General features: G+C 50.2%; 11 protein-coding genes across 11 annotated transcripts in view, besides 39 other annotated features; 3 read left to right on the top strand and 8 right to left on the bottom strand.

Annotated features, from left to right (window-relative positions):
* PVX_001920 (hypothetical protein, conserved) overlaps positions 1-133 on the bottom strand; it is a gene marked incomplete at both ends in the record, with an annotated part of 5977 nt that extends 5844 nt beyond the window's left edge. The window contains one exon of the mRNA XM_001612694.1: positions 1-133. This exon is cut by the window's left edge and continues 4655 nt beyond it. Within this exon, the coding sequence (XP_001612744.1) occupies positions 1-133 (133 nt within the window).
* Positions 134-448: 315 nt separating this feature from the next.
* Positions 449-503: a microsatellite.
* Positions 504-1802: 1299 nt separating this feature from the next.
* Positions 1803-1827: a microsatellite.
* A 404-nt stretch (positions 1828-2231) lies between these two features.
* Positions 2232-2270: a microsatellite.
* Positions 2271-2348: 78 nt separating this feature from the next.
* On the bottom strand, positions 2349-4118 carry PVX_001925 (hypothetical protein, conserved; the record flags this gene model as incomplete). Its single annotated transcript, XM_001612695.1, has 1 exon — positions 2349-4118. One exon carries the CDS (start codon positions 4116-4118, stop codon positions 2349-2351), a length of 1770 nt encoding a protein of 589 aa, XP_001612745.1.
* Positions 4119-4935: 817 nt separating this feature from the next.
* Positions 4936-5058: a microsatellite.
* A 115-nt stretch (positions 5059-5173) lies between these two features.
* On the bottom strand, positions 5174-6780 carry PVX_001930 (hypothetical protein, conserved; the record flags this gene model as incomplete). The annotated part of the gene is made up of 2 exons (XM_001612696.1): positions 5174-5683; positions 5859-6780. 2 exons carry the CDS (start codon positions 6778-6780, stop codon positions 5244-5246), a joined length of 1362 nt encoding a protein of 453 aa, XP_001612746.1. The 3' UTR covers positions 5174-5243.
* A 788-nt stretch (positions 6781-7568) lies between these two features.
* Positions 7569-7591: a microsatellite.
* Positions 7592-7822: 231 nt separating this feature from the next.
* Positions 7823-7893: a microsatellite.
* A 438-nt stretch (positions 7894-8331) lies between these two features.
* Positions 8332-8370: a microsatellite.
* Positions 8371-8749: 379 nt separating this feature from the next.
* PVX_001935 (hypothetical protein, conserved) lies at positions 8750-11538 on the top strand (the record flags this gene model as incomplete). The annotated part of the gene is made up of 7 exons (XM_001612697.1): positions 8750-8842; positions 8998-9381; positions 9565-9671; positions 9864-10742; positions 10841-10908; positions 11020-11101; positions 11295-11538. The coding sequence occupies 7 exons, from the start codon at positions 8750-8752 to the stop codon at positions 11536-11538; spliced, it is 1857 nt and encodes a 618-aa protein (XP_001612747.1).
* Positions 11195-11271: a microsatellite.
* Positions 11539-11906: 368 nt separating the features above from the next.
* Positions 11907-11935: a microsatellite.
* A 377-nt stretch (positions 11936-12312) lies between these two features.
* Positions 12313-12334: a microsatellite.
* Positions 12335-12464: 130 nt separating this feature from the next.
* Positions 12465-14336, bottom strand: PVX_001940 (ATP-dependent RNA helicase, putative; the record flags this gene model as incomplete). Its single annotated transcript, XM_001612698.1, has 1 exon — positions 12465-14336. One exon carries the CDS (start codon positions 14334-14336, stop codon positions 12465-12467), a length of 1872 nt encoding a protein of 623 aa, XP_001612748.1.
* A 169-nt stretch (positions 14337-14505) lies between these two features.
* Positions 14506-14551: a microsatellite.
* Positions 14552-15721: 1170 nt separating this feature from the next.
* Positions 15722-16513, top strand: PVX_001945 (deoxyribose-phosphate aldolase, putative; the record flags this gene model as incomplete). The annotated part of the gene is made up of 1 exon (XM_001612699.1): positions 15722-16513. The coding sequence occupies one exon, from the start codon at positions 15722-15724 to the stop codon at positions 16511-16513; it is 792 nt and encodes a 263-aa protein (XP_001612749.1).
* Positions 16514-16598: 85 nt separating this feature from the next.
* Positions 16599-16642: a microsatellite.
* Positions 16643-17195: 553 nt separating this feature from the next.
* On the bottom strand, positions 17196-35437 carry PVX_001950 (hypothetical protein, conserved; the record flags this gene model as incomplete). The annotated part of the gene is made up of 5 exons (XM_001612700.1): positions 17196-17475; positions 17592-18027; positions 18169-28593; positions 28769-35105; positions 35237-35437. 5 exons carry the CDS (start codon positions 35435-35437, stop codon positions 17196-17198), a joined length of 17679 nt encoding a protein of 5892 aa, XP_001612750.1.
* Positions 22129-22247: a microsatellite.
* Positions 26289-26424: a microsatellite.
* Positions 35145-35173: a microsatellite.
* A 381-nt stretch (positions 35438-35818) lies between the features above and the next one.
* Positions 35819-35839: a microsatellite.
* Positions 35840-36820: 981 nt separating this feature from the next.
* Positions 36821-36916: a microsatellite.
* Positions 36917-36971: 55 nt separating this feature from the next.
* Positions 36972-36993: a microsatellite.
* Positions 36994-37615: 622 nt separating this feature from the next.
* Positions 37616-37635: a microsatellite.
* A 409-nt stretch (positions 37636-38044) lies between these two features.
* PVX_001955 (hypothetical protein, conserved) lies at positions 38045-43630 on the bottom strand (the record flags this gene model as incomplete). The annotated part of the gene is made up of 3 exons (XM_001612701.1): positions 38045-38076; positions 38293-38388; positions 38788-43630. The coding sequence occupies 3 exons, from the start codon at positions 43628-43630 to the stop codon at positions 38045-38047; spliced, it is 4971 nt and encodes a 1656-aa protein (XP_001612751.1).
* Positions 38091-38128: a microsatellite.
* Positions 38730-38755: a microsatellite.
* An 801-nt stretch (positions 43631-44431) lies between the features above and the next one.
* Positions 44432-44494: a microsatellite.
* Positions 44495-44801: 307 nt separating this feature from the next.
* Positions 44802-44828: a microsatellite.
* Positions 44829-45070: 242 nt separating this feature from the next.
* Positions 45071-45095: a microsatellite.
* Positions 45096-45757: 662 nt separating this feature from the next.
* PVX_001960 (hypothetical protein, conserved) lies at positions 45758-51235 on the bottom strand (the record flags this gene model as incomplete). Its single annotated transcript, XM_001612702.1, has 1 exon — positions 45758-51235. One exon carries the CDS (start codon positions 51233-51235, stop codon positions 45758-45760), a length of 5478 nt encoding a protein of 1825 aa, XP_001612752.1.
* Positions 46439-46490: a microsatellite.
* Positions 46489-46521: a microsatellite.
* A 692-nt stretch (positions 51236-51927) lies between the features above and the next one.
* Positions 51928-51959: a microsatellite.
* A 736-nt stretch (positions 51960-52695) lies between these two features.
* Positions 52696-52724: a microsatellite.
* A 1900-nt stretch (positions 52725-54624) lies between these two features.
* Positions 54625-54653: a microsatellite.
* A 558-nt stretch (positions 54654-55211) lies between these two features.
* Positions 55212-55272: a microsatellite.
* Positions 55273-55576: 304 nt separating this feature from the next.
* Positions 55577-55605: a microsatellite.
* Positions 55606-56546: 941 nt separating this feature from the next.
* Positions 56547-56570: a microsatellite.
* Positions 56571-57725: 1155 nt separating this feature from the next.
* Positions 57726-57746: a microsatellite.
* Positions 57747-57828: 82 nt separating this feature from the next.
* Positions 57829-57871: a microsatellite.
* Positions 57872-58144: 273 nt separating this feature from the next.
* Positions 58145-58167: a microsatellite.
* Positions 58168-59018: 851 nt separating this feature from the next.
* Positions 59019-59038: a microsatellite.
* A 346-nt stretch (positions 59039-59384) lies between these two features.
* Positions 59385-64118, top strand: PVX_001965 (hypothetical protein, conserved; the record flags this gene model as incomplete). The annotated part of the gene is made up of 2 exons (XM_001612703.1): positions 59385-60648; positions 60781-64118. 2 exons carry the CDS (start codon positions 59385-59387, stop codon positions 64116-64118), a joined length of 4602 nt encoding a protein of 1533 aa, XP_001612753.1.
* Positions 63720-63776: a microsatellite.
* Positions 63994-64079: a microsatellite.
* An 898-nt stretch (positions 64119-65016) lies between the features above and the next one.
* Positions 65017-65057: a microsatellite.
* Positions 65058-65849: 792 nt separating this feature from the next.
* The window catches only part of PVX_001970 (hypothetical protein, conserved), a gene marked incomplete at both ends in the record, with an annotated part of 1060 nt that continues 316 nt past the window's right edge, over positions 65850-66593 (bottom strand). Inside the window, one exon of the mRNA XM_001612704.1 lies at positions 65850-66430. Coding sequence (XP_001612754.1) covers positions 65850-66430 — 581 coding nt within the window. The remainder of the gene's footprint in view (positions 66431-66593) is intronic.

Raw genomic sequence — 66593 nt, forward strand, 5'->3', positions numbered from 1 at the left:
CGTAGAATTCCGAGCAGTCCCTATTTCTGCACTCGTTCAGGTACGTCACGCTCCCCACTTCGTTTTTAAATGACTTCATCAAAATTTCGCTCAGCTCCCTGCTCTTCTCCAGGATGCCCCCCGCCGCCTCCATCGTGGTGAGAGCGGCGAGAGTGGCGGTAACAACTACAGAGGTCACAGCTATCTGAGCGGCGATAGTGCCGACTGCTCAGCCCCCGGTGCGGCTTCGCGCCCCCTCCGGGTGTCTCCTCTTCAGCGGAAAACTGATCCAAAAAGGGGAAAAAAATGTATGAACAGGTCAGGCAGAAACAGGGGCGCACTCCTGCAGCAGGGAACTCTCTGCCCACGCCGGGGGAGCAGCCATCCCGCAGCCACGTCGCTGTGCCTCCCCTATCCTCTTATTTGTATCTCAGCCGCGTAAAAAGGGAAGTAACAACGAAATAATGAAGTGATGAAATAATAAAATAAAATAAAAAATAAATATATAAATAAACGGGGCGACGCCTCCGGCTTGGTCTAGGCAGCGCGCCGCCAAGCAGCCAACTTCGGCCACGCCGTGCTCCGGGCGCGCAGTGCAGCTCTCTCCGCGCGAGCCAGGCGCCTCTCGTCAACGGAGATCGCCGTGGGGTTGTTTCCCATCCGCCGCTGTTTTCCTCTCAAGTGCGCGACGCGCATTCGTTCGCAGTACAAAGCAAAAAGGAACGCTCTCGCTTAATCATAATGCGTAAGCATGTGCTTATGCGACCTCTCTCCTCTTTGTGTGCACTCTCTGCTTCCTTTACAAACTCGTTTTCCCTCATGGACCAACGATGGGTTCGCTTCCCCCGTAAGCAGTTCTTTTTTTCTTCTTTTTTTGTTCCTTTTTTTGCTCCTCTTTCTTTCTTTTTTTTTTCTTTTTTTTTTTTTTTTTTTTTTTTCCTTACCGGGGCGGCTCTGCTAATGACCTGCCGTTCTATCGCCTCGAGGGGGCCGGTCGGCGGGGCGAAAGGGAAAGGAAAGGCAAGGGAAACACCTGCTCTTCAAGGAACAAGCGAGGCATACTACGTGTATGCACGCACAAGCATTTGCAGCATGCATGCAGGGGCACGTGAGTTTACACGTAGTATGCCTCGCTTGTTTTACCCGACGATGCGGCGTAAGTGCCCTTTCCTAATGGGTAAGCAACCTGCTAAGCGCACCCCGTGGGTTTTTTCCTTCTTCGCGTTCCAGGGTGTAGTCCCCTCCCCCCGATGGGTGAAGTCGCGCCGAGGCAGAAAAGGGCCCGAAAAAAGGCCTTCAAAAAATGCCTTCAAAAAGTGCCTACAAAAAGTGCCTACAAAAAATGCCTTCAAAAAGTGCCTACAAAGAAGGTCTGCAAAAAAGGCCTTCGCAAAAACGCCTTCACAAAAACGCCTTCGCAAAAACGCCTTCACAAAAACGCCTTCGCAAAAACGCCTTCGCAAAAACGCCTTCACAAAAACGCCTTCGCAAAAACGCCTTCGCAAAAACGCCTTCACAAAAACGCCTTCACAAAAACGCCTTCGCAAAAACGCCTTCGCAAAAACGCCTTCGCAAAAACGCCTTCGCAAAAACGCCTTCGCAAAAAGCACAAAGTGGGGGCATACAGCTCCTCCCTCCACGCATGCACATGATTACAATTAGCCTGTCCCTGTGGAGTGCTCACTTAATTTGTTATAAATTAACACCGCGCAGTGAACAACTTGACCCCCCTCCGTTCTGCTATCCAAATGGGCGCTCCTTTGGAAATGAAATTTTAGGACGAGTTAGCCAAACGGACAGCTTTTACATGTTTAAAAAAAAAAAAAAAAAAAAAAAAAGAGGCACGTGGGCTATTCCCCCTTCTCTGTGTGCACAAGTCAACAGGGTGAGTCCCCCGCTCTGCTACAACGGTGGGGTGCGCAGACGGAACGGCACTCGGGGACAACTCCCAGCGCCAGTTGTGTGGCACCCTTGGGAAGCGGTTAATCCAAAGGGATCGGGGAGGACCATCCCTATGTGTGGTATGCACCCCGGCGTGGGAGCATTTTTTTTTTTTTTTTTCCGCGTGAAAGCCGCTGCAACGCAATCGAGGGCACGCCTGTGCGCGCACACACACGAGGCAGTTACAACTTGGGGAGCAGAATTTTTTGGAGGCCAAGTCGTTTGGGCGTGGGGAACACCAAAGAAGAGCCGTTCAGATAAGCGGTTTGTTCCCCGCGGGGAAGCGGCCAGGTCCAGCAAAAAAATAAAATAAAAAAAAATAAAATAAAAAATAAATAAACGCGCAGGGTAGCATTAAAAAGGGATAAAAACGAGAAGGCTAAACGGGTGTGCCGCGACAGACGCGCGCACTCAGCGCAGGACACCCCTCATATGATCTTCACTCTGCTTTCCATCAGCTTCTGCTTCTTCTCGCGGGCGATCCGCTTGGCCCGCTCGAGGGGCGTCTCCTCAACGGGGGCGGTACCCGCCGCAGCGGCGCTTCCTGCCGCATCCCCTGCTGCTCCCCCCGCCTTCCCCTCGGGGGCCACGTTCACTTGGAAGAAGTCCTCCGCGTCGTACACGTCGTACACGTCGCCCGCGAAGGAGTCCCCGGGTGCGCCCTGCCCGGATTTCGCCGCGTCTCCGTGGGGGGAACTTCCCACTCCACTCGCTCCGCCTGCTTCGTGCGCCTCATTTGCTTCCTCCACCCCTTCTGCTTCCTGCGCCCTAACGACGGAAAACTCGTCCGCCCCAAACTCCGTGTTGTAAAAACTTTTAAAATTGAAGATGTTAATGTTTTCGCCCATCTGGTGCGTCTTAAACAGCTGGTCGCAAGCAGAGTAGGTGCTTTTGTATTTATAAATTAAGTAGGCGCGGTAGTGCTCATACACCTCCTTCTTCTGGCTGAGGCTTTGCACCTTGGAGAGCACATCATGCAGATTGTATTTCCGCCGAACCGTTTTGTATATATCTGTTAGGTCAGTTTTGTTCTCCCCCATAAGCAACACATTATTAACGGGGAAATACAGCTTGGACATGACTTCATTTATTAATTGCATAAAAAGATTGAAACTTGTTTTTAAGTTTTTCCTACGATGCTGTTTTATCTTGTGGACCATTCGGGTGTACTTGTCCGTCAGCTTGGCTAGCTCCAGATTTATTTTTTCCTTTTCAATAACAAAGTTGGTGTCTCTCCCCGCCTGCTCCAAGTTGCTCCGTTGATTGGGCTGCTCGCGATTAAACTCCCCGCGATGGGGATCTCCCATATTATTATGGTCTGCTCCCCCATTATGGTCTGCTCCCCCATTATGGTCAGACAAATCCGCGCCATCCTTCTCCCCGCCGTACAAGTGACACAACTCCTCGTCCTTCGTATAACTGCAACAGTTTCCCTTAACATACACCTCAACTAGCTTCTTCTTCATTACCAGCAGGGAATTCTTCCTTTTTATAATTGGGACGGAGGTATTCCTCCCGATGTGTTCAATTTTGCTGTTTTTAAAAAAATCTGACTGGTCAGGTAAAATTAAGTACTTTTTGAGCACTTTATTTTCGAACAGCTTTGCAATAACGACAGCTTTGTAGTCACTCGTCACACACTGTAGGATCTTCCGAATGGCTGCTGTGTAGTGCTTTTCGTTGTAGTCAATTTTTCTTTTCTTTTTCTTTAAATTTAGGTACATGTATATGTCCCACAGTTCGTCATTTTCCGGGAGTATTTGCTTTATTTTGTTTTTTTCCTCCCGCACGTACTTCTGCAGCTCGTCTTCTTCCTCGCCCATTGCATCGTCACTGCCGCCTTCTTCCCCGCCGCTGCTGCTCTGATTATCACCTCCGTGCGAGTCGTTCCACTCGCCTGTGTAGCTGTTCCGCTTCTCTCTCTTCCGCTTCTTCCTAATGTAGCTAGTAATTTTATTCAACGCTACGTCGTTAAAAATGTTTTTCAGCTGAAACGTGATGCTTTTTTTCCGCTTCTTCTTTTCCTCCTCTTCATTGCGCTCTCCCTCAACGGGGTCCTCCGCCGCGTCTCCCATGTAGTCCTCTGCCGCGTCTCCCATGTAGTCCTCTGCCGCGCCCCCATTTAAGTCATCTCCCTCGCCGTTCTTCGCCCCATCCTGGGTGTACACCTCATCATCGTCGCTGAAGTTTAGGCTCATTTGGCTGGCTTCTCTGGGGAAGGCACACACGGCACCCCGTTTTGCCGACTCTTCCAAGGGGGGAAATACGCAAAGTGGGGGGAAATCCGTAACGTGGAGAAATAACACCGCAAAGGGGAGAAAAAACACCGCAACGGTTGGCCAAAAAAGTGTAAACAGCCAAGGTGACACAGAAACGAAGTGACAATTTTGAGAAAAAAAAAAAAAATAAATAAAATATATGAACAGGCAAGGTAAAAGGGCAGAAAAAATAAGGCCAATTAGGTAAAAAAAAAAAAAAAAATATGCACAGGGAAGGTAAATTCCGTGCCAAATAATGTGAAAAAAAAAGCGAACAAGACATCCGCAGAGGTATACACATTGCTGCTTCGCCTTTAGAGAGAGGTAATAACCCGTCAAGGCACGTTAATTATCAAATGGGAGATACCACCGATTGTTCTTTTTTTTTTTTTCTCCAAAAAGGGATACACACTGCACATTCGCTGAGTGAACGTCGCCTCTAACGTTCCACAGCTAGCTGGCATGACGCCGCTTCAGTTTTGCAAAAAGGGGGATACGTAAATCCGCATGTGTGCACGTTATACTAATGCATGGCACCCCCTTCACGGCTGATGGGGAGCACGACCAACAAGAGAGGTTTGTAATCGCAAATTAGAAGCTTTCATCTTTTATTCTTTTCGCCACCTTCTTCGCCAGCATTGGTAAAAAAAAAACGTTTGGGAGGAGAACAAAAAAAAAAAAATCGGGGGTGGGGAAGTGAGCTAGCCAAAGGTTCAACAAATGGGGTATGCCCACGGGGGTGAAGGAAAAAAAATAAATAAATATATAAATAAATAAATAAATAAATAAATATATAAATAAATAAATAAATAAATAAATAAATAAATAAATAAATAAATAAATAAATAAATAAATAAATAAATAAATAAAAAGGGACAACACGCACATGCGGGTCCCCGTTCGCACCCCCCAGGGGTTCCGCGAATTAGAAAAGGGAGTCTCTCCCCACAAATGTGCAAGTGGTGAGTGGGGAAGCGGGTGGGTGTGTAAACATGTGCGCTTCTCCATGTGCGCTTCTGCACTTGCGCTCACGCTTGTGCATGTGCACCGCCGCGCCGCGACAACCTACGCGCGCGTCAGGAAGTACATGTCGATTCTGTTCGACAAAACGTTCAGCAGGAAGAGCGCCAGCGAAAAGGAGGAAATGTAAATGCCGGCGAAGGACAAATTGCTGAGGTAGTAGTAGGCGGAGTGCGCGATGTAAATGTAGAAGAGCGAGTGGATGGGAGAAATGACATCGAGGAGGTACCTGTACCTGTGCAGGTGGAGCAGGAGCTCGTAGAATTTGTTGTTGCCCAGGTAGAGCCTCTTGAGGAAGCTATACTGGTTGAGGAGGCTGACGTAGAAGTCGGTTTTCTGGTCGTCCTTGAGCGCCCTGATGATTTCGTCTCGGTTGAAGAACTGCTCGTCCGTCCACTTCTTGAGGAAGGCCCAGTTGTTCTGGCACACGAGGCGCGTGTAGATGAGGAGCAGCTGCGCGAGCACCACGCCCCCGAGGATTTTGCCTGCGGTGGTGAAGCGGTGGTGAAGCGGTGAAGCGGCGGGAAGGCGGTACGGGCGCATCGAACAGCGCTAACTACGCTAACGCCGCTAACCGCGCTAACTACGCTAACGCCGCTAACCGCGCTAACTAGGCTAACGCCGCTAATAACGCTAACTACGATAGCCGCGGAGACCTACTTCTGCGCGAGCCGAGCAAGTGGAAGCTGCCCCAGTTGGCCTGCACGAGGAAGTAGGGGTAGACGGACAGGAAGGAAAAAAAAAGCACGTGCACCAAGTTGTTCAGCAGGGACAGCTTGCGAGAAAAAAAGCTGTAGGAATTCAAAACGAAGAACAACCGCAACACAAAAAATTTGTAAAAGAAAAAAGCTAAGGTAGACAGCGTGTGCATCTTCACAAGTCGGTCCGTCTTCACATTGCGGAACTCTCCAATGAAAGCATATTTCTTTTTAAAAAGGCTATAAATTAAATCGCTCTTAAAATAGAGGAGCGTAAACAGGATGAATAGAACGTTCACCGCATTGTAATTAACCAGTTTTGGTAGGGAGCTCGATTTGCTCAGGAAGGGTAGGCTCAGATAGCAATGGTGTAGAGAGCTGATGATGTGGCTACTCCCAAGGTAGTCGTAGCAAACGTTATAGCCTCGTTTTAACTTATGAAAGACTACCCCTGAGTCCCCCTTCAACTTATTATACACATGTACGTAGTAACTTCTGGCAAAGTCAAATTTGGTCTTCACCAGATCCCTCGTCCTCTTCCTTAAGCTTTCCAAATCCTCTTTGTCAATCCGCAAGGAGTACCTGTTCAGCACGTTCTTCAGCCTCTTCAGCTTCCTCAGCTTTTCTCCTATCGTCTCGTTGTAGTTGAAATCTTTTTTTTTTAAAATTTCATTTTTTACATTCTTATCTATGTTGTGGAAGTTTATGTTCGTGTAGGTTAGTTTTCCTCTCCTTCCTCTTCCCCTTCTCCTCCCCTCAGTGAGGATATGCTTTGGGTGCGCCCTCGGAATCATCTCTCCGCTCCCGCCCCTCACGTCGGGCGTCCTCAGGCTGCAGGCCACTGCGAGAAGGGCGGCCCTGAGGAGCAACGTGACTGCTTTCATCGTTTCCTAGGGGGTGGCAAAGGGGTTAGCGGAGGGGAGTTAGTTGGCGGCGTGGTTTGCGGAGGAGTTAGTTGGCGGCGTGGTTTGCGGAGGAGCTAGTTGGCGGCGCGGTTTGCGGAGCAGTGACTACCCCCTGGGCCTACCTCTCCTCCGGGCAAGTCTCATCATAACAAGGCACTAAAGCTGGGCTGCGAAAACCTGCGGAGGAGGCTACAGTCGCCTTCTCACCGATTGGAAAAGGAAAAAAAAATTTTAAACCACTTTCGGGAAGCCACACACTTCTGCCTTTGCCCACATTTCATGGTTAGCCGCTTTAGCGCAGCGCCTTCCCCCAAAGGGAGAAGAAAAAAATACGTCGCAGAGGACACGTACGTCACAGAGGGTGTACGCGTGGGGGGTTGTTTCCTTCGCCTTCCTCTTTTTCGTCCTCCTCTTTTTCGTCTTCCTCTTTTTCGTCTTCCTCTTTTTCGTCCTCCTCGTTTTCTCCTTCTTCGCTTTTTCCCTCCTCTTTTTTCTCTTCTCCGTGGTGCGGCGCGGCGAGGCACGCCTATCTGCGTCGCCCCTCTGGTGTGTGCTGGTCCCAGCCGGTCTTTTCCCTGCCACCCGGTTGGTCGCTCACTAGTAGGTTCACTCCAGCGCTCACTCGAACGCTCACTCCTACACTCTTTCCTACGCTCACCTTTGCTCTCCCGCCCGATGCTCCCTTTTATAGCCCCAACGTAAAGTCGCTACTCTCACAACGCAGCTGCATGTGCAGGGATATGCCCGGGGGGGCGAGAAAAAAAAAAAAAAAAAAAAAAATGGAAGAGAAGAGAAATACCCCCTTTTGCGCCTCCCCAATAGCTGCTCAGCAGGGAGCTACAGGTCCTCCTGCCCAGCAGCCACACAAATGCGGGTGGCTCTCTCCTGATTGTTTCGCCACCCGTGCGTCATCGTTTTGCTTCCTCACAGCTTCGTCCTGCGTCACTAGGCTTGGCGCGGCTACTCGTGGTTTCTCGCAACGTGGAGTAACTTCTCATCACCCATCGTTACTTTTCTTCTTTTTCTTTTTCTTTTTCTTCCTTTTTTTCTTCTTTTTCTTTTTTTTTTTTTTTTTTTTTTTTCAATCTGAACGAAGGGGACCGCCTCAGTGTAGTGGCGACAATGGCTCACAACTTCCAGCGGGAGAGCGAGTCGCCACCTGCACGCAAGCACATGGCGGAGTGGGTGCGGAATGGGTGCGGCCCGGGTTCGTCCTCCAGTCCTCCGCCATTCTTCCGCTAATCAGTACAGAAGCGCTGATGATTGGCACACTAAGGTTGGTGCCCCTTCCACATGTGCACGGGCGAAGCTGCCTTCGGTTCGAGCCGCCAGCCTTTTGACTCCAACCCCACGAGAGATGCGCCCAGCTTAGGGCGCACCGGCCAAGCGGTCCTTCGCAACGTGTTAGGAGAGAACACCCCGTGTGAGCTACCGCACAGTGTACATATGCATTATGTGTTATATGCATTATATGCTTATATATGCTTATATGTGCTTATATATGCTTATATGTGCTTATATTTTTTTTCCTTTCTTTTCTTTCCTTTTTTTTCTCTTTTTCCTCTCTGCCCCCCTAGTCGCAATTCCACAGGAGGCTTGCTTCGCATGAGGCCCTGGCGCCTACAGTTCTTTTAACTCTTCTAAGTTTGGGAAGTCCGTTTGGGAAGCCCCTCGGAAGCCCCTTCCTTTTTTTCACCTCCATTTAGTGTAGCTTTCCCCTTTTCACGCCAGCGGTCGGCCTGTGCATCGCGCCATGTGCTTGCCCTCTTCACCGGAGAGAGCCACAAGGGAAAACCGCCCAGAAGTGCCGCTCATAGGAAACGCCCAGAAGAACCAGCCAGAAGAACCGCTCTGCGGAAAGGCCCCTCTTTCCCTCCACCCTGGGGCGCGACGCGGTGTGGCATGGCCGGCAGCGCGAGCAACGTGCACGTAGCGCCAAGCGGGCAAAATGACTTGCAAGGTTTTTCTTTTGGCCCTCGCGGTGGTCTTCCTCCACTGCGTTCGAGATGTGGCGTCCTACCTCCCCGGGATGAACCCAACGGTGGGGAGCGGCGCAGGGGAGAGTCACGGGCGTGGCGCTGGGAAGCGTGACGGCCCCCCTGCGTGGTGCACGCCCATTCGCACACCCCCCTGCCACATCGGACCGCCCTTCCTAATCTTCTAACTCTCCCCCTCCCCACTTCTTCCCCACGGCAGACCTACAAACGGGGCGACAAAGTGACGATCAGCGTGAAGAACCTCTCCAGCCGGCGCGCGGTGACGAGCCTGGACTACTTCACCTTCCCGCTCTGCTCCGCGGACAGCGCAGGCACGGCGGGCGACGAGGCGCCCAACATCTTCAAAATCCTCTCGGGGGACACCCTCCACCCCACCTCCATTCAAACGACCTTCCTCAACGACACCAAGTGTGCCTTCTACTGTAGAGTCTACGTAGACGACCAGGCCTACGATAAGTACAAGCACCTCATCCTCTATAACTATAACATGGTGTATTCCGTGGACAATTTAAATATCTTTCGCCAGGACCCCCGGCGCAAGGGCTTCTACTACACGGGCATCCCCGTCGGCTACATTCAGGATGTGCGTAGGAGCGGCGGAGCGGTGTAGCGGCGTATAGCGGCGTAGCGTGACGTTCCACGGCGTTGAGCACCGAACCGTGACGTGCCGCGGCGCGCTCAGTTGGATGCCTTGGCCATGGGGCGCACCCCCCACCGCTCCGTTGATTCTTCTCTTCTTCACCGCCCCTCCTTCACCTCACCGCAGAAGAACTACCTGCTGTACACGTACTTCCAAATCACCATCCTGCACAACAACAGCGGGGGCCAGTCGGACCAGAACTACATCGTGGGCTTCGAGGTGGAGCCCAAGAGGTGGGCCCAGTGGAGTGGCGAAGTGAAGCGGCAGAGCGCTTAGCGGCTGCGTGAAAATGCTGCCGATGCTTTCCCCTCTTAAAACCGCGTATAACCGCCTACCACCGCGTATAACCGCCTACCACCGCGTATAAGCGCGTATAACCTCTTCCCCCCCTACCACCGCTTCCCCCCTCCACCGCTCAACCTTAGCGTGAACTTCGAGCTGGAGGAGCGGTGCGAGCGGAACGAGGCGCCCATGCAGATGCAGAAGAACCAGTACGTGACCTTCAAGTACGACGTGACGTACGTGCGAAGCGACAAGTCCTTCCAGCACAGGTCGGAGCACTACTACAGGAATCTAAACGACCAGAGCATGATACACTGGTTTTCTATTGTTAACAGCATTATCCTCTTCATCCTGCTCTGCTTCTTCATAAGCTCCATCCTCATCAAGGCCCTTCACAAAGACATTAGCAAGTACAACCGACTGAACACTAATATATTTGAAACGGACGATATAGATGACCGGGGATGGAAGTTGGTGCATGGGGATGTCTTTAGGAAGCCCGTGAACTCTACTTTCTTTTCTGCCTTTGTGGGGGTGGGTATACAGCTGATATTTATGATTGTGGTGTGCGCTTTGATATTCCTTATTGGGGTATATAAGTACAAGCACAGGTACAGGTACATCCAAGTAATGTTTTTCATTTGGACCTTCATAAGCAGCATTTCTGGCTACTCCTCCTCTAGACTGTATAAGCTTTTTAAGAGCAAACATGTGAAGCTGACTCTCTTTAGGACCTCTCTTATCTACCCGGTTATTTTGTTTCTTATTTTTTTCCTCATCAATTTGGTTCTTCATTATGAGCAGTCGAACACGGCGATCTCCTTCTCCTCCCTAACGTTCGTTTGCGTCCTGTGGTTTGGCATATCCGTGCCGCTCACGTGCTTGGGCTCCTACATTGGCAACAAGAAGAGCCCCCTGGAGCTCCCCGTGCGCGTCAACAACATCCCGAGGCACATCCCGAAGCAGCCCCTCCTCAACTCCTTCTGCGTCTCCTCCCTCCTCGTGGGCCTCATCCTCTTCGCGTATGATCCATGCGTGCGGGAGTGTGCACGTGCGCACCGCTACATTGCTACATCGCCTTATCACCTTACCGCCTTACCCCCCTACCGCCTTGCTGCAGGTCCATGTACACGGAGCTGTTCTTCCTGTTCACCTCCCTCTGGAAGAGCAACGTGTACTACCTCTTCGGTAAGCCACGCAAGTGCCTCACCTCAGCGGTTCGTTTGCATCGTATTTTTCATCGCATTTTTCACCTCATTTTTCATCGCATTTTTCTCATTTTCCTCCCTCCCCCCGCAGGGTTCCTCTTTTTGGTGATTTTCCTGCTCGGGCTGCTGAGCGCCCAGCTGTCCATCGCCCTGACGTACTACTCCCTCTCCTGGTAAGTGGGAATGCGACGTGGGGCCGCTCAGTCCCGCAGCGTAGCCCCCCCGATGACGCAGCCGGGTGGTATGACTGCCCCGTTCACCTCCCCACTCACTCACTACCCCGTTCACCTCCCCACTCACTCACTACCCCTTTCACCTCCTCACTCACTCACTACCCCTTTACCCCTTTCTCCTCCTCCACCGCAGCGAGGACTACAACTGGTGGTGGAAGTCCTTCGTGGCCCCCGGGTCCTCCGGCCTCTTCTTCTTCCTGTATTCAATTTATTACTTTTTTGTGAAGCTCAATATCAGCAGCTTTGCCGAGACGTTCATTTATTTCGCCTATTCGTTCATCATGTCCTATACGTGCTTCATCTACACGGGCACGGCTGGCTTCCTCGCCTCCTTCGTCTTCCTCAGGAAGATTTACTCCTCCATAAAGATCGACTGACGGGGGGGAGCAGCTCACCGGTGGGGTAGCCACCTGACAGACGGATTCGTAAGCGCTCCCGAGTGCGCCGTCCGCATGATTTACTTCGTTTTACTACGCTTTACTACGCTTTATTGTTTTCTTTCTTTTTTTTTTCGTGCACCTCCCTGCTGCCGGCGCGCAGCGCAAAGAGCCACTAATTAGCAACCAATTAGCAACCACACCCACGTGCGAAGCGCGTTTAGCGGCGTGTATAGCGACTCGCCGCTTTGCTCGCCGCTAAACACGCTTGCCCCTGGCAACCCGCCTGGACGGACGCCTTCTTAATTCAACTTCGCTGCACGCCGTATGCACTAGTTTGTTAACTCTACTTCGCTTATTTTTTTATTTTTTTTTTTTTTTTTTTTTCCTTACACTTCTCCCCCCCAACGACGTTTTAATTAATGGAGTACCTACCCACGTGAGAGCATGGCACGGCCGCCCCCACTCCACCTACTTCTTTCCCCAGGGGGCGACCCCTCCGAAGGAAACTCAAAATTGTTATGCGATTCGAACAGAAGGGGGAGGAAGTCTCACATGTGAAGCTGCCTCAGCATGTAGTGGAAAAGGTTATGAAAAATGGTTGTGCAGAACGGTTGTGCGAAACGGTTGTGCAGAACGGTTGTGCAGAACGGTTGTGCGAAACGGTTGTGCAGAACGGTTGTGCAAAATAGCTATGGGGGGTCACTTCACCAGGGGGAACAAAAAAACCACCTTGCAAATGATCTACCCCCTTTAAAAATGACAAAAAAAAAAAAAAAAAAAAAAGACACATGGAATGGAGAAGCACACCCAATTGGTGACCACTGCGCAGGGGTGAAATGGCCTCGTCCGCGCGGGGGGACGCCATCGAATGTAGATGCGCACACAGTTGGGCGGTTTGCAAACTCGCCTTTGCGGGAGGGCCCCTACGCCTTCTTCGTGCTCGACTTGGGCGCCTTAAAGGGCAATTTTTTGGCCTTCACACCGGTTTGAGGCCTTTTAAGATGGGCCTTCTTCCCCTTAACACCGCTTCGCTTCCCCTTTGAACTGCTTTGCCTCCCCTTAACACCGCTTCGCTTCCCCTTAACACCGCTGGGCCTCCCCCTGGCCGCCCCAAAGGGGAAGTCCTCCAGGTAGGCCGGCACCTCCGTGCCGCTGCTCTTGACGAACCGGACGATGTCCCTCATGTGCCGAACGTCCTGTTGCATAAAAAAGGTGATGGCCTTTCCGCCCTCCGCATCCGAGCGGCACGCCCGACCCACCCTGTGGATGTAGCTGTACTTATCATAACAAACGTCGTAGTTTATTACCGTCTCGATGCCATGGACGTCGATGCCTCTGCTCAAGACGTCCGTGCATACAAGGTACCACACGTGTCCCTCCTGCAGGTTCTTAAAGACCTGCCTCCTTTCCTCTTTACTTCTTTCGGAGGTAAGCAGAGCGACGTGCGCTGCCTTCTCCCCACCACCCACAGAGTCACGCAAAGTGCTGTGCACCTTCTTGGCCTTCTCCACGCCGTTCACGAATACCAGCACGGGGATATGTAGCCCTCCACCCACAACCAAGTTTCGCAAAACTAGGGATTTTTCCTCTTCACTGTTCAGATAAATCAGCTCCTGCTTCACATTCTTATTAACACAATTGATGCTTCTTCCAAAGTATACCAGTGCATATGTGGGGCACAGGGTACTGATGAAGGAGCGGGTGCTACCTGGAAGCGTCGCCGTGGTGAATACCTTCTGCATCTTCATCCTCTGAATAGCTAGTAGAAGCCTCTTGATATGTTTTAAAAAATTTACCTCAAATAATTTGTCTACCTCATCAAACACGACGAGCATGCATCTGCGTAGGGTCACTTTTTTTATTTCAATTAGGTGAATCAATACTAACGGTGTGCAGATGCACACATCTATGGGTTCTTCCTTTCCCACTTGGTCTTCCCTCGTCAGATGTAGAACCGCAAACTGAGGAAACGATTCAAACAGGACCGATGCGTGCTCGTGAATTTGGCTCGCCAGTTCGTTCGTCGGCACAACGATTAGGCTTCGGACGGGGGTGCGCCTTTTTTTCTCCTCCGGGGAAGGGGTAGCCACGGATTCCTTCTTCGGCTTCTCCCCCTCCTTCTGCCGCTCCCCCTCCTGCCGCTCCCCCTCCTGCGGCTTCTCCCCCTCCTGCTGCTTCTCCCCCTCATGCCGCTCCCCCCCCGCTGCACAAATCAGCCTCACCAACAGGGGAACCAAAAAGGCGCAGGTCTTCCCGCTTCCCGTCTGCGAAATGCAGATGGTGTTCCACCCCCTCAAAATCGTGGGGATGCATATCTTCTGAATGTTCGTGGGGCTTGTAAATCCAAAGGTGCCCTTGATGGTGTTAATAATCTTTTGGTAGTCACTCCTCGGAAGGGTGGTCCCCTCCCCTAACGATGCGGCAGGTACGCCCCTCCCCCTGACCCCCTCTCCACGTGGCTCCCTCGAAAGGTCCTCGAAGAAACGAATGGGCACCACGCTCCCGCTAGAATTCACAAACTCGACGTTTATTTTGTTGCTCTTCATGTAGCTCCCCACCAAATTGGGGTCCTCACAAAAATGGGGGAAGCTCACCGACTCGGCTGTCCTCTCACCCGGTTGCCGCTTCTCACCCGGCTGCCCCTCTTCCGTCTGCCTCCTCTCACCCTTCACCCGTGCTATGTTTATAATATTTTTCAGCGGCTTGAGGTTCTCCCTCTTCAGACTCATCAAGTCCTCATTCCTCAGGCACCGCGTGAGGTTCAGCCCGTAGGTTAGCTGCTTGGCTACCTCCATGTTGGGCCGTATCACTTAGGGGGGGAGGCCAGCCGCGTCGCCAAGCGGAAGCGCAAACGGAAAAGAAAAAAGGAAGGCGTAAAAAGGAAAAGTTAAAGCGAAAAAGTTGGCGCAAATAAATTGCAGCTCAAAACTGCAACTGTAAATTTAAAAACTGTATTTTTTTTATTTTATTTTTTTTTTTTTTTTTTATTTTTTTTTTTTTGTCGCTCGGTTTGCCCTTCTCTGCAACGCGCCGTGGCGCCCCCGCGTATGCCGCGCCTGCCATTCGACGGGGAAACTTTCGCCCCCTCCCGATATGTTCCCTACATGGGACCTTTTTAAGTCTTCTTTACAGTTCATTCAAAGGGGGAATTTTTTTTGAGCGAAAATAGGGGCACGCTTTTGTGTAGGTCACTTTTATATTTTTTTTTTTTTTTCTTTTTCCCCCCCGTGAGTTGCTCCTGTGCTCCTCTTTTTTTTTTTTTAAATCATTGCATGCGTTTTTTGTACTTACGCTCAAGTGTTCCCTCGGTGGGGCAGCGACGGGGGGGGGCGATCCCTTTCTTCGCTTTTCACTCGGAGGAATACTCCCCAGGGGGCCAAGAAATTTCACCCTCAAAGGTGAGTTAAAGCGGAGCTAATTTTAAACGGAAGGTAATTTTAAACGGAAGGTAATTTTAAACGAAAGGTAAATTTAAATGCAAGCTAAATTTAAAAACATTTAAACACACTTAAACGCATTTAAACGCACTTAAACGTATTTAAACGCACTTAAACACACTTAAACGCATTTAAACGTATTTAAACGCACTTAAACACACTTAAACGCATTTAAACGCAAACTTAAGGCAAGGTGCTTGTCGAAGGAGTGGCCAGTCACGCCGCGTTGCTCTCACCCTTTCCGTGTAGGCCGCGGCAAGGCGATCCCCATTTTTGCGAGAACGTCAATTTTCCCCTCGTTTTCCCCGCGCACCTTGCGAAAGGATTCTGCTACGACCCCTTCATTTGCGCCACGGAGTAAGCGCTTTCTCTTTCGCTTTCTCCTTCTTCTCTTTCCCTTTTTTTCCACAACGAGTGAGCCACTCCTGTGTAGCCTCCTAAACGAACGCTCCAAAAGGGCCTTCACATCATCAGGGGAAACGCTCAACAGGGCGAGAACGCCGCCTACGCAGGACATCCTTTTGGGGGCGACTCCATGTGATCTGAGCACTTCCCATTTGGAGGTTCCGTTGTTCAAATCGGGGCAAGCGGGCAAGTAGTCGCCTCGTCGATTCGTCGATTCGTTTCTTCTTCGCTTCGTCGATTCGTCTCATCCCCCCCTCTCCACTTCCCAGTCGAACGAGCTACCCGTTTGCCTTCCCACTGCCGCTTCCCCCCACTGTGCCGCTTAACCCCCCGCGCGAATGGCCAACTACGCCGAAAAGCTCGCCGCGTGGACGGCCATCTGCCTGACCGACCACACCCTCCTGGGCGAAAACGACACGGAGGAAGACGTGCGGGCGCTGTGCCAAGAGGCAGTCAAGACGTGCCCCTTCGCAGCAGCCGTTTGCGTCCACCCCCATTTTGTAAAATTCATAAACGAACAGATTAAAAAGGAAATCGTGCCCTTCAAACCAAAAGTCGCCTGCGTGGTAAACTTCCCAGAGGGAACAGACCCGGTGGAAAAAGTGCTAGAAGATACCCGCAAGGCAATTGCGGATGGGGCTGACGAAATAGATTTGGTGATTAACTACAGCAAAATTGTGGAAGACCCAGAGGCAGGAATTGCAGAAGCTACTCATCTAACGAAGAGCGTTAAAGAGCTCTTAAAGGAGAAGGTCCTCAAGGTGATAATAGAAGTGGGGGCCCTAAAATCGGAAGACCTAATCCTCCAAACGACGCTAGCTGTGCTGAAGGGAAATGCCGATTTTGTGAAAACGTCCACGGGGAAGTTAGAAGTCAATGCGACGCCAGATTCAGTCAAAACGATAATAAAGGCGATGAAGCAGTACGTGGAGGAGCATCCGCAGAAAAAAGACAAATTTGGGCTGAAAGTTTCGGGAGGCATAAAGGACCTGAGCATGGCTTGCCTGTACATTTTGCTCGCGAGGGGCATCTTCAGCGCCCTGGCTTGCCACCCGAACAACTTCCGCATCGGCTCGTCTTCCCTCGTCCCCCAGCTCCGGAAGGTCATTCAGAGCTGCCCCCCCAGTTAGGGAGCGCCACAAAAGAGGGCAAGCACTGCCCGGTTGGCACTTATTCACGCAGTTGTGCGTGTAGGCATTGATGTATTTATTTATTTATTTTTTTTTTTTTTTATTTTTTTTTTTTTTTTCCCCCCTCTGACCTCGAACGGTCAGGCGAAATGAGCAGCACGCAGGGCACGCGGCTGTGTCTCCCCTCTTTTTTTCCGCTCACTCGCATGCGAATGCAGACGATTTTGCACACTTGCACATGATAATCCTCTCAAGGGGAATGCAGGTAGGCGGCAAACGGGGGCGGAACTCACCCACAAAGAGTCGCAAGGGGAAGTTGCCTTTTTCCTCCCCCGCATTTAGACCCCAAATGAAGGCGCACTGTAAAGCGTAAAAAAGGAAATCCTTTCACGAAAGCGTTTCACGAAAGCGTTCTATGAGGGTGTTTTCTTTTTCACGAAAAAATGCCCAACGGAGGGACACAGAGAGGAAAAACAGGCAAAGTGGATTGCACACACGGAGAGGAAAAAAAGTTGCAAACGTGCGTGGCGGAAAAGTTGCAAAACTGCCTGGCGGCGAAGTAAGGCCACGCATCAAAATGGCATACGCACAATGGCGCTCAAAAGAACATAAAAAGTTATACGAGGAAGAAGCAGCGCGCGTATGAAAAAGGCGACGTGGCCCCCACCCCCTTATGCACTCCCTACTTGTTATTAACAAACCGACAGAGGCACTCAAAAATATTTAGGCAGGACTGGAAGTCATCAAAATTGAGCTTAAAGCTGATATGTTTGGGGGCCATTTTTTTGCAATCCTTGCTGCGTGCTTTCCTGTTCTTCTGCTGTTCGTTTGATTCCTTGGCGGGTTCGTTCGTCTGCGAGGGGGTCTTCTGATGAGCGCCACTTCCCTTTGGTGGAGGAGCCCCCCCCTTCGGTTTCCTCCTCCAACAGCAAAAGAGCAGAATCGACAAGCAGGCGAAGAAGCTGCAAAAATGTGGGGAAAAATGGGGCAAAAAAATGGAGAAACACACATACAGCTTATGTGACGAATCCTCCTTCGCTGTGGGAGAAGAGGGCCGCCAACCCCCCCCTGTGCGTACCTCTTCACCGCGCACCAGATGGCGGCCAAACAACCGCGGCTCCTCCTTCCTGATGAATCCCCTGCACTCTGGGGGTCCTTCTTTCCACCCTGGCATTTGGCCGGGCTACACTTGGCCTCGCTATTTGCACTCTTGGAGAGGGGCAAATAAATGTTATTAAACCTCTTCTGTATTTTGGAGAAGGATCTGAAGAACTTGGTGGGGCTGTAATACACACTCTCCATAAGGTTCATATTATTTCGGATGGTAATTTTGATGGAGATGACCTGCTCGTTTGTCTTCTTCTTCAAATTGATGATTTCGTTTCTCTTCGTGAGGGCTAGTTCGGAGCTCAGCAGGCAGATGATGTTTTTGTTTTCTTTCAGCTCGTTCGACGCGCAGGTCCTCTGGCTCAGGGAGGACGCGCCGCTGGGGTGCTCCTCGCACGTGAGGTTCTCTGCAGGGGGGGGGAGCGGCAAGGCGGTAAGGCGGGGGAGCAGTAAAGTGGGGAAGCGGTCAGGCCGTAAGGCGGCAAAGAGACAGAGGGACGTCGCTTCGCTGCTTTGCCTCTTCGCTCCTTTACCGCTGTGGGCCCTACCCATGGCGATGGTGCAGTTGGAGAGTGTATTCCTCGAGGGAGTGTTCCTGGAGAGCGCATTCCTGGAGAGCGCATTCCCGGAGAGCGCATTCCCGGAGAGCGCATTCCCGGAGAGCGCGTTCCCGGAGAGCGCGTTCCCGGAGAGCGCGTTCCTGGAGAGCGCGTTCCTGGAGAGCGCGTTCCTGGAGCGGCTCTTGCGCGAGGGGCGGTGGGCGCGCCGCTTGTAGAAGCTGTTGATGGCGAAGCTGCTGCTCACCGTGTTAACGATAACGTCGATCTTCTTCAAGTCGCCCGTCCGAAAGAGGAAGTTAATTCGATTCTCCTGGATGTAAAAGAAAAGCTCCTTCGTATACACAAAATAGCTCACCTTCTTCAGGGCAGGCAACTGGAAGAAGTCCTGGTAGGAGAGGAAGTACCGGAATGGCTCCTTCAACACAGTGTATTTGCTCAAAATCTGGTGAATCTTAATATAACTCACTATGTTTAAGTGGTTCCTATTTGCGCTGCTAAAGAAGTCCAGCTGGTTTCTGTTCCTCTGCATGTAGACTAGCTCGACGCAAAAGCGAAGGACCCTCTGCAGCAGCGTATTCACGGTCAGCAGACACAAGAGGAAGAATACCAAATGTCCAAAGAAAAACAAGTTAACCACTTGAGCGATGCTTAGTAAAAAATTAAAGAAAAAGGATAGCCTCCTCCTCTTCTTCAAATTCATCTTCAAATTCCCCATGAATAGCTTGTTTTCATTTGAGAGGTCCTTCTTCCTCTTCTTTTTTATTTTATATAAAACGTTATAATATACCAAGCTGAGCATGTTAATGTAAATGCTGAAGTAGTATGAGAGCAACTTTGTTACATTAATGTTTTTATATTCCTCTGTGCAGTTGAATGCCACTGTTTTTTTCCCCTCGTCTTTTCTCCTATATATGCGGAAGACATTGTCTGCGTTATTTATGTTTATTTTTTCTATGAGACTGATTAGGGACTGCAGGATCAATGCCACGGAGAAGAGCAGTGAAAGGACCAGCTGGAATGTTAGCACGTACACTCCTATGCAGAGCCGCTTTCCCTTGAGGAGGACGTAGCACAGGTCCCCCCAGCACCTTCGCAGCAGCGCGGGCAAGCACCTCCGCCGTTTCCTCCCCCCCTTTTTCGTGTCGTTCTGGGAGGAGCGGTTGGTGGAGCGGTTGGCCGAGCGGTTCGCGGAGCGGTTGGCGGAGCGATTTGCGGAGCGGCTTTTCGAGTCGCGCTTCGAATCGCGCTTTGAATCCCTCTTTGAGTCGCGCTTTGAGTCCCTTTTTGAGTCCCTTTTTGAGTCCCTTTTTGAGTCCCGCTTGGAATCCCGCTTGGAATCCCCCTTTGAGTCTCTTTTTGAGTCCCTCTTCGAAGCGCGCGCCCCCCGGCGGCGGCCCGCGTCCATCAAAATGAGGTCCCCCTTCTGGTTGTTAAACAAAACCGAATTCAGCGAGGCATTGTCGTCGATAACGAGGTTCTCCAGCTCGCGGCTCTTTATGTTGCTGCTGTAGAGGTAGTTCCCATTTTGGCAGAAGTCCTCGTCTGCTCCCGCTCGGCTGACGGCGCTCACCCCGCTCACGGCCACCAAGTCGCACGTGTCTACCACGCCCGTCACGTGGTCCACGCCGCAGAGGTCCACGACGTCGCTCGCGTCGCTCGTGCGGCTGATAGCGCTCACACCGGAGGCGCCCCTCACGCCGCTTACGCCGCTACGGCAGCTACCACCGCTTCGATCGCTTCTAACACTGCAGGCGTCCTCGTCGTAGTCCCGCTTGGCCATGTCCCAGCTGACGCTGCGCTTGAGCATGCTGAGGTGGTTATCCTCGCTCAGCATGTTATCCTGGTAGGAGCTATTATAATCATTCAGCAGGTGCATGATGTATCGCTCGTTGCCCATAATGTCGTCTCTATCTCCAATGAGCGAGCTCTCATTCGACCCCTCAAACAGGTTAAGCAAGTCTCCCTTCTCCTGAACTTTGGTGTATAGTTCCTCCTCTGCTAGGGTGTCCTTCCAACTACGTCTGCGCATCTTCATGAGGCTCCTCTTCTTCTTCTTCTTGCTCCGGTGCCCCTTCCCCAGAGCACTATCATCGTTCAAGATGTAATAGAACTCCCGAAAGGCCTTCTTCACATGAGCAATGAGAGACGTGGGGCTCCCAATAATGTTAAAGGAGATTAGTAAATTTGAGACATTCACAATGGTCTGGTTGAAATAAAAATTGAGCAGGAAATTAGACAGCAGGGTGTAGTTGGTGAAGATATGGATGTTCGAGAGACTCTTCAGACAGATGTTGCAGTTGGAGATGTCCCCCAGTTTGTTATAGGCACTGATGTACTCCTTGTAAAACAGATTGCTCACGTGGCTGTTCAGTTCCTTTTTGTATTCTGACTGGAAGTTCAGCAGGATGTTTATCTTATCGATGCTGATGTACTGCACGTAGACGTACTTGTTGCTGCTCGTCTCGTCATCAGCGGCCGGGCCGGCTGCTACACGGTCAGCAGCTACACGGTCAGCAGCTACATGCCCAACCGCCACCCCGCTCACCTCCCGCTCGGCGGTCCTCTCCACCGTCTCGAACGGGTCCTGCGACGACTGGTAGCTGTCCTTCAGCTCGCTCCTCAGTTGCCGCGCCTGCGCGGGGGTCACGTTGGCGCCGATGTTAGCGCCGATGTTAGCGGTCATGTTAGTGGCGATGTTTGCGGTCATGCTCGCGGACATGTTAGTGGCCCCATCAGCAGCCCTACTAGCCGCCCTGCTTACCGCCCCGCTAGCCACCCTGCTAACCACCACCGCCTCATCCCCCGAGGCCTCCCCCCGCTTGCCATAACTGCCGAACGTCTTGTAAAAATAAAACAGAATGGTGATGGAGTTGATATCCGCGTTTATTACAATCGGCTTGATGCTCAGGAGGAAGTATTTAATGAAAAGCGTTTCGCACTTCCTCATGTATTGGAAGTTACACACGAGGAATTCCGTGCTGGAGGCAGCGTCGTAGAAGTTGCTTAAGTTGCTTAGCTTCTCCCCAGTTCGACTGTACACTTGCATGGACGACCCGGAAGAGGTGGACGAAGCACCCGATGCGGAAGAAGCGTTGGATGCAGAGGACGCGTTTTCGCTCCTCCCACGATGCTTTTTTTTTAAAAACAAATTTCGCTTAATCTCCAACTCATTCATAAAGAAACGCAAGTTGCTGCTCTTCATATTAACGTCATTATTGATATACAGAATGGCGTAGGCACTCAGGTACTTATACACTACATAGCAAAGGACGTCGTCGATCTTCACATCCACGTTGAAATAATCTATGTCTTCCATGTAGGCCTTCTTCACCACCAGGTTGTTGAGCTCCATCGAAATGATGTAATCCGAGCTGGGCTCGAAGAGACTCACTTTGATTCCCTTCAGCATTAGGTGTACGTTGGTCAGCACCTTTCTCGCTTTGTTCTTTTCCTCCCCCCGGTCATCCGCACGGTTATCTCCGCCATCTCGGTAGCTGCCATCTGCACGGTCATCTCCGCTCCCATCTCCACCGCTAACCCCGCTGTGCTCGCTCGGATCGCCCGGATCGCCCGCCAACTTGCCTTCCCCCCGGGCGCTCGCCCCCTCCGGGTCCTCCCCGCCCTCCATGTAGCTGCTCATGAGGAAGTTCAAGTCATCTCGCCGCTTGCGCCTGCCCCCCCCGCTGCCCTTGAGGAAGGTGGGGTATATCTTCTTCAGCCCCTTCAGCTTCTTCTGGTTCTTCTTTATCTTCTTCAGTATGTAGTCGCTCAGCTTCCTTTTCAGTTTTTTCTTTTTTTTTTTCTTTTTACTTTTCTTCTTCGCCTGCAGGTTCGCTTGCAGGTTCGCCTCCCGACTGGGCGCCTCCCCCTCCTTGCCTAGGTACGTGTCCAGGTAGCTCTTGGGCCGGGCCCTCCGCGCGGCGTCATCGTCTAAGCGGTCATCATCATAAGCGGCGTCATCATCATAAGCGGCGTCATCATCATAAGCGGCGTCATCATCGTGAGCGGCATCATCTTCGTCATCCTCGCCATTTTCCTCTTCGTCGCCGCCGTCACCGCGCGCCCCCCCCTTCACCGGCTGCTTCTTCTGGCCCGCCAAGCCCTTCTTCATCCTCTTCGTGTAGTTCTCGTAAAAAAATCGGTTGATGTACTTTTTGGACGAGAACTTCCTGTTTTTGGAGGAGGCCTTCTTCACCGGGGGGCACTTCTTGTCTTCCCCGATGGCTTCCCCGTTGGCTTCTCCCCCATTTGCCGCTTCTTCCCCCCCACTTGCCGCTTCCCCGGCGATGTCCATATTTTTGAGGAGGAAAAAGGACGCGATGCTGAAGTACTTGTTTTTCTTCTTCTTTTTCTTCTTCCGGTTTTTCTTCCTCATGTAGACGATGTTGAATCTCTTTTTGTGGAGGAAGGTCAGCGTCTTCTTCTTCTTCTTCACTTCGTCGTCTCTTTTTACTTTTCGTGTGCCTTGGCTGGTCTTCTTTTCTTTGGCGGACTGCACGTTGCTGTGTAGATGCATCTTCTTATGCACCTTGCTCTTCCTCTTAAAGCGACTAAAGCCTTTCCTCTTGGAAGTGTAAGAGGAAGGCATGCCCAGGGAGTGAATGCCCCCCGCTGCTCCTCCCGCTTTCCCATCATTGGAGAGTTCCTCCAGGCAAAACACTCTCTTTCCATTTTCTATTTTCGTCACCACGTTAATCTTCCTCTTATGATTCAACACGATATTGTTGTGCTCCTTCACAATGTTAACGTTGCAAGAAAAAACAAACACCTCATTCTGCTGGCAAATGAGAAAGCACTTCACAACTTTGGGCTTGGATACGTCGGACCACCCGAAGATCTCTCGGCCAAACGGCTTCAACATGTTAACTATTTTCTTCTTGGTCTTTCGTTGGTAATATATTAGGTGGTACTTGGTCAGATTGCAGATGATCGTGTCCGGGCTCTTCTCGATCGAGACGGTTATTTCCACGTTCGTGTCTCGGTTCAGCGCGATGTTCACTTCGGTGATGACGCTTTCTTCGCGGTACTCGTGGGGGGGGCGGTAGTCCGGCCAGCCGCCATTCGCAGGGGTGCCGCAAATGGCCGCTTTACCGCCGCACGAGCCGACCTCGATGACGAAGTTCTCGCAGGACGCCGCGCTGCGCCCCGAGCGCGCGTCGCTCTCCCGGGGGTCGCCGCCCACCAGCAGGACGGTATCTGCCGCCGGGTCGTTCCTCTCGCTGGGGCTGAAGGTGCACTCCACTCTGCTAATCGCCTTGTGGTAGATCTTCAAATTCCCAACCTTTTCAATGTCCACTGGGCTGGTAAAAAACAGGTTGTGGAGGTCCTCCCGTCGCTCGGAGAATCGCCCGGACTTCTCCCCATTCGTGGAGGACACGTTCCTCGATTTTATAATTTTCTTCTTCAAATAGTTGTTAAACAGATTAGTAACTTCGTGCTCGCTGTGCATGCACTCGTAGCTGCCCCTCCTGCGCAGGAACTGCTCATCCCGCATGCACGCGTTGATGTCCGTGTAGGAGAACTTGAGCAGGCACTTGTTCGTGTTTACGGGGTGGTAGTAAAACGACTCGTAGGGCTTTATCCGCACCACTCGCCCGGGGTAAGCGGGGTAAGCGGCATTGGCGGCATTGGCGGCGTTTATCCCGCTTCCTAACCCGCTAACCTGGCCGCTCCCCCCGCTCGACGCCTCGCTGGCCTCGCTGGGGGCTATGGTGATGCGCTCGGCCAGGCGCTCCGCGGAGTGCAGGGCCCGCTTGCTGTTCATGCCCTCCATGGAGAAGGAGTAATTGTGGGGGAACTTCAAATTCAGGTTCTTCTTCTCCTTCTTCCGCATCTTAAACTCCTTGCTCACCTCCTCCACGTACAGCCACCGATTGGTCTTGTTAACGATGGTGTATCTATTATTCAGCGTCACCGTCTTGGTGTTGAAAAACCTCCCATTGAGGGTTATGCTCATCGAGAGGAAGATATTCTCCTCCTTATTCTTGCTAGTCAAAATGATCTTTTTGTTCAGGCAGACCTCGTGGATTTTTATTTTCTTAGAAAGGAACGTCTGGTTGTTACTCACAATTTCAAAAACGACTTTGCCATTTTGCGTGTCTCCAAAGAACATCCCAGAGTTGCTCCTAATCATTTGAGCATTACCACCAAGGGACTTCACAACCAAGTCGTTGCACAAATTGTTTTGAAAGTAAAAGGCGGAATAAATGAGCAGCTGAGAGACGTTGCTATCCACCAGGTGCTTCAAATTGTTCTCATCATAATTGGCATTTGTGAAGTTACTTTTCTTTCGGAGAGTTAAATTTAGGAAAAAGTATTTGGGGATTTCTCTGCACATCTTCGCATAGTCCTTCTTAGCCAAATATACATATTTTTTTCTCCCTGCAGATTGCGACTTGCTCCTTCTGCAGAGTAGCGAGCTCAGTTTGAACCTCCTCTTCTTATAAATCACGTTATTCTCGTTATCGTTGATATACCCAATGTACATTTGGACGAGGGAGGTCTTATCCTCATAGGTATTTCTCATCGGCTGTATTTCAATTTTTCTAGAAAAATAATTATACACGTATTTGTCCCTTTGCACCACGTAGAACAGTTTGATGTAGGAGGGAATAACATCCAAGTAGTTCACAGACTTAGCAGAGATCACGTCCCTCTTGATCCTCTTCACTTTCTTTGCAACGCTGTTAATAATGTATCTCTCACAGTAGCCCATTTTTATTTCTTCAAATAACATGTTGTGCACTTCAAAAATGTAATTTATTAAAATGCCAAATGCGTACACTTTATTTACTTCCAAATTCTTCTGCTCGCAGATGACTGTGTTGCTGTAGTTGCACTGCTTCTGGGCGGTGAACACAATCTTTTGGTTTTGGTTTTTCTCCTCCCCCCGGCTGCTTCGCGGGTGGGCGCCTTCTCCCGCCTGCGCGATGCCACCGCTCACACCGCTCACACCGCTCTCACCGCTGCCACAGCTGGCTCCACTTTCCACACTCCCGACGCTGCGGGGCGCCCCCTCCCGCGGCAGGGACCGCCCGAACGCTACCTCGCTATTGCGCAGGCGCTTCCGCCCCGCGGGGCCCCGCCCCAGGTCGTACAGCAGCATGCTCCCCATCGTGGAGCTCCTTCGCTCCTTACCGATGAGCAGGCTGCTCGTCCTGCGCCTGGGCCGGTCAAGCCGCCCGATCGAGGTCCCTTTGACGCTTCCCTTGAGGCTCCCCTTGAGGCTTCCTTTTACACTCCCCTTGGCACTCCCTCTAACGCTCCCTTTCGCACCCCCCCCCTCGTTCTCATAATTGCTCATGATCGCCATCAGGGTCTTCCCCTCGCAGAGGGAGTCCCTCCTGGAGGGGCCACTCCTGCAGCTTCCCTCGAGCGGCCCCGAGCCGCCGCCGGGGGTGGCCGCCTTCGCAGCCAAGTCTCCGTCCGCAGAAGCGGCTATATTGGCGGCTTCCCCTCCCTTTGCTGCTTCCACCCCCCTCACTGCTTGCGCTGCCGCTGCCGCTGCCGCTGGCGCCTCCGCTCCCGCTTCGGCTTCCGCCCCCCTCCTGTCGTAGCAAATGACCTTCATGGCCCGCAGCTTCAGCGTGTGCGCGTACAAATTGTACTTCAAAAAATCGAAGGAGTGCCTGCACACGATCTCCTTAATGGAGGAGTTCCCCAGCAGCTTCTTCGCCCCACTCTTAATTAAAAAATTAAACACATCAAAATAAGACTTTCTCCTTTGCACATACCTGTGCATGTAAAAGTCGTAAAATTCTTTTTTTACGATGTAGACGTAATTAATATTTTTGAGGTTGTAACTTTGGCTGTTTTCGTTGAGGTACTTTTCCAGCCTCTTCAGAATTTTGCTCATTTTGCTCTTGTTCAATAGGGTTCCTGTTTTGCGGTTCTTTCGGGGGGTCACCACTCCAATGGGGCTATTCCTCTGGGGGGGGTTGTTCCCGAAGGGGTGGCCCTCTCTGGCTGCTCCACCTCCTATGGGGGTGCCCTCCTCATAGCAGAAGCTCCCGGAGTGGTTCTTCCTCCTGCGCTTCCTCCTGGCGATGATTTCTTTCTCCACGCAGGAGCTGACGTTGTGGTGGGTTCGCCCGTGGTCGCTCCGCTCTGCGCGGTGGTCGCTCTGCTCTGCGTGGCGGTCGCTCTGCTCTGCGTGGTGGTCGCTCTGCTCTGCGTGGCGGTCGCTCTGCTCTGCGTGGTGGTCGCTCTGCTCTGCGTGGTGGTCGCTCTGCTCTTCGTGGCGGTCATCCCCCTCGTCACCTTTGCAGCTGTCCTTCTCTCCACACAGGTCGGCCCCTTCGCCCGGCCCCTCGCCGCACCGGCTGGTCATGTAATCAAACAGAATCATGATGGGCACGAAGGAGATCAGCGGCAGGTAGTACTTCTCCCTCCTGCCTATAACGGTGACAGCCCCGCCGCTAGTGGCGCCGTGGGTATCCTCCCGCTTGGCCGTCTTAACAGAGTCAACCCCGTTGTGAGTCTGATGCTGCGCTTCACTGAACCTCAGAAAGTAATGCAAAATGGGGTGGAACAAAAGGACAAACTGGCTACTCGTAGTATTATTGACATACAAATTGGAAGAGAAGTAGATCGAAACGATGCCCTTCTCATCTACGTTCGTTTGTATATACAGCTTAATGAATGTCTTAAAGAGTTTATTCCTCACCGTATGCTCATTATAAGTGTCACATGTGAGGTTACACTTCTTGATGGTGATTCTCTTCTTCTTATTCATCCTCTTCAAGTGGTAGACGATTGGAAGGAAACGAATGTCGCAGATGTTTTTGCTCCTTTCTATGTCAACGATTTCGTACACATAATTAAACAGCTTTATAATCACCACCAGCTCGCAGACCTTTCCGTTTTCGTCGTTCAGCAGCCCCCCGTGTTCGTTCTTCCGCAGTTCGTAGAAGAGGAATCGGTTCTTCTGCTGGTTACTTCGCCCGTTGATTTGCGCGTTCTTTTGCCCGCTTCCTTTCCCGCTTCCTTTCCCACTGCTGTGACTTCCGCCCTGCCCTCCTTGCGCATTTGCATGGGGCCCCCCTTGCACCTTGTGCCTTAGCGACTGCTTAAACCGCACGTTGATGGTCAGCCCCGTGTAGTTATATATCTTGGAGGACATGTGCGGGGCGGACATGGACAGCTTCGCGTGCTTCTTCCTCCTCCTGTCCCCCATTCCCAGGGCGCTGCTCAGGGCGAAGTTCGGCACCACGATTCCTCGCTCGTCGTAGAGCAGCGCTCCCCCGCCGGGCGCGCCCCCTGTTAAAGATGCCGCGAAGGTGGGCACGCCGGCCGCCAATGATGCTGCTCCAGCTGCTCCTCCTGCTGCTAACGATGCCAAGGATGCTCCCCCCCCGCTCGTCCCACCCTGGTGATACGCGCCAACGGCCACGGGGCTGCCACTCCCATAGTAGAAGTAATTCAGGAAGGCCAGCGCGTGCTCCACCAGAGACGTCACCAGTTCTACGATTATGTTTTTGCTCTTATTGGCATACACGATGTTAATGATGGAGGTCTCCAATTTTAAATTCAACAGATTTATATTATTCCTTTCGTTTTCAAACGCCAAGAGGATCTCCATTCTTTCCAGCAGGGTATCATAATCGATCTTATAGCTATCGAAAACGTCTACGTTTATGTGTAGATTAAAAAAGCTGTATATGTGTTGGGCGTCCTTCTGCAGGAAGAGCTTCAGATTGGACACGCTCAGCACTATGACTGGCATATTTCGGCTGCTGTTTCCGTTGTAAAAATGGATGCGCAGGTCGTCTAGGTGGTACTCGAAGAGCACCTCGTGCGCCTTTCGGTACAGGTAGAGCAGCGCGCCCTGCACGAGGCTCTTCTGCCCCTCTGAGCCGCCGCCGCTAACCGCGGCGCGATTAGCGGTTTTGGCAGCACCGCTAACCGTGTTGTCCCCCTCGACCCCCGAGCATGCGCCCAAAAAGCACATAAACGTGCTGTGGCACAGCAAGACGTTTTTCAAAATCTCGTGCGAAACGTTGACGATGAGCGGGTCGTTGTGAATGCTAATGATTTCCTTTCCATACGACTGCCCAGTTTCCACCCCACCATCCCCCGCAGACTCCTGCGTCACAGCAGAGAAGTAGCTGTTGAGAGACCTATACTTCGGGTCGTAGTAGTAGGGGAGGAGATTCATATTCTGGTAGCAGCTGCTGGCAGTGCTGGTGTGGTCACTCTCCTCCTGCGCGTCGTCGTGCTTTACTTTTTTCTTGACATTTATTTGAAACCTCAAATCGTTTATGATCGTCTCGTTGCCCTTGTCCTTGGTGCTGAAGCTCAGAATGCATATGCTGCACTGTTTGTTCTTCTTGTGGGTGTAGATGTTTAGGGCCGGCATCACGAGCTTGCTCCCGAGGCTGCGCACCTGGATGGACTTGCTCGCCTCGTCGTGCTCTGCGCGAGGGGGAAGGAAAGGTGGGCGGTCAAAACCAGCAAATGTGAGGCGGTCAAAACCAGCAAATGTGAGGCGGCCAAGCTAAGCCAGCAAATGTAAGGCGGCCAAGCTAAGCCAGCAAAAGCTACGTGCCCACGGCAGGACGCCGCACTTTCGCGCGCATAGCGCCCTCACCGTTGGCCGACTTGCACGACGCGGAGAAGTGCACCTCCAGCACGGGCAGCAGCGACACGTAGGAGTTGCACCGCACGCTCTCGTGGAAGGTGTATTGCGTAATGGTGAACTGATATATGGGCACACAGATTCTGTTGTTCTGCAAAAAGGCGCTGTAGCTGTATTTCACCGGGTGCACATCCACGCTGGCACTCTCCTCCACAGAGTTGCTGTCGTCGGAAAAGGCGTAGGAGGAGATCTTTCTTATCCTTTCAAATTTTTTTCCCAATTTGGAAATCCACCTGTACAAGTTCAGCATGTACAGGTAGTCCACAATCAGTTCTGCGTTCACCAAATGGAGCTGCAGATTTTTTATGTTTTCGTTTTCTTTGCTTTTCCCAATTTGGTACTCTTCCGCATAGGCTTCTTCTTCCTCCTCGGGGTATCCCTCCTCCGGATAGCCGTCCTCCTCCTCCTCCTCTTCTTCTTCGTCATTCTCCGCCTCGTCCTCTTCCTGTTCGCGTTCCCCTTCTTGCTCGTCTTGCCTTTGGTGTGCCCCTTCCATCTGGCAGTGCGCTCCATCTGCCACGCTGACGTTTTGGCTGTCCACTCGCCTCGCCCTCTTCACCTCCCTCGCTTTGTACAGCTCATACTCTGACCTTCTCTTATTTTTCGAGGAGGACTTTCCCTCGGTGCTGTCTTCCCCGCGGCTTCCCCCACCGTTGTGGCTATCCCCCTTCGGCTGGGGCCTCTCCGGGGCGGACTCACTAGGTGGGGGGTTCGTGCCGCTATCCCCCTTGGGGCCGTCCCTTTCGTTCAGCGCGTCCTCTGCGGGGTGATTCCCCTGATTTGTTTCACTCGCGCATAACGCCGATACGGACGCTTCGCCATCTACCACCTCCAAGCAACTCCTATACCGCACGTTCTCCCTTCCCGAGGCTTGCTCCCCCCCCTCCTCTCCGCTACCCACCGTGTGTCCCCCCTCCTCGACAGCCAGCTCCCCACTGCCCACCACCTTCGTCTCTTCACCCCCCGGACTGTTCTCCACAGTAAAAGTGAAATAATTTGTGTTCAAATTATTGTAGTAGCTGGTGTGGACGAAGTCGACGCTGGTGCTGTGCTTCTTCTTCAATTTATTTTGATGAGCTTGGTTGGGGTTCCTCGCCCCTCTGTCTGAATAGAGATCGTATAACTGCCTATAATTATCCGTTTTAAAGTAGCGCACTCCATCTGATTCTTCCCCCTCTGCTGGCACTCTGAGCCTCCCATCAGTGCCTCTCCCCCCACCGATTGTACTCGCACCAAGTGCACTTCCGCCAAGTCCCCCTGCGGTAACTTTCCCATAAAGCAAACCATTCCTCTTATCCTTCAAATAGGACCCATTCTGTAAAACTTCTGGAGGGCCACCAGCAGCTACCCTATTTCGACACGAATAGGCAAACATAAAGTTCCCATTATTCACTAACTTGAGGAGGCTACTGTAAAAATAAATGCCACCACTACTGTTGGTCCTCTTCATTTCGCTAAGTTTTGAGTTCTTCCTGCTCACCTTACTAGAGACACTTCTCCTTTCCAGATGCGAAATGAAGTTGTTTTTATAGGCCTCGCTCAGCAGACAGTTTAATAAATTTATCTTTTTCATGTTCAGAGCCATAGTGGAGACACAAGCGTCGCTGAATGTGTACAGGAGCACATCCGACAGGTGCACCGATACCATTCGCTTGCTCCTTTTGTAATTATTAAAATGGAACTTTGCCTTTTGCACGAAGACGATCACTTCTTGTTTGTTTCCTCCGGTGGGCTCTTCTCCATGGGGGGGCACATTCGGGGCGCACTCCCTCCCGGTGTGCTCCTCATTGTTGCCGCAGCGGTGGAGGTGGCTTCCATGCCGATTTTTGTAGCTGCCATGCCGATTTTTGTGACTTCCATGCCGATTCTTGTGGCTGCCATACCGGTTACGACGGCTCGTCGTTAGGCTGTCCTTCCTTTCGCGCCTCCTCGCGTCCTCCTCCCAGTCGTCCCTTTGGGGGGGCGCTCGCTGGTGCGGTTCCGTTTGAGCCACCACTTTGAGTGGTTCCTCATGGGTCTCCCCTTTGAGCGGTTCTTCTTGGGTCTCTCCCTTGGGCGGTTCTTCTTGGGTCTCTCCCTTGGGCGGTTCTCCTTGAGTCTCTCCCTTGAGCGGTTCCCTCTCCTCGCTTACCCCCTGCATACTCCGGGTGTGGGAATTCCCCTCCGGGGCGGCGGCGCCGCAGCGTCCTTCCTCGAGAAGGTCCCCGGGCGGGCGCCGCACCTCCTTCGTGGCTACCCCGTCAGCGGTTGTCCCCTCTTCCAAAGCGGCGTCCTGCACGGCCGCTCTGTTCACAGCCGCTTCGCGCACAACCGCTTCGTTCACACCCGCGTCCTGCACTGCCGCTCCCCTTTCCCCCTCCCTCTCTGCCACCGCGTTGTCGAGCAGAATCTGCAGCGTCTTGTAGCTGCGAATATCGATGGTGTTCAAATTGAGATAGCTGCAGTCCTTGTTGCTCCGGAAGCAGTGGCTAATGTAATCAATATAACTCGCATAATGGAAGTAGAAAAAGACAAATTTGAAGAGAGTCTTATCATCCAGGTTAACACTCAAGTGGTGCTTATCCTTACTATGCACGAAGGTTATCTTCTTCTCCCTATTATCATTCGAGTTATAAATAATTTGATCTAGGTAAATTTTTTGTGGCTTCAGGAGGTACCGCCTATTAGCTTCGTTGCTATCTGTGAGGCAGTTCTGCATGTCATCATCGCTTCTATTTTTAATTATGAAAATGGAGGAGTAGAAACTTACTCTTGCTTGTTCTATGGTCGTGATGGCGCTTTCTTCTGTTTCCGCGTGGGGGTCGTCTGCTGGGTCTACTACTACATCCCTCATGGAGGATGACTCTCCGCTTAACTGCCTCTCCACATTTACATCGACGCTGGAATCGATTTGCTCACTTCCTACGTTTTTCCGCTGACTACCGAAGATGTATCTCTCTCGTGCCACTGTCGGACGATCACTCCCCCCTTCACTGCTGGCAGGCTCTCCTTTAACTCGCTGGTCAATCAGCCCTTCATCGACGGGCCTACCATTTGCATTCCACTCACGGCTAAAACTGCAAGAGTTATTACTGGAGCGCATCCTCCTCGCCGTCTCCACATCTGCCAAGTTGTTGCTTCGCAAAAACGCTCGGTAATGCTTCCGATACTTCATGGTCATCTTGCTGTTTTCACACATGGAGGTGTCTTCGTGCGCGGTGCGTTTGTTAGGGCCCTCCTGTTGTTCGCTCGTCTGCTGATGGGGCGGCGGGGGGGTGGTTCCACTGGGGGCTGCGCCCTTGGCGGCCTGGCCGCTCGACACATTCGCTCCACCTTCTGTAGCGGCCTCGTCTGGGCGGGCGCTCCCCTGGGGGGCACCGCCGTTGGCGCGGTTGGCGTGGTTGGCGTTGTTGGAGGCGCCGTTGTCCGCTTTGTTCGCCGCTTTCCTGGACAGCTCCGCGGAGGCGGACGCGCCAGACTCGGAGCCCCCCTCGAGGCGCCTCCGCGGGGGCTGCTGCCTCTGCCGGGGTTCTTCCCCCCCCTCCCGCGGGATGTTCCCCCTGTGGTGCAACTCACTCTGCTCCGAGAGCATGGTCAATCGATCCACGTGACTCCTCAAATGCGTTTTCGTAAAAAAAAAGGAATTCCACCGAATCTTCCTAAGGCGAACGAGCAGAGAGTACTTCTTATTTAAGACCAAATTGACATACACATTGTTGAGCAGCTGGAGATTCATATCAACGAAGTCCTTTTCAGACGCCACATACAACTCCTTGCAGTACTTCTTCCCCAGCAGATAGTAGTAGTATAAGCTTTTATACGTTTTTATTTTTTTTTCTAAATTTACTGTGTTATAATGATAATTCATGTTCATAATTTTGTGAATTTCCCTGATGCTCAGGGTGATGAGCACGTTTTGGTTGCACCTAATGTACATTTTGCTTTGGGACGTGTCGAATTTTTTATATACAAATAGGGTCAGTGCTGGCTCGCGTATGAACTCTCGAAGGTGCTCCTGCTCCGCTTTGTCCGCTCTGTTCGCTTCGTCCTGCTTTGCGAGGCGCCCGTTGGGGGGGCCTGCCTTTTGCGCGTCACTCTGTTTGGGGGTCTCCCCCGTTGGGGCGTTCTTAGCGCCGTTTTTCGCGGCATCCTTAGCGGTGTCTTTGGCGTCCCCTTTTGCCGCTTCCCCCTTCGCCGCCTCCCCCTTCACAGCCGCGGAGCCGCTGCCCAAATGCCCGTTGAACAGGTACGCTTTGCTTTTCCGCTTGCCCCTTCTGAACACGTCCCTTTTGTACCCCGCGCCCTCGCCCAGGAGGTGCCGCCCCTGGTGCTGCCTCGGCTGATGATGCCTCGGCTGCTGCGCCCTCCCCTGCTGGGGGAACAGCTCCAGGAGGGGGTACTTCCTCCCCTTGTAGACGAAGTTCACCCCCGCGTCGCTGAAGCGGATGTGATACGCGAAATCATTGTTTATGTAATTCTTCACATGGTACTCGAACGTGTCTACGGTGAGCTGCAGAGACTTCGTCGTCTTTTCGTGGCTGAACAAAGTCAGGTTAACCTTCCCGATGGACACTCTGAAGCTGCAGCTGACGGAGAGGTTCCCACTGCCCCGTCCCCTGCGCGCACTTCTACCATTGCCATTGCCATTGCCGCGAGCACTTCTCCCATTGGAGCCGCTGCTCCCACTGCTGCCGCAACTTATGCTGCCAGTTCCCTCCTGCCTGGCTCCACCGGAAGAGGAGCTACTCTCAACGGAGTGCGCACCCCCCACGTATGTCTCCACTGATGCCTCCTCCGCTGATGCCTCCTCTACAGATGCCCCCCCCACGGATGCCCCCCCCACGTGCTTCCTCAAACTAGATATCACCTGGAAGCTATGTGTGTACTCGAACTTTTCAATAAAATCTTTGTCGTGCTTTTCCTTCTTCTTCTTCTTCATTAACTCCCTCTTGTAGATCAGAATGTCTTTCACATCTGGGATGTTTAGCCACTCCTCCAGGTAAAGCCCATTTACAAAGCAGCCATAAATTGAATAGTACGTCACCAAATCGGAGAGGTAGCTCAGTTGCTTAAAGGAGAGTCTCACGTTCAGTCGGTCCACATGAATTTCAAAAGTCATGTATTCATTTTCTTTCACATTTAGGTTCTCCTCCAGGATGTCCACCTGCTCTACGTGAGTGCATTTCCCTCCGTCTTTGATTCTGTAGTAGAGGCTTTTATGGCTATATTTTGACCTCCTCTTTGGTTTTTTTTTTCCGTGGGGTGGATCTCCACTTGGGGGTTGTTGCGCTTCCCCGGCGGGCGCATTCGCTTCGCTGCTCGGTGGGGGCGCCTCCGCCTCGTCCGCATCGTCCGCTTCGTCCATCAAGTTTGCCTCATCCGCTGCATTCGCTTCGTTTGCTTCTTCCGCTTCTTCCCCTTCTCCCACTTCCTCCCCCCTTCGGCGCCGCTTCCCCCCCCGGGCGACGGGGCGCAACCCGCCGAAGGGCGTCTCGCCGCTGCTGCCGCACACCTCCGCGTTGAGCTCCGCGTTGAACTCCGCGTAGAGCTTTTTATTTCGAGCCGCCAGCTCCTCCCTCTCAGGAAAAATGTGCCTAAATAGGGACCTCTCCTTCTTCACCTCCTTACACTGATAAAGGTACCTATCGCAATGAGGGCACGTAATGTCAAAGAAATTTTTTTTCTTAAAAATAAATTTGGCGTTTCGATAGGAATACTCGGTACAATTGCCTATGTAAAAATTGGTGCTCAAAACAAGGAGAGGAATTTCTGAAATGATATATTTTTTCGTGTGCAGATCGTTGCAGATATCTTTTATCTTGTTATACATCTCCACCTCGTTGATGTTCCTTTTATTTTTCTTTTTCTTCTCTTCCTTTTTTATAACTTTCTTAAGTAGGTACTTGGCCTTCTCATCCTCCATGTAAAAAAGCACATCACTAAAGGAAAAATTTTTGCTTATCTTGTTCGAGCTGTTTTGGCTCTTCACAGAAGAGACATTCTTAACGGACAAGCCGACGATGTTTTTTTTCTTTTCCGCACTCTCCAAAATGATTTCTAAATTTTCAATATCTATTGACATATTATTATATAGCTCGTACAGCAGGTAATTGATCCCTTTATTTATTTTATGATTGAGGTCATCCTCGTTGTTATTGATGTCCTCTATCTTTAGGTTGTTTTTCTTGGCCTCCTTGATTCCGTTTATTTCCTCGTCGATGTTAAAGTCGTTGAAGTTTTTCTCCTTCACCACGATCACCACGTCGCTGATTTTGAGGCTCGCCTTCTGGAACAGGTACAGCAGGGGGATCTGCAGGGGGGGGGCCATTAGAAAAGTGGAAGAAAAAAAAAAAAAAAAAAAAAAAAAAGACCATCTGTGCAGCGGAGTGTACACAGCGTAGAGCTTTTCCTCGCTGCGCACTTCACACCGCTTGCCCACACCTGCAGGTCCAGCGAGCGGATGTACCCATATTTGATCGTGTAGGGCAAATACAAAATGTCAAAGAAGTTCCGCTTGATCTTCACATTCTGCAGGTGCACCTTCCCTCTGATCAGCGACGTCTGCAGCTGCTTCTCTTCTATGTTTTCAAAAAAGGACGAGAGTAAAAAGTTCACGATGCTTTTGTACAGTGCCTTAATCATTGTTCGCAGCGGGGGGGGCTAGACAGAAAGGAAGGGGCAGCTGTGTCTACCTGTGTGGGGGGGTACTCTACGTGTGCGTCATGCGCATCTTTCTCCGGCAAGCGTGGGAAAGAGAGAAAAAAAAAGCCTCTCAAATAGGAAAGCGCCAGAAATGAGAAAGCCCCTCTTTTCCCTCTTTCATAACTATTTTGCACAAAAAAAAAAAAAAAAATGGGGAAGTGGGAGCGACGGCTAACTCGCTACACCGAACGGGTGCCGCAAACCTAAGTGACTTCTCTCCAGACGCACATCTACGTTGTGCGTGGGGGCCTCTGCAACGAATCAGCTTGCTGCATCCCCGCCGGTGCACCCACTAATTAAAAAGAATGCACAAAAAAAAAAAAAAAAAAAAAGGCGCGCAACTGTAGGTCGATGCGCACATGCATAATATAGTATGCTCATATGTACACACACACATGTGTGCTCGCGCCTGAAAATGGCCAAGCAGAACAAGGCGACTGTTCCGTGGGGCGCACCGGAAAAAAACGCCGCATGGCCGTGCCAACGTGCACATAAGCACGCAACGCAAAAAAATGAGTCGCCCCCTCCGCCGCGAAATCCACAAGAAGTCCGCGTGGGAAGCGGGCGGCACGCCAACTGCGGAAATTTAAAAAGGGCCCACGCAGCGCCGGCAAAGGGAACTGGGAGGAGCCGGGAAAATGATAAAGCGGTGAACGTTCAAATGGTGAAGAGTTCAAACGGCGAGGGGGCGAGCCAAATGGACCAGCAAAATGGCCAGCAAAATGGCCAGGGCAAACGGCCAAGTGGCGAAGCGGAAAATAAAAAATCAAAACCGAAAAAAGCGGCCAAGTCCCTCCGCCCCTATTTAAAGCGACTTGCAAATTTTTTGGAGTATCACGAAATGGGCAACTTTTCAGTCGTTGGCCAGAAGGGGGGGGGGAATAATAATCACAAGGGGGGCGCGCCGCCGTATGTGCGGTTTTGGCCAGGGCGTTCACCTAAACGTTCGCCTAACGCTCGCCTAACGTTCGCCTAACGTTTGCCTAACTTCGCCTAAGCATTCGCTAACCCTTCGCCTAACCCTTTGCAGAGGTCGGCAGAGGTCGGCGGGGGCTAGCCTCGCGATGGCAGGCTGGCGCCCCTCCCCCACATGCAGGACGTATGCTTCTGTACACGTACGCGGGCGTACCTGCACAAGCGCGCATACGCGTGGCGGGATGTAGAAAACGGGCGTCCCGTTCTAACTCTTAACAAGTGGCATCTTCTTAAAATTGCTACGCAGCTGGGCGCGCGGCTGAGCGGCTGAACGTGCGCAGGGTTTACGTCGTCACCAAAAAGGGGGGCAAACGATAGAAAGGCTAATATAACGTAGCCGCAATGAAACGAAGCGCGGCGAAGGCGCAACGAAACGAAACGTAACGAAACGCTACGAAGCGCTACGAAGCGCTACGAAGCGCTGCAAAAAAACGCAGACCATGTACATCGCTATGGCGCGAAATTGGGGGAAATAAATCGTTCCGTGAATTTTTTTTTTTTTTTTTTTTTTCCCATCTGTACATTGTAATACTAATACGGGGAGAATATATGTGAACACCCGAAAGGTGGGGAAAAAAAAAAAAAAAATATCGATGGAGAGAAAGTGAACGGACTACGTATACACATCGACACGCTTCAATTTTTGCTACTATGGACACGGTCGCCTCTGTACATTTAACCTTCTACTCGCGGAGTACAAACGGCATATTCGCGTCGGCCACTGCGACTGACCAATATATGTAGACGCGCTGGCGGGCGGCGCGCCTGTTTTTTTTTTTTTTTGCCACTTCGTCTTCGCAGCTGAAGGGGAGGGGGGGAAACGCGCAATGCAAATATGCGTGCATAACGGATACGCGCGCCAACGGACGCCTAAATATACACAGGGAGTACTCCTGCCGGTAGGCGCGCATACCTGCAGTGTGCGCATGTGCACCCCTCCCCCCCTTCGACGTGGGCGGCGCCACACCCCCGCACGCAGAAAAGTCTTCGAATCTTCGCCTCGGTGGAATAAACAAAATGGGGCGCCTTTTTCGCCATTCACAAAATGGAGGGTGTAAAAATGGGCACGCGATAAAGAGGTGTCCAGCTGACGTTTTATCTCCTCCTCCTTTTACTCCTTTGCTTTGCTTTGCTTTTTTTTTTTTTTTTTTTTAACTCTCCGCGCTGCGACAACGGAGAACGCGGCGGTCATTTTTTCATTTTTGACTCTTCCCGTTTGTGCCATTCGCCAGACAGCTTCGCCCTAACCAGTCGCAGGGATGGATGCCCCCACGGGGCAGACATACACCACGCATTCTTCTCTGCACGGGGAAAAAAAAAAAAATAATAAAATAAATAAATCAAACGTGTTGGGGGAAAAACGCGCGTCCAGCAAAACAGCGTGGCGGTAATACCCGGGAGGGGCCACACCGGAAATAAAACGGCTGACCACGCCGCCGACCACGCCGCTAGCCATGGCACCCGTCTGCTCTCACCCACCTGCTGCAGTTGTCCACCACGAAGCTGCGAAACCGGGGAATGAAAAAGAAGTCGCCCCTTTCGAAGCACCTCTCCTGGCTGCCCAGGACGATTTTAATCCTCTCCCCGGCGTCTACGTACCCCACCTGGAAAAAAAAAAAAGAAAAAAAAAAAAGAAAAAAAAAAAAGGTATCAAAAGGTATCAAAAGGCATCAAAAGGCATCAAAAGGTATCAAAAGGCAACAAAAGGCAACAAAAGGCATCCAAAGGAAAAGGCAAAATGATTGAACGCACAGTGACGAGGCGCTCGCAGCAAAAAGACAAAATGGTGGAAAAAAAAAGGCCTCCGAATGGGAGCCTACCAAGTTGTGGTGGAGGCTGCTCGAGCTGTATTTTTCTCGCGGGGTCATCCGGACGCTGTACAGGCTGAGGTCCACCTTGACGTCGCCAAACAGGTTCTGGGAGGGGAAAAAAAAAAAAATAAATAAAATAACACAGCACAGCACAGCGCAACATAACGATCAATAGCACTCACTAGCTGCCATCCCTGCTGCGCTTCTCCCTTTTTCGCTCCCCTGATGGGGGCGCTTACCTTCTGGACGAGGGGCAGACTTCCGCTCGGGGGAAAAGCCTCCTTGAGATGTGGACTGCCTGCAAAAAAAAAAAACATATACAATGGAGCGTCTTCATACAAAGGGCATGTTCATACAAAGGGCATGTTCACACGAAGGGCATGTCCACAGAGCGACACGTGTGCACATTCGGCAAAGCCAACTCTCCCCGAGTGACAAAAAAAAAAAAAAAAAAAAAAAAAAGGACGCCTGCAATTATGTCGTCCATCGAGGGGTAGAACATACCTGTGATAATGCAGCTGTTAAGGCTGAGCAGCTGGGGGATCTTCACTTCGTGCAATATGTCCGCCGCTTCACCCATCGCGTCGGCCCCCCCCGTTTTGCTCCTCCTCTGCTTCCTTCTATCCACATCAAAATGAACAACTTTTACGCGGAGGGATTTCTTCAAAACGGTCTTATAATCCCTACTGGACTTCACACACAGTGCTGTCCCATTCTTCTCCTCCCCCTGTAGATGAGTATCTGTACGGCTACAAGACGGCACTTCATTTGATGAGTCCTTCCGCACATCTGCCATTTCGGTTCCTCCTTCAACGGGAACCATCTTTATCTTTTTATTCCTCTCAGATTTTCCCCCCTCATCATTTCTTTCCTCTTTCATATGATTTAACTTTGCTCCGTCATTCTGTGGAGTTGTCACAGGTACGTCCGCTTCGTCCTCCCCTGCTGTGCTCCCACTCTTCGCCTCATTTGCAGTCGACTGAACTTTCCGCTTCGTGTATTCCTCCACCTCACAAAGGTTAGAAGAAATGACTTCGTTTGTTTTCACATCGTCCGCCTCATCCTTACCCTGTTGATGGTACTGAGGCTGCTCTCCAAAAAGGGGCTTCCCCTCACTGTCAGCAGGACTCTCCTCCACGAGCAGATCGCCACTCGGAGGTAACTCCTTTTCGTCATGTTCAACTGTACAGCTAATCTCCTCCGATGCAACCTTACCATCGGCCTCCTCACCGCTCGTGCTACCAACTTCGTCTGTCCTCAAAATGGTCGCCACTTTCGGTCCATTTAGCTCCTCATCGCAGGCGGTGTTTTCGCTGCTCTGCGGCTCCCCCGATGTCTGCTCCTTCTGCGTTTCTTCCTGCTTCGATTGCTTCTTCTCCTTCCTCCCCTCCTTCCCCCCCTTAGTTATGTCCTTCTTCGCGCCTTTCCCCCCGGGCGCGCCCCGCCTGGCCTTCTTCTCCCCCTTCGACGCTTTGACCTTCCCCCCGGTGGACAGAAAATCCAAATTGAACAGAGACAACTCTTTGTACATCTGATCGATTCTTCTTTCCTTTATTTTCCTTTTCACATCTTTTTTCCTCTTCTCCTCCGTTTTGCTCTTCTCGGAGACTTTTTTTTTCGTCGCGCCCTTCGCCTCTTCGTCTTCCCCTTCGATTGCGCTCTCTTTGGTCCCCTCCTCCAAGCCTTCCTCAGTCGCAACCAGCTGGTCAGCCGCTTCGACGGGTGGCAGCTCGATTGGGGGCTCCTCCCTTGGTGCTTCTTCCTTTGGTGCTTCTTCAACTGGTAGCTCTTCAACTGGTAGCTCTTCAACCGGTGGCTCTTCAATTGGTGCTTCTTCCTTTGGCGCCTCTTTCCCTGGTACCTCTTCAACTGGTAGCTCTTCAGTTGGCGCCTCCATCCCTGGTGCCTCTTCCACACCGGCGACCTCCTCATCGAAACGCCAGCTGCTCGCATCGTGAAACAGGTTGTCCTCATTCTCCTCCGCGTTGTGGTTCTCCCCCGAGTTGTGATCCTCCCCCACGGTGTGATTCCCCTCCGAGCTGTCCCCCTCCCGCTTCTCAACACCTTTGGCCGCTTTTTTCCTTCTCCTCTTCTTAATATAATTAACAATGTTGATGAACTTCCTTTTCCGCCTTCTCCTGGAAACGTTGTAGCTTCTGCTGGAGAGTCGAGCGCCCACTCGCTCGGAGTCGTCCTCCCCCTCCTCCGCGACCTCCTCCACGACCTCCTCTGCATTAGCGTCCCTCTCAAGTGCCCCTTTCTGCTCACTCCTGCGCCTCTTCCTGCTTTGGCCTCCCCCCCGATTATCACTCACGTGTGTCTTCACTCGGCCATCCGCCTGACCATCCGTGTGGAAACCAGCCAACCCATCACCCGAAGCGTCATCCACAGAGTCACTCCCCCGACGATGCCCACCCTCCTCATCATCAGCACTCAAAGGGTACATCATATCCCTCAGATTCAGCGTCTTATATTTTATTGGCCCAATAATGTGAGGAGACAAATCCCCCAAGTTAGTACATTCGCTAAATCCGACGACGTCAATTTCCCCTGTGTGTGGGTTCCTCTTGGTGAGTTCCCTTTCTCCAATCCAATAGCGTAATGTTTTAATTCGGTTTCTTCTTGGGTACCTTCTACATTTACCTTTTGAATCCGTCTGACTCACTCCCCATTTGTTTTGTCCTTCGTCCTCCCCTTCCTCGTCCTTCTCCTTCATCCTCTTCAGTTTTTTTTTTACTAAAATGACCTCTACGCTTTTTTTTCTGGGGGTTCTGTTGGTGTTCCTCGAAAAATCCAGGGGGAACTCCGTTTGGCATTCCGTGTCCTTCCTCTCTTCCTCCAGTTTCGTTGGGCTCTCGAACAGGGACCCTCCTCCGGGGGGGGTCTCCTCAACCGCAGGGTCCATCCCTACACCGATTGCTACACCCGCTGTGCCACCGCCAACGTCGTCATCCAAATCCGACAGATTCAGCTTCGACCCCATGGGGAAATCCTCTCCGTCGTGGGGATCATCCTCGAAGAGGTCACGCCCCCTTACATCCTCCTCCCCCCCATCGCAATCATAGTAACAATCATTCGCGTGCACCGAATCTAGCAGATCGAAGGCCTGCTCACCGTCCTCATTATTCATGCCTATTTGGCTAGTCACATCTGCCTTCAGTTTCGCCAGGAAGCTTTTAATTTCTCCATCGTCTTCATCAACAGGTTCTTCATTTCCCCCCTGTGCATCTTCCATCCCGTCTACATCTAACGGACCCTCGTCTTCCTTCAAGCCGTTACTATGATACATGAAGATATCCTTTATGAGTAAATTTTTCGAGAGACCAAAATCGCATTTTTTTAGCGTCTTTAAATCGTGCATCTTCAGGTTGTACAAATCGCACATGTCGTTTTCGAGGAGCTCCTCGTACCTCCCTATTTGGAGGTTCTCATCAGTGGGTGCCTTATCCATTGGGGGCTCCCCCGTTGGTGCGTCCTCCCCTTCTTCCGCGTCGATTTGACTCGCTCGGTCCTCCGGCTTGGGCTCCCCCAGAAGGATCTCATTTGCCTCCCCGGCTTCTTCCACCACTTGCATCACTTCCGCCTCTTCCACTTCTCCCACTTCTCCCGCCTCTATCACCGCCGCCTCCCCCCCTGGCGCGTCGCTCACACTGACGGACAAAACCTCACTGCCCTCCAGAGACAATTTCGTCTTTTCATACCTTCTCACCAGCAAGTCGAAATATTCTTTGTCTTCCCTGCTGTATAAACAGGGGTTGCTTCCTCCGTGCCCTCCCGATTGCTTGAGGCTCCCCAAACTGACTACCGATTCGGCACATGCACTCGCCTCTTCTCTCCAGTGGCACATCTCACTGGCGTCCCCATCATCGGGTGCTATCTTTTCTTTTGCTTCCACATGGTGACTATGCATGGGGGGGCTTGTGCTATCCTTCTTCTCCCCCTCCTTTGCCACGTCTGCGTCATTAACCTCTGGCGCATTCCCCGCTTCTGCCTCACCGTCGTGTTTCTCTTCCCCCCTGGAGTCAAAAGCAAAATTTATTTCACATTCACTTGTTGCCCCCTCCCCAGGTTGTTTATCCCTTTGGCTAATCTCTAAAACTGCGGGGGCGCTTCCCTTATGTGGTGCCACCTCACCGTTGTCCCTCCTCGAGGGGTAGTACTGCTGCTCACAGTGGTGTATTTCTTCTTGCGTAGCGGCTCGGATTCTATTTGTTTGCCCCTCTTGGGGTGTCACATCAGTCCCACGTGGGCTCCTCCCCGAATGAATGAAAACACTGTTTGGAGCGATTTTCTCCCCTGGGAAAGGCGGCCCCTTCTTTTCCTCGTAGTCACCCGGAGAGTACATGCCATTTTGTTTCTTCCCATTCTCAGTCATATAACAATTTGGTAGAAACTTCCTATCCTCCAGGGGGACGTAGTTCCTCCGCTTATTGGCTGCAACGTGGTGGTTATGTGAAGCGGCAACTCTTCTCCTACGAACGTGGCTAGCTCCCTTTTCTATAACACGGTCTCCTCCAATGGGGAGACAATAACGAGTGTCTTTTTTTCTGTACGATTTGAAGAAGTTCCCACCGTTGCAGCGGTAATTGTATGCATTTTTAACCTTCCTCCTCCCCAGTAACGCCTGTTGATGGTCCTCCCCATTAGTGTACCTCCTCAGCTGCCTACGTGAGTCATCCCGCAGAAGGTTGTTGCTGCTTCTCCTTTCCCTCCTCGTCATGGAATCCCTAATGGAGAGAAATATATCCCCATAATCGATGTGTTCTACATGGAGAGTCCCCCTTCTCTGCCGCTCACTTCCTTTCCTCGCTTTACTCAAATTGTGTGTGTTTATATCTGCAACACTTTTGCAAAATATTTGGTAAACTTTTTCGTTTAATTTTTTTTCTACTTTTTCACTGCTCACATTTTTCATGGAGAGTATTTCTTCAAAACTGTCAAGTCCTCTACCATCATTGGGTATAAAAATAATATTAATTTTTTCCTTTGCTGTTTGTGTGTTTTTCCCCTTTCCTTTCCCTTTCGTTTTGATGGTTTGTTTTTTTTTTGTTTTTTTTTTCCCTACTGGATCTTCTTCCGTTCCGTTGTCCTCATCTTGCTTCGAAATGATAGTGGACGCTCCATCGTCGAGGTAACTGACTGAGGAGTTTCTTTCGGAGTCTTCCCTATTGTTTTCCCCGTTGCAGAGAAAGAACGGTATTTCGTACTTGCACACATCGCTACCTTCGTTGCATTGGGCATCTCCTTCATTCTGCTCTACTCCTCCGATTAGCTCGTTTACGTCGAATCTGTCTATGTAACAGAGCTGGTCTTCTTCCTGCGTGGGCGCGTTCTGGTGGTCACCCATGTTTCGCTTGGCAGCGCGCAGGGTTAAGCGGCGGTGGGGCACGCTGAGGAGGGGCACGCTAAGGAGGGGTGGTGTATGGGGGACGTTCCTCTTCCTATTCCCCCTTCTTACTCCCCCTCTATCGCTCCCCCTTTTGGAGATGTAAGTTGCCCCGGAGAATAACCGCGCCGCGGAACATGCGCAAGCGGACGGATCGAAAAGTAAAAGTGGCAAAAAGTAAAAGCGGCAAAAAGTAAAAGCGGCAAAATGTAAAAGCGGCAAAATGTAAAAGCGGCAAAATGTAAAAGTGGCAAAGTGCAAAAATGGTAGTTCAAAATGGCACTTCAAAATGGCACATCAAAATGGCGAAGCGGCGAACCAACTTAAAAAAAAATGTCGCAAGTGCGGCAGAAAATGTAAACCCACCCCCGCCTTCTTCACTTGTTCACCAATGGGCAGAATAAATACCCCGGCACGCACGTGTCAGATGGGGCAGGCAAAACGGAAAATTGGCAAACTTTATTTCGCAAACGGGGATGCACAAAATGAACGTGTCAGCAAATGGAAACGCGTATTCGTTTTTGCATACTTACTCCCCCCCCTCACGCAGGAATGTTCCTTCGCGTGTATACACATGCAACCTTCGCATGCGCTGGTTAATTTACTTTTCAGTGCGAACGCGTTGCTGCGCTGGCTACGCGAAAAATGGGGGGGAAAAAATAACAGTGGAGAAATGCAATGTGAATGAACTGCTTCCCCGCTGCGTATTTTCTTCAAAAGTTTTCCCTCACTGTGTTTAATCTGTTTCGCCTGTTCGTTTGTTCGCTCGTTTGTTCGCTCGTTCGTTCGTTCGCTCGTTCGTTCGCTCGCTCGTTTATTTTTATTTTTTTTTTTTTTTCCCAATTTACTGCCACATTCGAAGGACGCACGCTTTCACACAACGCAGGCGCGGAAATGCAAACACACCAATTCAGCACAGCGCACACTGTATGTAGACATAGGACTGTTTGCAAAAGGGGAAAAACTGCCTGGTGGTTAAGTTGTACGCCCTGTGCAGCTAAATGGTCGCAGTGCCGGTTATGCGGCTTCAACCCCTTCGAGTGGTAGCCCCTCAGTATGCCTCCCTTTTCTTTTTTAAACTCTCTCAGAAAAGTAGGCCGATAAGGAATAGGCTAGTTTGACAAAAATGAAAAAAAAAAAAAAAAAAAATTGCCTTTCAGCTGTCATTACGCAGTTGGCAGTTTTTTTCTTCGTCCAACCGGCTACTCTGTGCGTGGTTGGCGAAGTGCGGAGTAGGAGATCCAATTGTTAAACCCCTTTTTGTGTATTCTCAGATTTACGCACTCCCGATCGTTGAGAAGAAAAAGGGAAAGTTCACATTCCCCCCTCTTCACACACTCCAGCTAGCCTTTTTTAACTTGGCATGTTTTACAAAACGTATGACTGTTCAGAAGAAAAAAAAAAAAAAAAAAAAAACCTTTTCTTTATGAACGGTTCAGGCGATTTTGTTCGTGAAAAAAGGGGAAACAATTTTTTTTTGGGGGATAAAGGTGTATGCAACGCAGCATGCATGCGCAGGTGGGGGGTCCATAACGCGCCTGCCCGGCCGCGCATGTTCATTCGATCGATCGACCATTCGCTTATTCGTATAATCGCATTTTCCCTTACCTATGTGCTCACCGCTTATGCGCGCCTTTTTTGTCATTTTCCTTTTACAACAAAATGGCCAACCTCAAACGGAAGGGCCAACCCCCCTTCAGGGAAGCCTTCCGTCCCCATTGCGCAATCCCCACTATGCAAACTCCACACCGGCTTACACGCCCCCGTTCGACATACATATTCATTTTAATATGCGCTGCGCCGAGGCGCTTTCCCCCCTTAAAAAAAAAGGGAGCTGAAGTGGTCAAAAATGTAGCACTCCTGCTATGCACGTTTTACGCGCTTGTCTTAAAAACGTGGGGCGAAAAAAAAAAAAAAAATCAAAAAAATCAAAATTGGAGTTGCGTTTGCAGTTCTGTTTGCAGTTATAAAGGCACGCTTCACGAATTCACTAAAACATGCCCAAACGGAACGCGTATTCACGTGTATTCACACGTATTAACGCATACTCATGCGCATTCGCGCGTTTGCACACGTGCGCAGCGGGGGCTACATCTTGGGGTAGCCCCGAAAGCGTCCACCGCTCAAGTTGCTTAAAAGCTTTTTCTGCTTCCCATTCCCATGCGGGTTGCACAAATTGTTCACCATGTAAACATTTTGGCTATGTGGGTATCCCCCGGGGTTCTCCGCGCAGCCCATGTAGTCATAGGCACTCTTTTGCACCCCGTTCACATACGGGATGGGGAACTCATTCTGGTAGCTCCGAATTGACTTGCTATACTGGTTGCCGTTGTTGCGGCTGTTCATGCTAACCTGGTTGCAACCGTTGTGGCTGTTCAGGCTGACCCTATTGCTGCCGTTGCTGAAGTTCATGCTGACCTGGTTCCTGCGCAGGGGGCGGCAGTTCAGGCTGCTAACACCGTTCCAGTGGCCGAAGCTGCTAAAACCGTCTAGGCTTCCGTAACCGTCGAAAACGCCGAAGTTGCCGAAACCACCAAAACCGCTGCTGCCTCCGCCATGCCCCCAATCAAAGTTCCCCCGCTCGCCCGCAGCCCCGTTCAGGCGGTAGGCGCGCTTCCCCTGGCCCTGCGTCTCGACCATGTTTTGCATGCTGGCGTACGAATTTTGCACCAAATTTAAGAAGGAGGAGCCCACATTCGCCTTTGCCACACAGTTGTTGGGGGTACCCGCTCGGGCGTCCACCCCAACAGCTTGAGCCGTATTATTAGCATTACTATCATTATTATTAGTAATATTATTATTATTATTATTTTTTTTTTTTTTCTTTTTTTTTTTATTTTTTCCCTCTTCAGCGTTGCTGGTGTGTGTGTCCTTGGGGGGCTGGTCACTCTGCAGATTGCCAAAATGTGGATTATTCCCTGCGTTTTTCGTAGCTAATGGGTTACAATTGTATTTGTGGGTTGTGCCAACTGCTGCCACTGCGGGCAATGAGACCACCTGCTCACTACCGGTATGCTTCACTTCCCCGTTATGGGTGCTCAGGGCGCTCCTACCACGTGTAGTTTTCTGCGTGTTGCAACCCTTTGACGCCTTGTTGCCGCTAGCACCGACCACCGGCGCACCACCATTTTGCACACTCTCCATGGCAGCCCCCTTCGCACTATTAAAGGATGTACTACCATTGCGAGTGCCCTTCGGTTGGCCCACAAACTTATCGTTCTTTTTCTTCTTACTCTTCCCCTCTGGGGGAGCCTCCCCGCTGAGCCCCCCATCGAGGTTCTTCCCATTGGTGTCCTTCGCAGTGGCACTCTTCGAACCGCTACAATTCGCACTGACACCCTTTACATTGCCACCCATCGCACCGCCCCCCTTCGCGCCGCCCCCCTGCGCGTTCTCCTCCTCCTGCAGCAGCTTCTTCTTCAACTTCCTGTAGGTCTTTTTCTTCTCCTTCTCCTCCTCCACAATGTAGTCATACTTAAACTTCGAAATGATGTCATTTTTGTACATGTACTTTATGAGGTAAAAGAAGACCCCCCCGTTGGTTCGCTTGCCCTCCTTGCTAACCATGTCTATGCCCCCGTAGTTTTGGATCAAAATGGTTTTCTCGAGGAGGCTCAGGGATATGTACACGCCCAAGGCGTCCACTACCCTTTTGATTTGGTCCCTATTTCGCTCCTTCAGGATGGTGCTGATGGTCGTCGTTAAAATGTCTTTTATCATTTTGTTGTCGTTGTAGAATTCCTTGGGGTCCATTTTGTGTTCGTCGCTTTGGTCTGCGGGGGGGGGGAGGTCTTCCCCCTGGTTCGCCTCCCCTTCCGCCGCGCCCTTCACGCCCATCTGAATGTTCGTCTCCCCTCCCACCTGAGCGTTTTCCTTCTTCTTCTCCGCCGCCGCCTCCCCCTCCTCCGCATCGCTCGGGGAGAAGTTCTCGTTTATGTACTTGGCCAGGAACTTCCTCACGTCCTTGAACTTCTTAATAGTGGCTATGTCCATCGGACTCATATCGTAAATGTCCCTCTTCTGCAGGAAGCTTTTATTCTCTGCCAACAACTGCACGTTCTTTAAGACGCCTCCCAAGCAGGCCGCGTGAATAGGCAGCCTGTTATGCACATCAAATATGTTAACCTTGGCCTTCTCCTCATAAATTAAAAACTTCAAATAATCTGAGTTATTTCTATACGCAGCATAGTGCAGGGCTGTCCTGTTGGACAAATCCGTGTCATTAATTTTGGCCCCATAGTGTAGCAGCAGCTCTGTTATTTCTTTGCTCCCTTTTATGGCTGCGAAATGGATGCACATGCTGGCCGTGGTCTTCCCCCTGTTTGGGGACAACGAATGGGGTAGCATCGCGTGTATGTTGGCATCGTTCTTCAGTAGGAGCTCTGTTATCTCCTTATGCATCTTCGTAACGGCTATGTGTAGAGGAGTCCAGTGCTTGTAATCCGAGACGTTCACTTTGGCTCCGTTGTCTATCAGGAGCTGGCAGATTTCATAATACCCACCTGCACATGCATAATGTAAGGCTCTCCTTCCAATTTTGTCAAAGTAGTTTATGTCTGCGTTTTTCTCGAGGCACTTCTTCACCACCGCGATGTTGTCTAGGTACGCGCCGTGCAGCAGGGCTCGGTTTATGTCTGGGAGGCTCAGTCCGGGGGGGATCGTCACGCTCAGGGCCGGGTCACCCTCGAACACGTTCCCCGGGTCCGCCGCGTCGCCTGGCGCGGCGCCCTCTTTGAGCGGTTCCCCGTGGAGCGGTTCCTCCTTTAGTGGCTCCTCCTTTAGTGGCTTCCCCTTTAGTGGCTCCTCCTTTAGTGGCTCCTCCTTTAGTGGCTCCCCCTTTAGTGGCTCCCCCTTTAGTGGCTCTCCCTTTAGTGGCTCCCCCTTTAGAGGCTCTCCCTTTAGTGGCTCCCCCTTTAGAGGCTCCTCCTTGAGCGACCCCCCTGTGGCCGCCTCCCCCCCTACCTCAGGGCGTCCCTTCAAAAACGCAGGCAACTCGCCACTCCCGTCCCGCTCCAACATCTGCAAAGTGCTCAGACTTTCCTCACTTATATTCATTTTGAAAATGTTCCTCAACTCATCGTACTTTTGGCCAATACCGTTTGGAGAAAACTCATGCAAAACGTTCGCAATGTATTTGTCTCCATAGTTCTTCACACAATAGTCTATAAATTTGTGAATCTCTTTATTAACCTCGAAGTTGGTAGCTTTTCCCCTTTCGCAAGTTGGGCCACTTCCTTTGGGGGTCTCCTCCCTATGTTTAGCTGCTACTCCCCCGTGTGTAATTTTCTCACCGATGTAGTTTTCCCCTCCTCCCCCGTTCGGTGGAACCCTTCTACTGTTAGCAACACTGTTTTGCATTTTAAAGGGTCTAAACGGGGCACTAATCCCTTTCGTGAACTTCCTCGTCTGCACTATATCTGCACTTGGGTGGGGATAATACGCGTTATACTTCCCCCTTTGCATGTGCGCGTAGGTGCCATCATTCCGCATGCCCGGGATCACTGGGTTGTTGCTCAGTTGAGTGTTCCCTTGCTGAGGGTACTTCCCTCTCACGTTTAGATTCGCCCCATTGGTAAAGTAGGCAAAGTTGGACGCACTGGAAAAGTTCTCCTCCTTCACTGCGTTGCCAATGTTGGTCATTTTCGCTACAGTCACCGTGCTGTTGAGGCCCCCCTGAAGGATTTGCCCTCCCTTGGACACACTTCTACCCGCGGTATGGTAGTTCCCCTTTTTGTTACCATCTCGTTTGCTGAAAGTTAGCTCCTCCTGATTCTGTTCATAGTGCAAATGTTTCGCGCTGGGGGCAGCCGAGTTGAACCTGGCCATGTGGCCATTTGGTAACTCCGCTTTCTTCTTGCTTAATTCGTAATTGGCACCTCGCGCCAAGCCGTCGTTTCCAAGCGGTGGCAGTTTGCGTTGTCTTCGAAAGGCGGCTCCGCTGAAGCTGCCAACAACGCCAACTCCGCCAACGCCGCCAACACCGCTAAAACTGCCAACGCCGCCAACTCCGCCCACGCCGTACATGCCGTGCAACGAGAGGGCCCGCTCCATTAGGGCGTTCCTCGACACGTCGCTCCCGTAGAAAAAATTCCCCATGCCAGTGGGAGCCCCCTCCGCGTACGAAAAATCGTAGCACTCATTGGCGCTGCGGAAGGGGACCGGTCCATACAAACAATTTGAGTATCCCTGATTGTCCACATTAAAGCCATATTTACAATTTGTGCTTTTCGGAAATTGCAGCATGTTCCTTTTTGCCTGCATGTTCAGAAAATTGAGGGGGTAATTACTACACGAACGTTCACATGGATTCGAACCGAAGTTACTACTTACACCCTTCGGGGGGAGACCATAACCAATGCTATTTTTATAAATTAAATTCGCCAGATTGTTAAGTTGATCTTTGGTCATACCTCTGCTAGGTACTCTGTACACAGGGTGCTGATTCACGTTTGTCTTTTTAGAGGGTGGTTCCTTTTTATTTTTTGGAAAAGTGAGATTTTCCTCTCCATTTTGTGCCTTATCATGCTGCACAGTTTTATTCCCCTTTGAAGATTTTTTTTTCTTCTTTTTGCTCTTTTTCTGGTCGGCCACTGGCTCGGTCGTAAGGTCATTGCTGTAAAGGTTCGCAGAGTCCATGGTGCCCTTGACGGTGCTCTTCCTCTCCGCGTTGCAATCCGTGTTGTTGCTAATTGCCGTGGTGGTGCTGGCATTTTCATTGCTGTGATCATTTGGGAGCGTGTCCTTAACTTTTGTCAGGCCGCTAATCTCCTCGTCGCCCGCTTCGCCACGGCCCGTTCCATCGCCTATTCCATCGTCTTTGCAATCGCCTTTGCAATCGTCCTTTCCATCTCCTTTATCTTTATCTTCCCCTTCGCCCGCACCTTTACCCTTTTTCTTTTTCCGTTTGGCTTTTTTTCTTTTTTTCTTTGTCTTTCTTTCCCCGTCCGCGGATTTGTCCGGCCCCGCCTCTCCCGCCTTAACATTGCTCGTTTCGGCCTCCTGTCCATTTTTAAACCCCTTTATGCCGCTCCCCTTGCCCATTTGTTCTTCGTCTTCCTTTTCAGCCGATTCAACATTGGGGGCATTATTCACTTCACCCTTTTTTGTACCTTCCTCGCCTTTTGCTTTTCCCTCCCCAAGGTTGTTGCTGTTCGTAGGCCCGCCGTTCTCCTGGATGGGCGTTTTTTCTGGGGGGCACAAATCCGCCTGCTTCTTACCTTTACTATAATACTTTTTCTTCGAATTTTTTCTTTTTTTCCCCTTATCGGTTTTGTTCATATTGTTTTCGTTTTGGTTCATCCCGCTTTCCTTTTTATTCCCATCGCCTTCGCCTTTTTTCATGTCGCTTTCGCTTTTGCCGCCCGCCCCATCACTCGCCTTGGGCGCCTCGCCGCTATTGCAATTTCCGGCGTTATTTGCGCCCTCCTCTCCCGCCTTACTTCCTACCTCATTACTTAAACTGTCTGCTTTTCCACACGCTGAATCTTTGCAGTCCTGGTCTGCATTGCTTCCCTTTCCCGCTTCCATCCCCCCGATACATTTTTGCGCTTCATTTGAGACTTCCATTTTTTTTTTCGGCGGGAAACATAGCAAAAGTTTGAATACGCCCACGGTGCAGTGGTACGGGAGATGCTTCATGTATGGTGGTCCAGCTTGCTCCGTTTGCCACGTTTACACTACGTACAAGTAAGACGCTATTTCTTCCCCTCATAAGGGGAAGTTCACAAGCACTTGCAAAACCCTTCGCGCACACACATCACGTACACATGTACGTACATACGTGTGCTAACAAATTTTTATTTGGGTTGAGCGCCTTTCGGATTGTCCTTTCCCCGTTGTGCGCCGGACAAAATGCGAGCGTAAAGGGGTACACACAAATGTAAGCACTCATGTGCGCACAAACGTACGGATATATGTTCACACGCGTATCCCCACAGGAATACATACATCCATGCACGCACGCGCTGGGTGGGGAGACTCAACTTCGTTCACATGTGTGCACATCCGCGAAACAGTTTCACATGCGTATGCACTCGCAACAGGATTTTCCGCATACATACAACACAAGAAAACCGTGGATGGTCAACCTTTTAAAAACGTCTTGAAAAAAAAACATTAACAAAGGGGGAAAACTGTAATGGTGTAAACAGAATGCAAAAAAAAAGGGGGAGAAAAAAAAAAAAAAAAAAAACACACAATACGATGCATAATTAGCTTTTTAGTTATGAAATTACCTGAACGGTTCATATTTTTTTTTTTTTTTTTTTTTCTTTTTTTTTTCTAATTCAAATGCACATTGCTAAGTTGCAAAGGGGAAAAAGAAGCGGTAAGAAATGCATTGTAACTTTCGTTGAGAAAACTACTTTCACGTGTACATTTGTACATATGTGCGTAGTACCCCCCGCGTGTGAAGGCAAAACACGTGTGAGGATCGGATCGAGTAGTCGTCAGTCCCTCTCTCCTTTTTATATGCCTTTGCACAAGGAGATGCCGAAACCCTGTAACAGTTTTTTTTTTTTCAGCATACACGCAGCTGGGTAACTCCAGTTTGATAAAATAGCAAATGTACGTGCTAAAATTTGTTTTTTTTTTTTTTTCCTTCTTCCTTTGTATTTCACCCACTTAAGTGTGATTATTTTTTCTTTCCCCACGTGCCATACCATGCGTATGAGCAAACTTCATTCAGTGTTGAATAGCGGCTTACGTTCGGGGTTCACTTGTTTATTTTTTTATTTTTCAATTGCATGTGCGGTAAAAAAATATTTTTCCCCTTCTCAGTACAGCGCAGTCTGTTTTTAACTCATCAAAAGGTAAGTAAAAAAAAAAAAGAAAAAAAACTTGTAATAACTACACTTGTAGGAAAACAGGTAAACGGTGAACATTGCATTTGCGAAAGAACACCTTTTTTTCCCGTTACATTATTTATGCACATGTAAGTGCACAGGTATTCTTCGCAAACATGTACACAATGCGCACATTTGTGTGCTCATTTACGCAGCATGTTCGCCGTTAAGTGTATGTATGTATATATATATATATATACATTGGCGTTATGTAGAAGGGCATTTTTTTTTTTATTTTTGGGGTTCCCCCACACCCTCACCAACCTGGTTAAAATTAAGAATAACTCTGCTTTAGCTGAGAAAACGAATGTATACATTTTGCATTTGCCCCTTTTTTTATCGCGGGAAATGTTTTTTTTATTTTTCCCCCTTCCAACGCTATCCCATCTTAAGCGTGTATTTCCTCTGAACAATTGTTAACAAGCCGAATTGCCAACTGTATGTACATTTTTTTTTTTTTTTTTTGACCAGTTGCTGCAAAATATATATACGTGGTGTTTAAAGAAAAAATGATAAAACGGGGAACAATACCAAACATGGTGTAGGCTTCCATTCCGTCGTGTTCCCCTCCCAACTGCTACTTTACACTGTTTAGGGGGCGAAAAATAAAACATATGAACATTCGTGCCAATTTGATACGTCCACGATGGATTATAGGCCTCTCTGCAAAACAAACCGTTTATTTCGCTAGAAAGTCAAATTTGTGTGTGTGATCGGGCGAAAAAATGCTTCCCACTAGCAGCAGTGCAATGCCATACCTTTGGTGGAGCGGCAACCCCGTTGGATGATGCAAAGCGTTACCAACTTAAGAGCAGAACGTTTTGCTAAAAAAAAAAAAAAAAAAACGAATTAGCAAACGCGCGCATCAATGTCATGTAGGACACTTTTCAGTTTTTCTTTCCCAAACGTTCTTGCAAATTTTACAACATCGCAAAAAAGGCGCCCCTTAAATGCGACATTGCCTTTTCGGTAGGCTTAGTGAATTACGTGGGATAAGACAAACGGGCATACGCAAACTGTATGCACACGTACCTATGCATGTACCGTATGTGTACCACTGTATGTACACGTAACGAGTCAATCAAAAATAAAATTCCGAGCATTCCTGCCGCGCAATGCAAATGTGATAACTGAAAATCTTACGCTCTGTGACAGGGCTCAGTTCAAATGTATCTTTTAGGCAAAAAAATGTAGACGGTTAAATTTCAGAAAAATGTTTGGGAAATTTTGCGCAAAGGTTCGCAAAACAGTAGCAGTGCGGTTGTAGTGGAGGGGAAAACGCTCCTTTAACTGTTATGTTTTGAATATTTTACGTAATCGTACAAATTTAATATGTACGCGCGAAGGAATACACTCGCGCCTTGTGTCGCCCGTTCATTCCTGCCATTTCGCAACTGTAAAGGGGCACCGCAATTGTTTGCCCGTCGCTTTTTCTTGCCTTAATAAAAAAACAGTGATAAAAAGGGATACCTTAGTTAAAAACAAATGCAATAACGTCAGCTACGCTGCCTTATACAGGTGTGCAAATTTTATTTTGCATTTTTTTTTTTTTCCAAACGAGGGAATGTATATGAAAAATACACCCTCGCGTAGCCAGAGGCGAATGCATTATGGCTGTTTTTTTTTTTTTCCCCACACGTATGCGCAGCATAGCTGTTACACACCCCTCGCGGTACACTCTTTGGAGGCGTTTCCACCCCCTTCACCGTGTATGCAATGGTGTACAAATAAAACTGCATCCGATTTGTTGACTTGCATACACACATATATATGTACACCGGCATGTGGTTAAAAACGAAGCGAGAAGGGCGCCCTGCACACAAGTGGTATGCGGAGTGCTCGTCATGTTGACCACATTGTGACTTTATGAGCGATGAGTATTTTTTTCTTTTTCTTAAGAAAATAAAAGCGTAGCGAGCTACAATTCCGCAACAATTCAGCTACAATTTTGGGGGAAGCCAAATTTTAATCCCCCCCTCCCCTCTCTGACAAATTTAAACCATTGTTGCAAAATGGATTGAGCAGTTTTGCGGAATATCCATAACCGCTTAAACAATCGCGTTGTTCTTCCCCTGGGAGTGGCATACGCGTGCATTTAAGCGTTTTTTTTTTTTTTTTTTTTTTTTTGTTTCGCCCAACGTGCATAAAAATGGAATGTATAAAAAAGTGCTCAGCAACCCCCCGCGCCGCGAAACGGCAGGAGGCGTTATCATGTGTGGCCATGCGCGACAGAATACGCAGCCACACAACATGCAGAATTTTTCGGAGAGCTGCAAAACCGACATGCCTTTATTTTGCAATTGCACTTGTGAACATGTACGTGATGGCTGCTCCCCCTATGACATTAACCTCTGGCCCGACTTTCACCATTGTCAGAGGTGGAAAAACGTCATTATGCCTTATAGAACGAATTCGCAAAAGGAAGAAAAAAAAAAAAATGGATAGTTGGTAGGTGGCAGTCATTACAGCAGCAAAAGCATGTCATACAATTCGGTTTTAAGTGCATGCTTTTGCAAGGGGCACCTCAACTGGCAACTTGTAATACGAAGCACCGTTCAATAATGCATTTTTTTTTTTTATTTTTTTTTATTTTATGAGCACTTTTTCTTCAACCACATATTTCACCATGTCGTGTTGGCAAACGGATGTTGCCAGAGTGTACATTGCCGCTTTGCAAAAAAAAAAAAAAACATACATAATACGTACAGCACATACATGCATACATTTATGTACGTATACGTGCATACATATGCGCACGCGCCAAATGACCCGCCGCGCCCAAGCACAAAGTGTGTCTTAACATGTTTATATGCGAATTATTCTTTGCTGTTTCTTCGCACCCACGCGGGCGCGGTTGAAACCATCCGCTCGTTTTATCTGCATTTTGATCTAAGCAAGAAAATGCAAAGCGAAGCGCAAGAATAAAAAAAAATAAATAAAATAAAAAATAACTAAAAATATATGACCAGAAAAAAAAAAAAAAAAAAAAAAAAAAGCTCGCCAGAACGTAATGTCAAACCACCAGTAACTTTTCTTTTTCTCGCGAAAGATAACTTTTTTTTTTTTTTTTTTTTTCTTTTCTTCTACAAATGTACATAAAAGATACACGTAATGACGAATTTATTTCTCTCTACAAATAAGTTCTCCTTTGAGTGTACACTCATTCTGCCTTTTTAAACCTCCCCACCCCCCCTCTGTTTGTGAATGAGTGTATTTTTTTACAAGTACGTTCGTCGTGCGTATGCGCGTGCGTGTATATTCGCACAGTGCGCATGGTACTTGTACGGATGTACATGCCCCTGCTAATTCGTGTACGCGTGCGCGCGGATGTGTTTCGTGTACAGAGAGTACATGCGCGTATGCAGAAGCGCGCGCGTACATGTATACAAATATATAAGTTTATGCATATTATTTATATGTACACGCCTGTGCGCCTTCTCCAAAACGACCATTGCAGCAGGTTGCCCGAGCAGCACGGACACTTCTTGCCCCCCCGCGCAGTGCGCGAGAATGGCTTGCTTAATCGTGGAATCAGGTTGTTGTGCGCTTGATACTTGATGGTTCATCAGTGTTTGCATATTTGTAAACGCACAACTTTTGCTGCCTTTTTGCTGTTCATTTTTCCTGTTTATTTCCTCTTTTATTTCCTCTTTTTTTTCCCCTTTTTTTCCCCCTTTTTTCCCACCCCCCACTGTTCAGTGCAAAAGGGAAAATATACAAGCGAGTACATATACTCCCCAAGTACGCATGAGCGTGTTCATTTCGCCCCCGCACAAACACGTGCCTATACGCATTTTTATATAGGCACGTATATATATGCATACATGCGCGTACGCACTTGCATTATATACAAACGACTGAATCGACTTACAAGCGCGACATAAAATCGAAAAGCTGTTTCTGTAAACCTTAGCACACTCATTTTATTTGTTCTTTCCTATTTGAAATTTTTTTCTTTGTTTAGTTTTCTTCGCTATATGGATTTTTATTCTGTTGCATTTATTACGTGTACAGATATAAGCCCTTTTTTTTTTTTTTTTTTTTTTTTCCCTGCTACTCCATTTTTACTCCCTTTTTCTTTTCCCCCATTCGTTTATTTTTCCCCTTTTTTTTTTGCCTCATTTTTTGCCCCATTTTTTGCCTCACTGTTTCCCCTCATTTTTTTCCCCCACATTTTTTGCACCCTTCTTCTCCTTTTTTTCTCCTTTTTTCTCTTTTTTCCCCATTTTTCCACTTTCCCATTTCACCTCCAAAACACCAAAGTTAAGACCCGAGAGGGGAAAGGAGTTCATATGTATACACTCACATATGCGTGTATAAGCGAAGGGATGATACTGTTGCCCCCCGCTTTCCCCTTCTACGTATTCATTTAACTGCATACCAGTGTAGAGTAGCACGCGTAGATATGTGGCTACCTGTTGATACGTGTATGCGTGTGCCGAAACCCCTGTGGGTACATGATAATACATGTTAGCGTCAGTGAGCCCACGTCCACCGCGCTACCAAACGCCAGCGGCGCCACCACATGTTAACAAAGGTTAACAAAGGTTGACGCATGATAATACATGCAAATATATGTTGGCCCTCGCCATCTTCACCCCCCCCCCCCCTACTCTAATCACATTTGTTGCTCCGCTTCAGTAAGCGCACCCATTTGTTTATTCCCACACGCCAGTGCATACCCACCTTGGTCTCCCCTAACCAAAACGCGTGTTACCATTTGTGTTTTCATTGATAGCTACCCCTATTTTTACACCCACACTTTTTTGCAACAACCCTTTTGTTCACCTTGAGGGTGCATTATAAATACGTCGGATGTGTGTATGCCTAACGATACGCATTTATTTCGTTGCCCCTTCCCCCCCTTTTTGTCTCCCATTTTGTTTATTGGAAGCGTAAAAGGTGGGCTTATTTTGGGGTATAACTCCTTTGCATAGCCTCTTTTGTATAGCCCCTTTACATGGCCTCTTTTGTATAGCCCCTTTGTATAGCCCCTTTGTATAGCCCCTTTTGCATGGCCCCTTTTGTATAGCCTCCTTTGCATGGCCTCTTCCCCCCTCCCGTCTCGTGCCCGCGCCACCCACACGTTGCATGTCAAAATGCAATGCGGACAACTCTCCAGTGAGTGACCAGCCGAGCACAGGCAGTCGTATGAGGCACGCGGGGCTCAACACGAGAAATAAGCATTCATCATGTTTATTGATTTTTTTTTTTTTTTTTTTTTCCAATGGTGCATTCTCCACGAGGGTTGTGAGGGCGCACGTACGTAGCAGCATGCGCGGGTGTACCTGAGTGCATATGCACACATGTGTACATGTATATGCATATATGTATATATATGTATGTATACACTTATGTGCACTCCCCTTTACGCTCTAGCGCAGCTGTGGAGTCCGGCCCCGCCACCCAGAACAGGTCTCATAACGCACCAACGAATGTAAGTTCAGTGCGTGCGCCTGTACGTTTGCATATGCGTGCATGTGAGGTACACTTGCGTTTGTTCCTCTCTGCAAGTTTTTTTTTATTACTAATTCATGCGAAAGAATAAGCCATTTTTTCATGCGTTCCCTTTTTTCACTCCCCATATGTGTAGTTCTCCCTGTTTGTAGTGACCTCTGCGTCTTTTTTTTTCTTTTTTTTTTTTTCCTCCTCCCTTTTCGCCACACTGTGTTAGCGCGCAGTTTGCGAATATTTTCCACCCCCCCAACATCACCATCACCATCTCATAATATGTTTGTTGGAGCACGTGCGTGTGTAACTCTTCGTATGTACGATTATGCATGCACGTGTTTATGCGTGTGTAGTGTATGGGGGGGTGCATCTAACCCGTACGACATGTTTATTCGTTGCGCATATGCATGCTTGCCTGTATGTTTTTTTTTCCCCCCCTCCGTTTGCACCTTATTAGAAGGAACGTTCTTACCAAATGGGTATGTGTAGCTAAGTACACCCCTTTCGTGAAACTTAAAAAAGAGAAGCTGTGCAACGAATGCTTCGTATACCTTTTGCAGCTTAGCAAGTTGCATGACATTTATCATTCTACGCATGTGCGTACTTTTGCATTAACCGAGTTACAACACGCACAATCCTTTTTTGGGAGAAACAACCGCGGACCAGAAGGGGTCGATCACCAGGAAGAGTCTCATTACGTTAATACCGCACCGTTGCAGTGATACATTTTGCGTAATGTCTACGCTTCTTCCCCCCCCCCTTACCTAAAATTTGTGGCCACTGAAGCGCAGCCTGCAGAGAGTTAGACAATTAATTTGCTCGCCGCATTTAGCAATCAGTCATATGCACACCGCCCAGTGGAGAGGCCCACCGGTAGAAGCCACCCCCCATGAAGCTTTCCAAGACGACTTAGCACAACCGCGGGAATGCACTTCGTATATGCTCACCTGCATAGCGTACTTCTAACTAGTTGAGGAGCTTCTTTTCCCCCTTAAGCATACTATCAGAAAAAAGAAAACCCATGTGTCTTCTCCTCTTTAATGCATTTTTTTTTTTTTTTTTTTTGCTACCTCGCGCTGAGCATCCCTACCCCCAGTGATCACAGAACGTGACAGCTCATCTCGCACACGTTGAGCATCTGCCCTGTGAGAGTGATTACTCCCTGCAGCAGCATTGCGGCGCTCCCTGTGGCCTCCGTCTGGCAAATGGTAACCTCCCCCCACACACCTTTTGAACAACCCAGAAGATAAGAATGAAAATCGAGCTAACAAAAGGTAGGTGAGCGAAAACTTGGGAATTTTACTTCATAACATTCCCAACCTTGCACGCGCAAACGCGGAGAGAGCGGAGAGAAGAACAGCTCTGCATCTGATGAACCCGGGCTAGCCACGAAGCAGCTCCAAATAAACCAGCACCGAGACATGGATTCGCGCACCGCAATTTCGATGGATAATGCCGAAAGTAACAGTCACTTATTCCTTTCCGATGAAAAAAAGGGAGTCAGCCAAAAAATCAGCGCCCCCGATTACTACCCCGGCAGGAGGGAGGACCGATTTAGGTTCGCGCCGGGCCGCAGCTACGGCTACGCGCACGGGCACGGCTACGGGCACGACTACAGCTACAACTACAGCTACGGCAACCGCTACGATCACAGCCATGGCAACCGCTACGACCACAGCTATGGCCAGGCCCACAAACACGACGTGTCCCCCCCGCCCGTCGGAGTCACCCTTCCAACCGGCGCCAGCGGAAGGAGTGTCGATTTGAAGAGCGGGAAAAACAGGTTCGACTCGTTTGAAGCCCCCCAAAGTTACTGTCACGTTAACGGAGAGAATGCAAAGCTTTGTGGTAACGTCGAGACGTTGTTAGATGTGGGACCGTGTGAAGACGACCCGAGGAAGGGCGAACCTGAAATTTTTCCGAACCCCCATGGCACCAGTTTGCACAGCGCAGAGCACGATTCGCAGGTAGCTACGCACCATCATATATGCCACAGTGGGGGGTACGCGGAGGAGGTGGAGATGGTGAACCGGAGGAATCGCGAAGAGCTCACAGAACTGGGGCCGCTAGACGAACGGGCAAATCTCACAGAACTGGGGCGGCTAGACGAACGGGCAAATCTCACAGAACTGGGGCGGCTAGACGAACGGGCAAATCTCACAGAACTGGGGCGGCTAGACGAACCAGAGGAGGAGGAAATCTTCCAAAGGGCAACTATTACCCACAAGGCGCATGACCTGAGTGGGAACGGAGCCATCTACCCCAAAGAGTACAAAGGGAACAACGAAAAAGGGAGACAAAATAATGCTAACAGCCAAATTATTAAAGACATCAGAAGAAGCAAATCAAATTATAGCTTCAGAAACATAGTCATCACGAATGTCTTTTTGGGAAACATCCCACCGAATATAACAGAGGAGAGGATAAAGAACGTGTTGGAAATTTTTGGCTACATAATCCACATAGAGTACAAATGGTCCATCGACAAGTGGTCCTACGCATTTGTCTATTTCGTGGACGAGAAATGTGCAATAAATGCGGTGAACATTTTGAATCAAAAGAAATTTTTTGACAACTCGCCAAACCACAAGTTGATATGCTTCATCGTTTCGAAGCAGATTCCGAACCAGAACACGCTGCACTACAGCAAGGCCAACTTTTCCCTCCTCAAGGACGGGCCTCCGGGTACGCCAAGTGTTTTCGGCAGTTTTGCGCTCGCGTCGACGAAGCGGTGGAGTTCTTTGTTTTCTTTTTGCCCCCTCATCGCGTTAATCCCCTTAACATTTTTCACCACTTGCTGCCCCCCCCCCCCCCCAGGCGCGAACCTCTTCCTGTACGGAATCCCCCTCAAGTGGACCGAGCTGAACCTCATCCAACTGGTTAACAAGTACGGCCACGTCGTGGGCCTCAGGATCCCATACATAAACAACGAGCAGGACAAGAAGCAGGGGAATAGGGGCTTCGGCTTTGTGTCGTACGACAACAAGAAGTCCGCCATTGAGGCCTTTGAGGAGCTCTCCAAAATGTACATCCACGGGAAGCTGCTGAAGGTGCAGCTGAAGAATGGCGAGGAGCATTTGCTGCCGCCCAAGCTGAAGAGCATGTACAGCGCGGGTGGGGGCGGCCACATCAACCCATGCGGCAACCCCATCGGGGGAGTTAACTCCAACGGGGGTATAAACACCAATGTGGGCATTAACCCCAACCGGGGCATAAACACCAATGTGAACATGCACACAGATGTCAGCATGAACGCCAACCCCAGTGTGAACGCCCAGGGGAACCAAGGCAAAGCGAAGGACCCGAACAGCGCCAAAACGGCGCAGAGCCTCGTGAGCACCACCGACACGCTGAAAACGCTCAACTCGGTCAATTCTGCGGATGCGCCGAAGAAACTGAGGAGCAACTTCCCTAGCAGTAGCAGCAGCGTTAATGGAGGCAGCGCCAATGGGGGAAGCGTTAATGGAGGCAGCGCCAATGGAGGTAGCGCCAATGGAGGTAGCGCCAACGGGGGCAGTGCCAACGGGGGCAGTGCCAACTGCAGCGGCAGCAGTCAGGGCGCCAACTTCATGACGGGCAAGAACATGCTAGCCGAACTCGTGTGTAACGGCACGGAACACCACATGCAACACATTTCTACATCGGACCCGAACGCCCCTGTGGAGTTGCTACCAAATGGCGCAGGTAGCAACACCATGCCATTGAGGAGCTCCCATGGGAGGTTGGTCAAGCAATTTTCAGACAATTATTATAATAAGTATCACACGACAAGCAAGAGGATGAACAATTACATGCACAGCTTTCACCATTCGAGCACCCTGGGCAGCAACGTAGTTCCTTCTTCCTACCCACTGGAACCGCTGCGCGCTTTACATAAGACGAGCGACGTAGTGGATGTGTTTCGAGGCACCGGTGTAAGTAGCAACACCCGTTTGTATTATACCCAGAAGAGCGAAAGTGGGAGCTCTTTTGGGGGCGCACTTGGAAGCCTCACCGGGGGGCTGAGTAGCGATGAGAATGGAAGCGAGCCTGAGAGTGGGAGCCCCATCCAGTACAGAGCAACGAGCAAGTACCCCCATAGTATGGAAGGTGCAGCTCTGGAAATGAATCCGAAGAATGAAACCACTCCGTATGACTATGCAGATGATCGTTTTGATCACTTCCTTAGTGACCACGTCGGTAGCAACGATAGGGAGGCGGACAGGGGAGAGCTTCTTCATCCCGGGGGAATGACGCGAACGTTTCATATGCCAGCAGAACCAAAGGCCAGAGGAATAAACACGAAACTGTATTATCACCCGAACAAAGTAGGAGGGCAGAAGTTCCCAATGAATGGGAGTCCGACCGGCTCGTACAACTGTGGCCGATTTGGGGAAGAGACAAGTGTTGACAGAGTGCAGGCGTCCAGATTGAATCATCTGAAGAGTAAGATTTATGTGCATCAGAGGAAGAACCTGTTTTGCAGCCCCAGTGTGGAGGGAAGGACGGGCGTGAACACGTACAGTCAGCTCTTTGGCAGTGGCTCAACGGGGGAGGGTAGCGGCAGGTTGGGCGGCAAATGGGACGGCAAGTGGGACGGCAAATGGGATGGCAAATGGGATGGCAAGTGGGACGGCAAGTGGAACTCCAACTGGAACAGCTTTGCACCCCTCGGAGACCCACTTAGAAGCGCGAAGGGTAGAGCGCAACTGGGCACAGAAAACGGGAACCTAACATCCTTCCTAAATAATATCTGGTATGACAATGGGCAGAGTGGCTCAAGTGTACCGTGCGGCCCAAGCGCTGATTGCAGTGGTCCCTACAGTAGCTCTTATAACGACTGGCATGACGAGGCGCAAACGGGAGGGGCACACCAATATAGTAATTACCCCTACAGTGGGGCAAACAGCCATGCGGGTAGCGCTATTGAGAACGGCGACAAAAGGGATGTGCAAAATGAAGCGATGTGTAGCGGGGAAGTGGGAGAGGCCCTCCTCGCCGAAGAGGAGAAGGGGGATGTCCAAATGAGCAGAAGCTCCCATCCAGATGGAAATGGAAACGATTGGCAGTACGGGGAGAAGGAGTGCGAAGAAGTGAACGGAGCAAGCCAGAGTGACGAGAACTTTTATCTCAGTTTTGACCGCGAGGAGTTGCGCGACGTGGGAGGCGGTAACACGGGAGGGGGCAACACGGGAAGTGGCAACACCCGAAGCGATAACCCCCGAAGCGATAACCCCCGAAGCGATAACCCCCGAAGCGACGACCCGTCCAACTACTGCAAAAACATGCAGCTCTTCTTCTCCTTCCTAAACACATACGCAAACAAAAGCTCGCTAAACATCGACGACTATATTGACCAGGAAAACATGCAGCTGTACGAAGCGCTGAACCCAAAAGTTGAGCAGCAGGCGGACAAGAACCCTTCGGAATACTCCTTTATGGAGCTCCTCTCCAAGGAGAAAAACGAGACGCAGCGTGAGCAGTATGAGCAGTATGAGCAGTGTGAGCCGTGTGAGCCGTGTGAGCCGTGTGAGCCGTGTGAACCGTGTGAGCAGGAGGTCGAGGGGCAGGCCCCAAATCAGTTGGGCACAGAAGACGCGCAGGACGAAGCGGGGAGAGAGCTCCACAAGTACAACACCATGCCCTTCTTGCAGGAAGATTATGACCAGATGGTGCAGTACGACCCCCCCGATTTCCTCAGCGTGGGGCACGGCAGCTCTAGCTTTTATGACCGCATCGACGCGTACGCCGCGGGTGCAAATAAGAACGGTGGTAGCGCTAAGAGCAGCGGAAATGGCGGCGGTGGCAGCGGTAGCGGTGGCAGAAGGCTGCGCCAGGAAGAAGGGCTCTCGGAGCAAGGCGATGAACTTTTGGATCGGTACCTGAGCGACATGTACATTTTTAACGACTACACGGGTGCGAATAGCTGCAGCAAGCCCATGTTCAATTTTGCAGCGAGGAACGAGGGGGGGGATGCGGATGAGGATGCCAGTGGTGAGAAGATGTGGTGCAGCCCGGATAGTGCCAACCCGGACTGTGAAAGCAGCGGTAGCAGTGGTAGCAGGGGCAGCAGTGCCAACAGCAGCAACAGCAGCAGCAACAGTAGCAGCACCAGCTGCAGCAGCAGGGATGCGAACAGCGCCTTCAAGAGCAGCAGCGCGGGAAAAGGCGCGTAGCGGTGCGGAAAAGGTGCTCAGCAGCGTCAGAAGAAGTTCGTGTCAGTGTGTTGCCCGCAATACGAACTGACCGTGCCTGTTAACGCGCTATTTAAAAAAAAGTTAAAAAGGTGCGCTCACCTGTATGTAGAGAGAGGAGGAACAAGAAGAAGCAACCCATCCCCGTGCGTGACGACAAGGCTTGTCCAAATAAGCAACTCGCACAGAGGTAAAATCGCGTACACCTTCTATGACTTTTAACCGTATTGTTTTCATTCACTCTTTCAGAGCAAACTATGTGATTAAGGATGGGATCTACTTTACCATTTTTTTCTTTTTTTCTTTTCCCCCTACCACAGTCGCATGTACATGTAAATGGATGTGCACATGCGTTCACGCTCAGGCGGACCCCCCAACAGATGTGAGCAGAATGAATGACCCTACTCCTTTTTCTTTTCTTTTTTTAATACCCATAAGTGAAGACACGCACGCCGTCATCATTCTCCACGCTCGTGTTAGCCTTTTAAATGAGCCCATTTGTGTAGGGGGTATTTATCTGTGCACTTGCGTGTGCATATAATACGTGCGTGCTTTTCATTTATGTAACAAATTAAAGCTTCCTTTTCATTTGGTGGGCACTCTCCTCGCCGCTCATCTGCGTGCGTGGGTGCCTTCCCACGTGCATCTCATTTGTGTGCCCTTTCCTCCCCCCCCCAAAAAAATGTGCACATGTGTCAGCCTCTTTGTTAATTTTACCAGTGGGGGATTCTCTTCCCCCTTTTTTCCATCACGTGTGCAACGTCGGCAAGGTGCGTGCGGGTGTGCGCTTGCCCCTTTGCACCTTTGCATGCGCACATGGTTTACCTGCACAGTTCATATGATTTTAATGGGAATTTATCAACACAAGAGCGTCCGTCCGTCCGTTCGCCCGCTCGCCCGCTCGTCCGCCCCTTCGCTCGCGCGTATGCACCATGATTGTGTAGCATTTGTATTAATTTTTCAAAATCCTTTAAAGGCGAAAGCATTGCGTGCATCATAAGTCAATGTTCCACAGCAACAGCATTGTTAGCGCGCCTCTCCACTTGCAGCGCACGAATGGCGCACACGGGTGTGTGTACCCCTGCAGGGCAGCGCGAGCGCGAAGAGGATGAACTGTTCTGCGCTCCTCTAGTAGGATACACGCCCAGCGCGTTTTTCACACTATCTCATTGTTAACGTTTAAAATATTTGTGAAATATTTTTAAATTTTACTTAATTTTACCAGTTTTACCAATTTTACCAATTTTACAAACTTTACGTAACTCTACTAATATTACTTAAATTTACTTAATTTTATCTTAAGTTTTTTTTTCCCATTCGCTCCTGCTACGTTATGTGGATGGAGAAAGACACGCTCCGGCTCGGGGTGTGCTCCCCACAGTGTACTGCTACCCATTTAAACATTTTGAGCGAAAGGGTTTTCTTTTATAATGTTTTAAAAAGTTATGCGTGTGTTGGGCGGTCCCCGCTCGGGGCGCGAAGGGTGTGAAAAAAGACTCATATGAAAAAGGGCTCATATGAAAAGGGCTCATGTGAAAAAGAGCTCATATGAAAAGGGCTCATGTGAAAAAGAGCTCATATGAAAAAAGACTCATGTGAAAAAAGACTCATGTGAAAAGGGGTTCACCTAAGGAGCAAAAAGCTCATGTGATGGACGAAGCGCAATATGGCCGCGCGCAACATCGCCGCAGGAACGGCCGCCTGCCCGCCCCCTCACACGACCTCCAGGTCCATCTCTTCCATCTGGCAGGTGACCTCGTCCATGCGGGAGAAGGTCACCTCTATGATGTCCTTCGAATACACGGACTTGTCCGAATTGGTCTGAACAACGCGAGCGGAAAAGTTAAAGTGCTCGTTGTTATTCACGTAGTCCAGGAAGCTGTTGGTACCGGCCCCCTCGTCTTCAAAGCCGAAGTAATAGGACTTGGTGCCGAAATACGCCTTCCCATTATACCCCATGTTCTGCTTAAGAATTTTTAAAATTTGATAATAATTCTCCTTTCTATATAATATTTCGTTTCCTATGATAAAATCAAATGGGTTTAATTGTTTCTTCCTGATTTTCTTATTCAGCTTTTTCCAGGGTTTGTTGATGATGGTGCATTTGAAGATTTGGCTGTGTATTTTCATGAAGTTTTTTTTGTCCTTGAGTTTTTTTCTCTTCATTTTTATGTTCAGGTTTTTCCTTATGTTGGGCAGCAGCACGTCGTTAATCACTTCTTTGTTCAGTTCCTGGAAGACGACGTTTCCTTCGTCCAGGAGGACCTTTATGCCGACCAGCCCGTGTCCACAGCCTTAGATGGGGAGAAGCGAGTGAAAAGGCGCCAACAGGGTAGAAAAGCGTTAACAGGGTGGGAGCGGTCTACCGTGGCACCAGTGGGAACCGCGGCCAAACAGCATGTCTCGCAGGTGGCGACGTGCGCCTCAGCGCGAGCACTCAGCCGCGGCGTTTGCCAC

This window comes from Plasmodium vivax, chromosome 6 (genome assembly GCF_000002415.2).
Source record: "Plasmodium vivax chromosome 6, whole genome shotgun sequence".
In the NCBI taxonomy this organism is placed as follows: Eukaryota; Apicomplexa; class Aconoidasida; order Haemosporida; family Plasmodiidae; genus Plasmodium; species Plasmodium vivax.